This window comes from Diabrotica virgifera, chromosome 3 (assembly GCF_917563875.1).
Source record: "Diabrotica virgifera virgifera chromosome 3, PGI_DIABVI_V3a".
Lineage (NCBI taxonomy): Eukaryota > Metazoa > Arthropoda > Insecta > Coleoptera > Chrysomelidae > Diabrotica > Diabrotica virgifera.
In genome coordinates this window covers 135,873,541-135,945,629 of record NC_065445.1, presented here as the reverse complement: position 1 = coordinate 135,945,629, position 72,089 = coordinate 135,873,541, and the positions used below count along the sequence as shown (strand labels likewise).

The 72,089-nt window shown below is 34.1% G+C and overlaps 2 long non-coding RNA genes across 4 annotated transcripts; both read right to left on the bottom strand.

Moving 5' to 3' along the window:
• Nucleotides 1-54,043: 54,043 nt before the first annotated feature.
• LOC126882089 (uncharacterized) lies at nucleotides 54,044-56,711 on the bottom strand. Of its 3 annotated transcripts, XR_007697128.1 has the most exons (6): nucleotides 55,175-56,711; nucleotides 54,935-55,106; nucleotides 54,790-54,867; nucleotides 54,574-54,645; nucleotides 54,467-54,514; nucleotides 54,046-54,213 (listed from the first exon to the last, which is right to left on the bottom strand). It is a non-coding gene; the product is annotated as an uncharacterized LOC126882089 (long non-coding RNA). The 3 variants fall into 3 exon arrangements; XR_007697127.1 differs by having other exon boundaries at nucleotides 54,044-54,213; nucleotides 54,574-54,867; nucleotides 54,935-55,123; XR_007697126.1 differs by having other exon boundaries at nucleotides 54,045-54,213; nucleotides 54,574-54,867.
• A 2,813-nt stretch (nucleotides 56,712-59,524) lies between these two features.
• Nucleotides 59,525-60,739, bottom strand: LOC126882090 (uncharacterized). The gene is made up of 3 exons (XR_007697129.1): nucleotides 60,209-60,739; nucleotides 59,723-59,962; nucleotides 59,525-59,658 (listed from the first exon to the last, which is right to left on the bottom strand). It is a non-coding gene; the product is annotated as an uncharacterized LOC126882090 (long non-coding RNA).
• Between the last annotated feature and the right edge of the window lie 11,350 nt (nucleotides 60,740-72,089).

Sequence of the window (72,089 nt, the reverse complement as noted above, 5' to 3'; positions counted from 1 at the left end):
AAAAAATAGCCTTATTCTTTAACAATATCGCTGTAATAATATTGTTGCTAGACAGGTAAATTGTTATTGTATACCGGGTGTACCAATCAAACTGTTTTTTTTTTGTCTCAAAGTTCACCACACCTTGTGGAATATTCTAACATGTATAAAATACTGAAATTGAAACTATTACTGTTTTTTGTAATTCTGCATGAAAAAGAAATGATAGTATGCTTTATAAATGTATGTCTGCAAATGCATAATTTCCGATTTACGGGATGTTGGCATTTTTCTTACAAACTGACGCTTTATTTATTGCTCTAAAACCGGTTGAAATAAATATGTAAATAAAATTTGGTAGGTTTTAAGAGGTAGCTATTGCGCATTTTTTGACATAAAATGAAGAATTTTATATTCACCATTGGCATGCATACGGGTAATATGGCATATTATAAAAGATCCAAAGTAAACATAATTTGGTCACGATAGTAAATATGGTAGCTAACATAATATGATATCCAACGAACCATGACCTTCGTAGAAAAAGAAGAAGAAAAAACAAATTGGAAATTTTAAATTATTTATTAAATTAAATATTACCAAAAAAAAAGTAAAAATTATTATTTGAAATGAATAGCATTGACTGAAAACGTGGCCTTACGTTGTAGGCTTTATGCGAAAATGCTAATATTATTTATATCCAAGGGAAAACAATGTTTTGAATCATCAGTTAATATTAAAATATATTAGTTAAAAGCATATACATATAAAAAGCCACAAACGCATACATACATACCTACTTGTATAAAAAAAATTAATAAAAGACAGACCACATTATGTATGTAATGTGACTACATCATTTTTATGCGGGCAACTGAGTCACTTGTGTCAAGACATATCGTGAAATAGAATATAATATTAAGGAAGTCATTTGAAGATTCCATTAAATAGAGATCAACAACTACTAATGTTAAAATTGAATATACAATATGTGTGTAGGTAGACATGAACAACATAGATAGACTAAAAATCCGAGAAAATTGTAATTACTTAGCTGCACAAAAGCATTGCTGGAAGGATGATAGCAGCTAAACCAGGGCATTTAGAAAAAAATAAATCGATTTTTAAATATAGGATCTGCAACTTTTTGCAGTCAGGGTCACTGCTGAGGCATGTTATATTCTGGAGTTTTACAAGTCTTCGGCTTAAAATTTATGCAAACAGATTTTGGAGTTACTGAACACGAATCTGACATCAAAACCGATCCTCGGAGCACCTAGTGCTCCGGGTGACTGCTATGCACGCTATCTTCTGAAATTTCGAGGCTTTCTGACACTAAATTGATGCAAACAGAGTACTCGAGGGTAGAAAAAAAATAGCGAAAACCCTCCAATAATATGTTTTTTTACGAGCGTGCAAAAATGTCTACTTTCGCGCACGCATTTTAGTTTAGAAAGTTTCACTTTTCCGCACGCGTGTTACTTTTCCGCACGCGTGTTACTTTCTTGCACGCGGTATTTACTTTTCCGCACGCGTGTTAATTTAGATATGTTAATATTGCCTTCAAGTAATTATAATACATGCAATAAACTAATATTTAGATATTATTTACTAATTTATTTCAAATATATCTTATTGTGTTCCTGTTTTAATGAAATTAACGCGATTATTTCATTCATAGGAGATTCTGGCCAATAGAAAGCTACAGAAATCTGAATTAAATCGATAATTTTTAATAATTGCCCGTCGTTAAGTATATTACGTCAGATGACCTTCGTTGCTACGAAAAAATACATTCAGTGACATTAATGACAATTAATGTTTTAAAAATTATAAAAGTGATGACTTTCAATCGTCAAATATTTATAAAAACTTTGTGTTTAATTGTACTAATTTGTACTTACATAAATAAATTACAATAAAATTTTGGTTTTGAACAGTTTTATTCATGAAATAATCGCAACAAATTGCACTCGAACTCTAAAATTAATATAGAATTTTTGTCCTCGTGACACTTTCGACATAATTTCACTCGCCTTTGGCTCGTGAAATTAAAACTGTCAAAGTGTCACTCGGGAAAAATTTAATAATTTTAGAGCTCTTGTGCAATTACTACTGATTATTCATTCATAGGAGATTCTGACTAATAGAAAGCTACAGAAATCTGAATTAAATCGATAATTTTTGATAATCTCCCGTCGTTAAGTATATTGCTACGAAAAAATACATTCGGTGACATTAATGACAATTAATGTTTTAAAAATTATAAAAGTGATGACTTTCAATCGTCAAATGTTTATAAAAACTGTGTGTTTAATGGTACTTACATAAATAAATTACAATAAAATTTTGGTTTTGAACAGTTTTATTCATGAAATAATCGCAACAAATTGCACTCGAACTCTAAAATTAATATAGAATTTTTGTCCTCGTGACACTTTGACATAATTTCACTCGCCTTTGGCTCGTGAAATTAAAACTGTCAAAGTGTCACTCGGGAAAAATTCAATAATTTTAGAGCTCTTGTGCAATTACTACTGACAATTCGATGAAATAAAATTATTTTGACATAATATTCGAAAGTCAAATCGGCAGACAATAACAGTCGTTTTGAATCATCGTCATGGAAACCAAGATCGTCGTCATGCTAACTAATTATATTGAAAGTTTGGTTTTGACAACCTTGTCAAAGAATTAATTTGTGTATGTATTTTCATATTAATTAAATTAATTGATTAAAATTTGGTAATTTTTTAAAGACTCTTAGAAAAAATATTGTTCCTAACTCTTGCAGAAAGTCTCTTTTCCGCACTCGACTGCTTGAATGCTGGAAAAGAATGTCTTTCTGCACTTGTTAGGAAAATAACTATTACATCAATGTAGTGCCGAAAACCCTCGATACACCAGAAATTTGCGTGTCTTAGTAGTGACCCTGAGCACCAGGTACTCCGGGAGGTCCGTTCTGATAGCGTATTCATGTTCAGTGATCCCAAAAGCCCCGAGTAATCTGGTTGCATCAATTTAGTGCCGAAAACCCTCGAAGCTCCAAACGACGTGCCTTAGCAGTAACCCTGGATACCAGGTACTCCGGGGATGGATTCTTATGGCGCACTCATGTTCAGCGATCCCAAAAATTCCCATGTAACAAAATCTGGCCCTTAATTCTACTGATTTTGATATGTTTTATACAGTTTAAGATAAATTTTATGCTCTCCCTGGGACTGAAATTTCCTCCTCGACGCTGGTGAGAGGGCCTAATTGGTCTTGGTCCCTAAGTTTTGTGAGGGGAGCACGACCAGTGAAACCAAACACAGTCCCAGCGTCCAGCGTCCAGCGTCCAGCGTCCAGCGTCTGTGCACCGGGTGGGCGCCGGACACCGCCACTGGAAGCTAAAAGGCGCGGCAACTGAAGCGAACAGTTGCGGCGCCTTCGCCTTCAGCAATTTTGAGTCATACATTCCAACTTCCCGGAGGCTACTCTACCCCCAAATTCTAATCGCCACTTTTAACAAACGTTTTTGTCGGGGTCGGGGCTGGGGTCGCCGGGGTGTCTGCGTCGTGCATCTCGCCTTGCGCCGTTGCGGAGGCCCCATTTTCGACTTTCGACAAACACTTTTTTTCATTCTTAGAATGATCCCATCCCCTCTATAAAGAGTAGCCAAAATGTCTCACCCCACTTAAATACCCTTATCCCATATACACAAATCCCAACCCTTATCCCGCGTAACAGGGGAGGCAGCAGCAATACAGACTGCCACTGCGTCCGGAGGCAAACGTGATAAAAAGCCTAGAGGAGTAAACCTCAATAAAATAATCCCCATTATCACGGTGGAAGGCATCGTGCCCAAGATATGAGAGATGCGAGGGTTAGAGCATCGCAAACGATCCCTTCGGGATACCTTGCGACCTACCGAAATAACCCAGCCTTAATGCGGTAAGGGCGCACTGCAGCGTCTGACGTATAGTACGTCCCAACTCGTGGGATTTGTATGGAACGATTAAAAAAACCAAAGGAACGGGAAAAAAGAGGACGACTACAGGCAAAAGAAAAAGGACGAAGCGAAGACTAACAAAAACGAGAATGGGGAAGAACTGCCGCACCACGGCAAAATGGAAGAAATAGATGAGTAAAAGAGGTTTTAGGAAGAAATGAGTGGCATCAGAATCAGCCAAAAACAAACAGGTCGGGTCCCACAACACACTCGACATTATTGGGCAACATGCTAGAAGAAACTTATAGAGAAGATGAAGAGAAAGAAGGAGATGCAGAGGAGGGAGAACCCTCGGTGGAAATAATAGAAGTGGAAGGAGAGGAAAATAAAAGAGAAGAGCAAACGGAGACACATTGGCAAAAAATTGGAGATAGCATTCTTCAAGCCTTACTGTTTGACGACGAGAATTATGAAGCAATACAACAGTCCAAAATACTCCGAATACCTCGAGGAGACAGAAAATGAAAGGATCTTGAGAAAGCTAAAACAAGTATTGGAAATATTAAACAACAAAGGACTCATACAGGAGGAACACAAAATAAAAACTAGAAAGCTAATTGCGGAAATATACATATATTCAAAACAAAACTAGCCTGAACCAAAATCAAAAGACACAAGCGGAGGAGGAGGAGCATTAGATGCGAACAATGCAACATAAAAATAGAGCGAGAAAAGCAAAGAAAGGAGACTGAGAAGATAATTGAATCATTATACAAAGGGGGGGACGTAAATGACGTCAACCAAATATATTAAAAGAAGTGGGAGGAAACAGTCTATGAAAAAACAAAATGGAACAAGGAGGCTTGCAAGAAACAATGCCTAAGAAAGAATGCCTGATAGTAACAAAAAATGAAATAAAAGAGAGTGGAATAGAAAGCGTAATAAGCACTATCAGAGAAGAAGTGCATGAAATCATAGAGGGCTGTCAAGAGGGAAACGTGGGGTACATAGAAAATGGAAACCGAAGCTCCATGGAAACTTTAAGGAGAGAATGGTATACCTTTGTCGCAAAAATTAAGGATCAAGGTATATACGAAGTGGCTGAGAAGGGTCTAAAATAAATTAAAGAGAGGAAGGAGCCGCCCGAAATAATACGGGTACTAATAAATAACTAAATAAACAAAGAGAAGGTACGAAAAGCCCTGGAATTCGTGGGTAGGGGGGAACAATAACGTGGGAGATAACTATACGAGTCAAAGAAATGGATAAAGAAGGTAAAGACGAGCAGCAAGAGGAAGCCCTCTTAATTAAAATCGGAAGCGAGTCATATACAGACGTCTTAAAGGAGATGAACGCGAAAATAAATATATGAGGAAAATAGGAGTGAAGGTGGATAGACTTAAAAAAAACGTAGGGGAGGGGGACATTCTCGTGAGGCTTAAAGGAAGGGGAGCTGCAGAAAAGCTAAAAAGGATGGACACGAGGATGTCCGGTATTAGTATGGCAGTAAAATGCCTGCATGAAGCCATACAAGCATACACAGGAATACCACAGGACGAGGTAGAGATAAAAATGCTACGAACAAACCAACACGAAGAACAAGTAGCAACCATAGCCGTGCGCCCCACAAAAGCGGAAGAATTGAGACAATATATTACGATAGCGATAGGCTGGGTGTCCTGTCCCATTATGGAGAGGTACACCCCGATGAGCTGCTACAAATGTCTCCATTACGGGCATAGCACGTTTGAATGTAAAGGGGAGAGCAGGGTAGCATGTTGCTACAACTGCATGAAAACAGGGCATACGGCAGTGCAGTGTGGCAACACTGCATACTGTCTCACCTGTAATGAAGAAGGTCATCGCATGGACCGCATGCAATGCCCAGCCTATCGGGCGTGGGTGTACGGCATGGGAAGGGAAAGGGAACCCTAAAAGGGTGCGTAAGAAAAAAATTGAAAGTAAGAAGGTGAGAGATGAAGAAGTGAGAGAGAGCCCACCTGTAAAACAGGAGGCCACCTCTCACAGAGTTTCACGGAAAATACCTTATGCACACCATTATTTCAATTTAATAAATTTTAATGTTGTTCTGAAGCTATTTTCTTGTGGCATTTTTATAATAAATTACTTTTAATGGGAAATAAGCCACAATTTTACCAAAAAAATGATTTTATTAACTTATTTATTTTTTGTTTTTATTTAAAAATGATTTTTTATTTAATATTTTATTTAATAAAAAAATGATTTTATTAACTTATTTATTTTATTACCTTTTTTATATAATTAATGATTTTATTAACAAATTTTATTATTTTATTAAAGTATTTTGTATTTTGACAACGAAACCCGATTTGGGCTTCGAAACGTTAATAAAATCATTTTTTTTTGGTAAAATTGAGGCTTATTTCCCATTAAAAGTAATTTATTAATAAATTTTATTTATACACTCTATTATTTATTCAACTTAATTATTCAATTTTATTTATTTTATTTATTTATCTATATATACTATTTATTGAAAATTTCCATTTATATACATTTTATCTATATACATTTTATTTCTTGTATTTATTTACTGATTTTATCTATACCTATTTATTTATTCATCTTAGTTTTTACACATTTTAACCTAATAATGGGATGCGAATCCGCTGCAGAGGAGACCTCAGGGAACTGGACCTAAATGGACCTCAAGGATCAACCTGGTATAAGGATACTGCAGGTGAACGTGGGCATGTAACAAAAATAAGGAAACTTCTGTTGGAGTGAAAGTAAAAAGAAAGATATACTCCAACAGAAGTAAGGAAAAAAAAAGAAAAGACTAGGTAACTAAATAGTTGTGGCTGAAAAGAAGAGAATGTGGGGTGTGTAAAGAAAAGGGTGAAGTGACTTCTACGTTGAGAAGCCGCAATAGAAAAAATAAAAAAAAATACTACTAAAGTGCAGTTGTACTGAAGAAAGGGGAATTAGAAGGGATAGAAGTAGAAGTGGGAAGAGACAGAGGCAAACTGAATAGAGTTGGCTAGCAAGAGATGCAAGAAAACCACTTGACACTCAAGGATGGATACGGCTCGTTTGCATGCCTGTCGAAGAACAGTAGCTCTATATAGATAGTAATGATGACTAAAAGATGAAATAATAAAATAAGAATAATGTACTGAAACTGAATGAAGATGGATAATTGCTAAAGACGAACAAAATAAATAAAACTAACAAATCATGGGCGCCATGAAAATGATCTTCGATCATTTTCCCAGGTATCTTATACTGCTGTCAAATATTAAATATATCAAACCTGTAATAATGAACATAAAGGAGTAATAAAATAATTGATATACAAAATAAATAAATATTTATTAAAAATAACTGCTAGATCTTTGACAATCTCTGAGTTACATAAAGTGCATATCATGTGACTCTAAAATGACATAAGTTATACAAAAGTTATATCTAAGATAACAACAATAATGTTATCTGTTACAAAATTACAGGTATAAGTACCTCTCACTAACATATAGGGTACAAAATTACATAAGTCTTCTACCAAATGGTTATAGTACGCCCGCTACGTACAACTAAAGGAAACTGACAAAGATGAAAATACTACAAATAAATAGGCCCAAGCCTCACTAAGGGAAAATACAATAATGAATAAATAAAGTTAAATATACAATTGACTAAAGTAGAAATGAAGTTGAGATAAATACCGACGATGACCTAAATTAACCGAACAAACGGAATAAAGCGAATAACAGTAAAATATTTGGGAAACAAGCTAGTAATATTAAAAAATAAATTTACCCGAATTACATAAACCAATATCAAAGCAATAATAAAGTATTAAAAACCTAATTTTCTCTAGGCTTATTCCTGTGCACAAGAAGTTACCGTAGATACAAAGTTTGGGGAACCAAATAATCTAATATACAAATATGTCAAAAAAAAAACCAGAGGTAACCTAAATCTGGAAAAAAACATAGTGTATTTAACAGATAGTCTGAAATATAAAAAAAACCAATAGTTACTAAAACACCTCACTAAATGTTCCCAAACGAGGTTGCGGTTGCATCCTAGAAAATGATGCACCAGGATGGTGCGACCCCATGACTCCTGTAGGCCCAGGTGCCAAGACGAAAATTGAGCTGGAACGCTCCCATAGCTTGCTCCCAAATAGACATACTCCCAATGGTGACTTGGCCGTGGCTGCAGTGGTTTCCCTAGGTGGTCAAAGGGCTACGGTTTCATGTTAGGGTTTCTTCCAAATGGCTAAAAACATTCCCAGTTTTATTTCCCATTTTAAACATGAGCAAAAAGTAAAAGGAAGAAGAAATACTTTTTAGAAGCAATAGTATAGAAAAACCGGCCATTAAAAATGGAACAAAAAACCAATCTCAGGTAACCTTGAACTATTTTAAGTGTGAAGACATGAATAAATGACATTGAAATGATTTATTTGAGGAAATATCTGTAAAAATATATTGAATTTATAAAATATTGGATGTTCAATAAATTTAAAACCTACGGAGAAATGGTAATTATTTCCAATATTAATTTGAGGACTTCAAAAATGTTTGGTTATGTAAAACCAAAAACCCCATTAATATAAAGATCGATATAAAGATAATATAAAGATCGAAATCATCTACACCCTTCCCTTAATAGATTGACTAAGAAAGTTTAACAATGGGACTAATATTTTAAATATTCCACAACAAAAAACACATGACGATGGCTAATTAAAAAATTATTACAAAAAAAATAAATCTCACCGAATGATTCCTATTAGGCTCCAACAGGAGTTGTCACACACATGTCTCCCTAACTCCAGACAACCCTTGCTGGTAACTTTTTACTTTAAAAACTGGATCGATGTTATAAAATAGGGTGTATGGAACTTATCCGCCATTTCATGGTACCAGTACCAAGTACCAAACCAACCCACTTAGAAGCCACAAACCAAGTGACGAACGAGAGACGTTTCTCCGCCAAGGTGAACGTCAAATTCTCTCAGAACAGGAAATAATTCTCGATAGGTAGAGTACGTTCCATCACCGAGGTATGACGTCACCTCAGTAGTCCTATACGAGAAATTAGAGAATTTAAATGGAGACCGAGGGAAAATAATTATAAGAATAATTAAAGAGCCAATTTCGTAACGTGACCGTTACAGGCAGAGCGCGCAGAGAAACAACCAAAAAACCCCCTACTGGTGAACGGATGAGATTGAAGATCTACGGGAAAAATGCCTCTCACAGAATCTGACACACCTGGGACACCTTCCCAGACGGTCTTAAGAAGATTAAGAAGATTCCCACCTAACAAAAAAAAAAGATACATTTTATGCACTGTAAATGCAATTATGCATTGCCACCCATTTTTCTCTTGTAGACTCTTTTCCTGACGTGATCCTGAACACAACGCAAAAAGTTGCAAGTCGATAGGTCTGTATTTAAAAGTCGATTTATTCCGGTAATTTTTGTTTTAAATGACATGGTCTAAGTAATTTTCAAACCTTGCTTCCGATACGGAAGCGGGGTTGGAAAATTAAATTAAAAATATGCTGTTTATAACAAAAATTGACTTTCTTAGAAACAATTAATGTGTTACAAGCGTGTACACAGAATGGGTAAAGACCAAATACCAAATCGATTAATATATTGGAATAAATAGAAATAAAGAAAAAAACCCAAGAAAAATATGGCAACAAAAGTGATAATTCAGGCTATGAAGAAAAGATCTGAGAGAAGACGGGCTTAAAGAAAAATATCTGTCTGTCAGGGGCGGCCCGTCGGGGTAGGCAAGGTAGGCGCCGCCTACCCTCTTCAAATGTAGTACAATAATATAAATTATTAATATAAATTACTTATTTCAAAATTGTAATTTATAAATTTTGACACAATATCTACAATAAAATAGCAAAAATTATCCAAATTATTTTTAAAAATATCCAAAAAATTTTCTCCGTAGTTATAATTATTGTACGCTCCTTGCAGTATCAGTAGTACTGTATAGATTCTATATTCTCCTTGGTCAGGCACTCGGGAACGTAGCCTGAAATAGAACGACGCCAATACCGAATTGACGTGCGATCTGTCTCTGTTTACGCGAGCAGGCCTGCTGCAGGCCGGCGGATTTTGAACGGGCGGATAGGCACAGAGTCTTATAGCCGGACCTACAAAATTTTATCAGTTGCTTCTCTTGTGTCTTGTGAAACTGTTTTAAAATAATTGTTTTTTGATTTTGGCTGTTATTAGTAGGTTAAGTATTGAATAAAACTAGGTAGGACAATTTAAATTTGTTTATGAAAACTAAATAATGTGTTACTAGATTATATAGATAATTAAAAATTTAAAGCGAGGTTAATTGTTAACTTATCAATTTATTCGAATAGTAAATTATTATTTGATACATAAATAAAATAAGTAATATTTGACGTTGTTGAGACGTAGGTGTGTTAGTTTTATTGGTGGAAAAACTTTAGTCATCGAATATGAATATTTTAAACGATGTAATATGCAGTTTGATTGAGACACTTTTTTCAAGGCGCCAAAATCAAGAAAGATTAGTAATTATTTCAATGGGCCGGCCTTTACAAAATTTAACAATTTTATCCACAGATAAGACAAAAGACAATCAACCATTTTCGAGATCGCTTAAAACAATATGGTATGAAAATCATAAATGGCTAAGCGGAAGTTATTTTAAAAATTCACTTTTCTGTTGGCCTTGTCTGTTGCTCTCAAATTTGAAGCAAAATGTTTGGGTGAGTCAGGGATATTCAGATTTGAAAAATTTATCAGCTAGTGTAAAAAAACATGAATCTTCGAAAGAACATTTAAACAATTGCTTAGATTTAAAACGGTTAGAAAAAAATAAATAAACTACTGACAGTGCTTTCGCTGGACATATTTCTCTCTCTAATAAGATATATAATGAAGAAGTTGAAAAAGATTGAAGAAGTTGAAAAAATTAATGTTACAATTCTTTTAGCAAAACAAGAACTTACATTTCGCGGTCGTGATAAGAGCCATAATTCTTCAAACATGGGTAATTTTAAAGAAATTTTTAATTTAGTAGTTAAACGCGATCAGGAAATCCAGGATCATGGATCATCAGGGGTGTTCACGGGTTTGTCAAAAACAATACAAAATGATTTAATAGATTGTCTTGCCGATTACGTAAAAAATGAAATTTCAACAGAAAAAATGAAAGTCAATTTTTTTCTATACTAGCTGACGATACTACTGATATAACCGAAAAATCACAGTGTACTTTAACAATCCGTTTTGTTAACAAAGTTGGTCAGGTAACAAAGATTTTTAGGGTTTTTTGATGTTAGCGATAATAGATCTGCAGACGCTCTATATAGTTTAATTTTAAACGTGCTTGAGCCATATGATTACAAAAATAAATTAATTGCTCAATTTTACGATGGTGCAAGTGTAATGGCTGGCTCTTTAAACGGATTACAATCAAAAATTAAAGTAGATGCTCCAAAAGCAATTTTTACACATTGTTGCGCTCATAGATTACATTTAGTATTGCAAGACGGCGCAAAATGTATTACAAAATGTAGGATATTTTTTGTCGCCTACCCGAAGTATATGTGTAGCCTACCCGCATACTGAGGTCACGAGCCGCCACTGCTGTCTGTGCAGTTTGGTGTATCTATCTGTATCTGTAGGTTTAGTTTATCTGTATAACGTTTGATTCCCCTTTATTGCTGTATCACATTTAGGGGTCGACAAGACAAGAATGCTTGTCTTGATAACAACTTCTTGCCTTGTCTTGAGAAAAAATCAAGAAATTTCAAAAAATCTTGTCTTGACGTTTTCTTGACGTTTTCTTGTTATATCTTGTCTTGACTTAAGAAATTTCAAGATCTTGAAATTTCTTGATTACCTGGTCCGGTGATTCGCCGGCGACCTTTTTATTGCGATGCGTGCTGACACAACCTAATAAATCCCAGAATGACCTACAGAATCTAATACCAGAGTCAAAAAATACTTAAATGAGCCTAGGTCAGAAGATGCTGAGAATCTACTTGATTGGTAGTGAAGACACGGAAATGTCTACCCGTTATTATCGAAAATGGCCAAGGATTTTCTCAGAACGCCAGCAATAGCAGCTTTAACAATAACAAAGTCAAGAAATCGGCTAGACGTTGACTCCATAATACTGGGGCCACAGTAACGTCTAATGCCGTTACTGTGGCCGCAGCATAAGAAGTATTATCTGCCTTAATGCATGGCTTATCAATTCCGATTTAAAAATTTATGTTACATTTACATGATTTACATTTTGTAAATCGTTTTAGCAAAAAAAGTGTTCAATACATTAAAATACGTTATTTTATGTTAAAATATGTTATCTTTTTCACAAATTAATATCTAGTCAAGATATTTCAAGATTTCTTGAGTTCTTGACAAGAAATCGTGGTATTGACAAAAAATTTCTTGTCTTGTCTTGAAATATAAAATGACTTCTTCTCTTGATCTTGTCTTAAAATCAAGACAAGAACAAGACAATATCTTGAAATTTTCAAGAACTTGGAGACCCCTAATCCCATTAAGATTATGGGTTCTTTAATATGCTGCTTCCTTTCTTACATATCTTAAAGGAATAATAAGAAAATAGATTTTTTTTATTAATAATGGAGTCCAAACAATTATAAATAATTTTATATTCTTATTTATGTGCATTATTCTCATAAAAAATTAAGAACACTTAACTTAGCGTCTATGAAAGCACATCTGGAGTATTTATAACGCCCACTTAAAAATTTTTTAATACATTTTAATAGTATCCCCTGTCCAATTACAAATAAATTATCCAGTACATGTATGCATAATGCATGTAGGTAAGAAATTAAGAAATACCTAACTCGATAAGTCAACGAAGTAAAACAACTTAACAAACCCCATCATTATACAACGACTAATAATCAACCAGTTTATTTAAATTAAATAACAAACTTCCTAAATTATAAGGCACCGTTTTGATTACTCGTCCACTACTTATTAAAAGTTACGGGGACAGGTCTAGGAATTCTTAGTAAATAGGGAAATGCAGTTGTTATAGAAGCTACTTTTTGCTCTTAAATTTTTTTTGTAATAGACCCTATACCCTAACTGGAAGGCAAACAGACCATTCAGTCCCCAAATATAAAATGGAAATACCTTTCCAGGTGGAAATAAACTCCAGGAAGGTATGGAGAGATCTTGGCAGACACTCGAAGTATGAAGGCCACAACTGGTATACAGATGGGTCCAAGACAGAAGATGGGTCGAGATCAGGAGTACATAGTGAAGATAGGGACGATAACGGTTCCATCTCACTAGGAGAATAATACCTCTGTATTTCAGGCAGAGGTATATATGCAATCTTGCATTGTGCAAGAAAATCAATATCTGTTCAGTCAAGCGGACTGAGGGCTTTAAAGAACCAAAGGATAATCTCCAGGCTTGTATGAGAATGCCGCGAAGAACTTGACACCCTGGCGGAACATAACGAGGTAAAACTTATACGGGTGCCTGGACGTCAAGGGATCGCTGACAATGAGAAAGCTGACGAGCTTGCTAGACAAGGATCAGCCAAAAGATACTTCGGTCCAGAACACGCACTGGGCGTGCCCAAAAGCACAATCAGAGAAGAATTAAGAGGCTGCATAAGAAGACACGATATAGCGATCAATGAAGACACTATATAGCGATAAAGACAAGATAAACCAATTTGATAGTCAACGCTCGATAATCGAGCACGGCACATGAAAAATAAGATATGAAGACAACACAAAGAATACTGGGAAAAATTTCCTCACAAAGGGATGGGAATAGATTTATGTTTCAGACATGCGCCAAAAGAGCTGAATAACTGCCCAAAATGAATAGGAATCAGCTAAAAATCATTACAGACATATATGCGAGACACTGATTCATACACATATGGTGCGACTGCGAGACACTGGATCGCAAGAGACAAGCCTGGAGACTATAGACCAAGTCCGAAAGCATATAGCACTAACCCAATCGACCTTTACAGGCTAGTGAAAGCCACTACTATATTGGATTGCGTGTCATGAGAACAAGAGAAAAAAATGCATAAAAAGCCCAAAGGCTGATGTGCGACTGGGGTGCATGCATGGACGGCTTCCAGAAGAAAAAGAAACTGGAAGGCAAACCACATACACTCAATAGCATCTTGACTCCGACCAGCACAGCAGATGACATAAAAGTTGAGGAATTCTACAAAAAATTGGAAACAACAATCGCCAACATTCCAAATAAAGAGCTATTCTAAATAGATGGTGACTTGAACTCAAACTCGGCAACACTACACAGAATATCAACCTAAAGAATATACTGGGAAAGTTAAGCATAGGTCAGAGAAACAAAAGAGGAGACCGCTTAATCGAGTTTGCTGTCCATGAATACTATTCTATCATGGATACTGGATTTAAACACCATGTATGCCGACTTTATACTTGGAAAACTCCTGTAATTAGGTTTAGAAATCAAACTGATTACTCCTCACTAATATTCGCTGGAGATTATCCATCCGAACAGTCAGATCATATCCAGGGGCGGGTCAGATCATACTCTCGTCGTATGGCACATTGTTCTTCTCTGTGCCAGAAACGATTTTTGAAGACTAAGGCAGCAGATCTGCACAAACCTCTTTTTATCAATATCTTTTCAAGAACTGTATCTCTAGAAATATGTATAGTACATCGCTAATGTTAAGAAGTTTAAATATACTACCAAAATTAATTTACTACCAATTGACACTTCTTCCTCCTCAGCTATTCCCTTTTCAGGGGTCGATGTTGCTTACTTCTCTTCGCCACCTATCTCTGTCCATCGTGTCTTCTTTATCTAAACCTTTCTTCCTCAAATCGTCGGCCACACAGTCCTTCAATATTTTCCTCGGTTCTCCACTACCTCTCCTTCGATCAACTTATAACATTTCTCTCCTTACTCCTACATAGTTTTCATTTCTACATCTAACGTGACCAAACCATTACGGTCCTTGCTCTTGAATCTTTTTTGGGACTATAGTCACCTCGGCTCTTTCCCTAATCAAGTCGTTCCTGATCCTGTCCCTTTTAGCCTTACCCAGTATCCACCGTAACATTTTCATTTCAGGTACCTCCATCATCTTTTCCTGAGTCTTCTTTATAGGCCACACTTTACGATCGTACACCAATGCATGCTTCACCACACCCTTTTACCTCATTGATACCCAGCTTATTCGCTTCCAGTTAAACCAACCAGCCTGTATCCTGTAAAAAATTTCTCGATCTAGTGTCCCATTTTCCGTTATGTATGAGCCAAAGGTATTTAAATTCTCCTACTCGTTCTAGTTGTTCTCCAAGCAATTACAGTATGCGGCAAAATAAACAGTACTGAAATGAATATCGAAATGTTTATGATTATTATTTATATATCTATAATACATGATATAGCCTTGCAAACATCATTCACGACAACGCACGTTGTCCACCAATTTCCAACCTAGCAAGGTCCAAAATTAAAGAAAAAAAATTGTTCAAACATAAAAATATATTAGCTCACATAAAACCGAAAGCACAGAAAGACAAATTAAACCCAATAAACACGATAGGTGGGAAAATTAAGGGAACTTAATGCCTATAAGTTATTATTTATGTCTTTTATGTAATCTGAGTTTATCTTTTTTATGTCTTTTGGTCGGTTTTTCATTGGAAGTTCCCTCCTAAGGAAAATTGCCCCTCCCAAGGCAAATTTCTAGATCCGCCACCTCCTCTGACACGAAAAAATCTTTAATTCTAGTCCTCAATTCCGAAATGGCAGACGGTGACCCCTTCAGCATTCCCCATATGAACAGGCGACCATACCCATTGGCAGGGGGGCCTAGCTTTTAGGGTGCTTAAACTATATATTGTTATCCATAGTGTACAAAATCTTCACGACTCCCCCCCCCTGAAAATTTTTATATGGGCGCCCTTGCCTATATGTACGCATCTGGTGGCGTTAGTTTTGGTGAGTGGCAGTTCCAAAAATGATCGCACAGTATTCTAAGAGACTCCCTGGCAGTGTGACAGGTTATCCCGTCCTGCTGAAACCATTGTTGATTTTAAGCTTGGACCGTTTTCGTGACCTTTTCCGTATGGCCGGAAATAATACTCTACTATAAAAAATTTTTCTGTAAAACTGAGAACCATCCTGAAGTATCTAACATTAACATAATATTGACAAACGTTATAACAACGTTCAGAAACCACTCAATACGATTAGGCTAAGCACATGACACATACAAATTTGAGGCATACTAATTTCAGTAGGGGAGCAGGGGGCTAGTTGTAACAATTTTCATATAATCAAATATATCTTGACAGCGATTTTCCCAATTATCATTAATTAAACACTAAACGCTAGTTTAACTCTTTCTGAATAAAATTGAACTGAAGAAAAGTTAAAAAGACTGGTATTTTTTAATCAACTAGGATTTTACCAAAAAAAGTGCATTGTTACAACTTACCCCGCGCTTGGGGCTAGTTGTAACACCTAATGGGGCAAGTTGTAACAGTAGGAATATTCGAATTTTTTGGTATATTTCGAAGAAAATACCAACGTCGGTGCTGTTGAAAGATGTTGCTCGACTTAATAACGTGGCTTTCGGTGCTCTTAAATATAATTGTAGATTTCTACGCATAAAATTTTGGACCCAATCTAGACGAACTGTATAATTTTGATATCAAGAAGAAGGACATTGCTTAGCACTGAGTTTCACGGCACATTGGTAAGCCAGTTTTCGCATCTTCATTGGAATTAGTCCAAAATATATTTCGGCGCACTTCAGAAATTTAGTAAGATTCAGCGCAAGTTGTAACATGTTACAACAAGCCCCAACGTTTTGTTACAACAAACCCCGTAGCACACTTTTGTATATTTATTAAAATAACTGTAAAAATAACTTCCTAATCGTAAAATTATTAAGCAACATCAAAGTATAACTAAATTTAGAAAAGATATGAACAAGGAAAGTTTCATTTCCGTTAAAAACAACAGCGATAACCAAAATTTTATGAGTATCAAATTTTATATTACCTCATCCAAATGAAGCACATGCACAATACTACTATTTGCAACTACCGGAGGATTACTGGCTAGACGGTCTCATTTGCAGGGCGATAAGAGAATAAGATTGAGTCAGCTACATTAGTTAAAAACGTTCAAATAACCTATAAAAAAGCCGTGTTACTACTTACCCCTGTTACAACAAGCCCCTTGTTCCCCTACTGTTTATTTTGCCGCATACCGTATATGCCCCCAACCACTCCTGTTCCGCCCAACCACATATACTCCGTTTAAGACCTGCTAACCCTACTCTCTCCAATAGCCTTCTCCAAAACTCCAACATTTCTTTGCTCTCCTGTACCAAAACGATATCATCAGCAAAGAGCGTTGAGCAAGGAGACCTCTGACTTACCTTCTCTGTCAGTACATCCCTAAGAAGATTAAACAGGTAGAGACTCAGTGAAGAGCCTTGATACAAACTAGCCATCACTGGAAAACAATCTGACACAAGTCCTTACTTTGCTGTAAATTGCCTCATACATGTCCTTCACGAGCCTTACATACTTCCATAGACATAATAACCTGTGCATCGAGGTTTAACGCAAATATTAAGGACGTCATTGGTTAGTATTCTCTTTGAGTGGTCTAGCCATCTTTGTCTGTCACATTAGAGGGATCGCTTAGTAAAAAGAGATAGACCACCGCCTGACTACCCGTGCGTTACGCTATTTTGCTCAGTGCCTCGTCTATCCTTATTAAGTATGTCTATGCGTACTTCTCCTCAACCTTATATTTACCCTTACAGAGCTATTTTATACTCAATTAGTTTGTTTTCGAAAACAATTTCCAAAGTTGAAGTCGAAACGTTAAAAACGTGTAGTTGTTTGTCGGAACCAAAATATCGAACCCTTTGGTAATTAAAAATGAATAACCATTTTCAATTTCGTTGCAAAACGAAAATACAGCCGAACCATATTCTAGTCCAATCAGAGAGTGCAGCAAGCACCCCCACTGGTTTCGAAACTTATTAGTCTCTCATCAGGAGGCACATATGCTACTCTCCCCGATCCAACCAAAACAAACCCCAGCGTGCAGTCCCGGATTGCAACGAACAAAATGGCATAGATGCCCTAGCGGCAACTGCTACAACAAGACTAAGTTTTCACTCTAATGGCATATAAAACAACATAATGCTATTCTACACCCCACCAGAATGAAAACAATGGGAACCTTCTCTGGTTACACCTCCGAGGCTTCTACAATATGCAAGCCATACGGATGCTGAGACTAAGGAAGATGAGGGAAGATGATTGAAAATGGTTATTCATTTTTTATTTACATTTACTCTGATTGGAGTACGAAGGGAACCATTCTCGTTGGAACTTTACCGTGCTGAGCAGATGGGACGTGAATTGTAAATTGTAGAATTCCCTCATCTTCCTTAGTCTCAGCATCCGTATGGCTTGCATATGGTAGAAGCCTCGGAGGTGTAATCAGAGAAGGTTCCCATTGTTTTTATTCTGGTGGGGTGTAGAATAGTAGTATGTTGTTTTATATGCCATTATAGTGAAAACTTAGTCTTGTTGTAGCAGTTGCCGCTAGGGCATCTATGCCATTTCGTTCGTTGCAATCCGGGACTGCACGCTGGGGTTTGTTTTGGTTGGATCGGGGAGAGCAGCACATGTGCCTACTGATGAGAGACTAATAAGTTTCGAAACCGGTGGGGGTGCTTGCTGCACTCTCTGATTGGACTAGAATATGGTTCGGCTGTATTTTCGTTTTGCAACGAAATTAAAAATGGTTATTCATTTTTGATTTACATTTACTCTGATTGGAGTACGAAGGGAACCATTATTGTTGGAACTTTACCGCGTTGAGCAGATGGGACGTGAATTGTAAATTGTAGAATTCCCTCATCTTCCTTAGTCTCAGCATCAGTATGGCTTGCATATTGTAGAATCCTCGGAGGTGTAACCAGAGAAGGTTCCCATTGTTTTCATTCTGGTGGGGGTGTAGAATAGCATTATGTTGTTTTATATGCCATTAGAGTGAAAACTTAGTCTTCTTTCGTAATTGTGATTTTGTGAAAATGTGGTTTATTCCAAAAAAATATAAAATTTCCAGAAATAATAATAATTCCACGGTATTGACAATTTTATAGAGACACGCCTCAACTTAAAAACGTCAGATTGTTGGTCGTACAAACACTCTCACTGTTGAATATTTCAGTTGTCACCTAACGAAAACTATAGCTTTCTATTAAAAATCTTCTACAGCCCTCGTACGCAATGAACCAAGAGGAGAGTAAAACGAAACAAGGGGAAGCACTATTAGGCATAAAAACAGCACTTATTTATAAGAACTACATATTAATAAAATACAGTAAATCATCTGTTTCCTGATGATGGTATCCCATTGAGTGGGCATAGATAGCAGGTGGTTGGGGTCGTTAGTCACAACTTATTTGGTCAATACAGGCAACGGTCAGTCGACAAGATGACTTATATCTTCGGTAAGTAATAATTAATTAATAATTGGAGAAATAAATAAATATGGAATATTTTTATAGTATATATAGAATAGCTGATAGTATTTAATATATTATATGATCAAGTATTGCATTACAATTTAGCTTACTGATAAAATCTTAAAATTTTCCTACAAAAAACAGATAACCAACATTAATAATTAACAAAATGATAAAACACAATAAAATACCGGAAGAATGGAGAACGAGCGAACTAATTCTACTATTCAAAAAAGGAGATAAAAAACAGCCAGAAAACTACAGTGGTATCAACTTGTTAAATACTACCCTAAAACTTACAAATAAAATTTATTACAAGGCCTAATGAATCAGAAGATAAGTTTAGCAGATGAACACAGGGTTTTCGTACTGGAAAGTCGTGTACAGATGCAATATTCGTCATAAAGCAAATTACTGAGAAATCACTAGAGTATAGTAGACCAGCATTTCTATGTCTGATGGACTTGAAGAAAGCATTTGACAAAGTAAAACTCAAAGATGTAATCCATCTTCTGTATAATAGAGAAGTCCCGCTAGATATCATAAAAACTTTTGAAAACATCTACCAAAACAACAAAATGGAAGTCAGAATAGATGGACAACTTACGGAACCTATAGATATAGGCAACGGAATAACACATGGAGACTCATTGAGTCCTATGCTCTTCAATTTAATCATGGATGAAATCATCAAAAACGTCAAGAAAGGAAGAGGATATAGAATTGGAAACAAAAGAAGTAAAAATACTCTGCTACGTAGACGACGCTACGTATAAGAAAAGGAAGACTAAGATGGGCAGGACATCTAGCAAGATCACAGCAGAACAACCCTCCTAGAAGAATCTTTATGTCACACCCTGTGGGAAGTAGAAATAGGGGTAGGCCAAAACTCAGATGGAAGGATGGTGTGGATGAGGATGGGAGAAAAATAGGCGCAGCAAACTGGCAACGGTTGGCAATGGATAGGACTGACTGGCGTAAAAGACTTAAAAAGGTCGAGGCTATTTCATAGGGCTGTAGCACCATTAATGATGATGACGTAGACGACTCAATATTGGTAGCCCCAGATGAAGATAGTCTGCAAAGATTAGTCAACAAATTTAACATAACAGCAAAAGAATTCATTATGCCAATTTCATTTCAGAAAACTAAAACAATAGTAATCAGTAAAGAACCAATCAGATATAAAATAGAAATTGATGGTATTAGTATTGAACAAATCATGGAAGTAAAATACCTTGAAATTACATTGTCAAATTACGGAGATCTGGTGAGAAAGAAGTGATAAATTAAGTACAAAAAGCAAATAGACTGGTAGGATGCCTTAATAACACTATATGGCGAAACCGACATATTAACACTGAGATGAAGTCAAGAATTTATAAAGCCAGTGTAAGGCCAATAATGACATTCCAGACATGGTCCAATGACAGGTCCAGAAACAAGACCCGATACAGCCACAACACAAAGACTACTGGAAACGGCAGAGATGAGAGTACTGAGAATAATTACAGGAAATACACTGAGAGATCGAAAGAGGAGTGAAGACATTAGAAGAAAATGTAACGTACACTCGTACAGTGTATAAACCAATGAATACTAAATAGAAAAAAAGAATGGAATAACCACATAACCAGAATGGAGGAGCACGGGTGGTCAAAATATCAAGAGATAAATCACCAATCGGTAGAAAAAGTACCTATCGGCCGACCGCGCAAAAGATGGAGTGACAACCTTCCATCAGGTATCAATCCGCCAATGAACAAGCAGATTTGCTTATAAAGAGGAAGAAAAAGAAGAAAAAAAACAGATATAAATTCAGCTCTAAATAATTTCTTTTTAATAATGTATTCTAAGTGAGCTGACATAGGTATCCAATAACTAACTTAAAATTATTAAAAAAAAAACAAATATTACGTCAGTGAGTAAGTCTGACTAGTAAAACAACACTTTTTTGAAAAAAATCATTCTTTATTTACCAAAATAATCTGCTTTTGCGGTGATATATGTAATTATTCGAACGCTTTTCTAATTTTTCGATGCTGACCTTATAAACCGGTTTATCTATGCCTTGAAAATAGACTTCAGTCTCGGCTATTACTTCATCATCCGAGAGTTCTCTATTAACTCGATAACGCTTTTTTTTAAATTTTTCTAGATCAGAGCATTCCTTTTTAATTTGGAAAACGGGAGATAGTCACCGGGGGCTACATCTGGACTATACGGAAGGCGCGGGAATCAATTCATAGCCCAATTCATGCATTTTTGCCATCGACTTGTGACACGGTGCATTGTCTGTTAGTGTCTGTCGGTGAAACAATATTTTTTTTCTTCAATAAATGAAGCGTTTTCTTTGAAATTTCGATCTTTAAACACTCCAATATACCAATGTAGTAATCGATGATAATTGTTGTTCTAAAGCTACATATTTTCTTGTGGCATTTTTGCAATTAACTAGTTTTGATGAGAAATAAGTCACAATTTTACAAAAAAAATGATTGTATTAACGTTTCGACGCTCAAATCGGGTGTCGTTGTCTAAATACAAACAATATTAATGAATTAAACAAAAATGTTGTTGCTTAGTAAAAAAAATTCTTCTAATAATTTATTTAATCTGACTCATTTATATCGGAAATTCAGACATATATTATACATTTTAAAGTAGAAGACTTTAAAATGATATTGCCAATATTTATTTTATGAGTTGCGTTCCTGGGACGACTTTACTGAAAGATAGTTCATTCGATTACATGAAATCAACCCCAACTCAAGAATATCCGTCACAAAAAAATCATAACATGTCATCTGTCTTTAAAAATACAACCACATGCAGTGGTGACAGTAAATTTCTCGCGCTAGAGATTCCATAGTAAATCACGAGGGAAAACCAGGAAGAAACCTCGTGATACTATCCCAACATCGTAAGTATTAAGTCTCACTTTAGTTTACTCTCAAAACTAATACCAAATTCTGTGATCTTAATATGTACAATATGTTATTTTAAATTATAAATAATATTAATAATACAAAGATATATAAACAATACTAAAATATAAAATATGGATTAACTCGATATGTTATTGACTTACTAATCCTGGTATTTTCTTTCTATTGACTTCCTCTTTTAGTATGGGTAACCATATTCTAAAGGATGAGATCTATTCTATCTAAAACTAAACCTAACAGTGAACAAGAAAGAACAAAGAATTGTATTTATAAAATACCTTGTGAATGCGAACAATTTTATTTAGGTGAAACATCAAGATCATTAAACATTAGAATAAGTGAACATCAGTCTTATATTAAAAATAGAGAATTTTATAGGTCTCAAATATGTCAACACGCATAGGATAATGAACATAGAGTTCAGTAGAGAGATTCAAGTATAGTCCTGAAAGAAACAGATAGTAAAAAGAGAATAATCAAAGAAGCGGCTTTAATTATGCTAAATGAAACCAATTGTGTCGCAAATTCTTCGGTAGAATGCAGTATAATGTGGTTACCCATACTAAAAGAGGAATTCAATAGAAAGAAAATACCAGGATGAGTAAGTCAATAACATATCGAGTTAATACATATTTTATATTTTAGTATTGTTTATAAATATATCTATAATCTATGTATCATTAATATTATTTATAATTTAAAATAACATATTGTACATATTAAAGTCAGAATTTGGTATTAGTTTTGAGAGTAAACTAAAGTGAGACTTAATACTTACGATGTCGGGATAATATCACGAGGTTTTTTCCTGGCTTTCCCTCGTGATTTACTATGGAATCTCTAGCGCGAGAATTTTACTGTCACCATTGCATGTGGTTGTCTTTTTGAAGACAGATCAATGTTATGATCTTTTTGTGACGGATATTCTTGAGTTGGGGTTAATTTCATGTAATCGAATGAACTATCTTTCAGTAAAGTCGTCCCATGAACGCAACTCATAAATATTGGCAATATCATTTTAAAATCTTCTACTTTAAAATGTATAATATATGTCTGAATTGCCGATATAAATGTGTCAGATTAACTAAATTATAAAAAGAATTTTGTACTAAGCAATAACATTTTTGTTTAATTCATTAATATTTTTTATATTTTGACAACTACACCCGATTTGGGCGTCGAAACGTTAATAAAATCAATTTTTTTAGTAAAATTGTGGCTTATTTCTCGTCAAAACTAGTTAATGATAATAATTGTTCCTCCATCTTTCAAATAGTCAATCGAAATAATTCCTTGCTACTTCCAAAATAAGGCCATCACTTTTCGGGAAGTTTGTTACGTCTTTGGTCGTCTAGGACCTCTTTTTCTTTGAGCTATTCACTCAGATGATGGCCGATTTGATTCCGGAGTAAAGTAATGGATCCGCGTTTTATTTATTATGACATACCTATACAAAAACACTGACTTATTTCGATTAAACATGTTCAAAGAGAGCCGAAACTCATCACTTCGTTTTTGGTTTTGTTCTGGTGTTATACAACGGTACCCATTACGAAAACAATTTTCTTACACCCAAATATTTTTGTATAGTAATGAAAGTGCTACCCATTGATAACTTTAGACTGTCAGTTATCTCTTGCAATTTCCCTTCACAATTTTCAATAATAATTTTCAACATTTTTTTGTTTTCGTAAATACCTGTTTTCGAATTATAAACAATCCAAACCTCCGACGCTCCTGAGGGGCATAAGGTATTTCGAGAAAGAAGAAACAATGTAAACAAGAAATATATATATACAGGGTGAGTCATGAGGAACTGTACATACTCCTACCTCGTGTAGAGGCTCCTATGGGGAAAAACAAATGACCATTAAAAAGTGTCTGCTCCCATTGTTTAATAATATACAGGGCGAGTTTCGCATTTTGACAGAAATTTGTATTTGTCATAATTTTTGAACGGTCAGATCGATGTGTCTCTTATTTTGGTCAATTGTTACACTATTACCACCTAATCAACTGTTTTATTCAAACTAGAAAAAAATCAGGTCCGCCTTCAAAAAAATTAGTTCGGTTTGGTCTTAGAAAAAATTTCACCCTGTATAAGCTTTTTGAAAACTATAATATGAATTTTACAAATTAGACAAATAGGCAATTAAAGTGACATATTTATTTTTTCCCCACACGATTACTTAATTTTTTATAAAAAAATCAAATTTGACACTGAATAATTAAAAGTTTGGTAAAGTAAACCATAGATTTTAAAAAATTAACTTTTATTACAAAAATTAATTTTTTTTGAACAAATATTTAACTTATGTTACCACCCAATCAACTGATTTATACAAACTAGAAAAAAATCAGGCCCGGATTTAAAAAATTAGTTCGTTTGGTCTTAGAAAAAATTTCACCCTGTATACTCTTTCTAAAAACTCTAATTTGAATTTTACAAATTAGACAAATAGGCAATTAAAATGGCATATTTATTTTTTTCTCCACACGATTACTTAATTTTGTATTAAAAAATCAAATTTGTCAAAATCGGAATTTTAACCTAAAACTGAAAAAAAAAATGAAATCACGGTTTAACTCGCTACAACTCTGTTCCATTTTAATATTTTTTTGATCACGTCTATGTTAAACTATAGAGTCCAAAGAGAAGTGTTATGGGTTTTAGATCTAGACGTGGTATAGAAAAAAAAATGGTGAAGCTTTTAATTTTGAGAAAAACGTTGTTTAATTTTTTTTATTTTTATGGCAAAATTCCGATTTTGACAAAATTGATTTTTTAATAAAAAAATAAGTAATCGTGTGGGGAAAAAATAAGTATGCCATTTTAATTGGCTATTTGTCTAATTTGTAAAATTCATACTAGAGTTTTCAAAAAGCGTATACAGGGTGAAATTTTTTCTAAGACCAAAACGAACTAATTTTTTAAATCCGGGCCTGATTTTTTTCTAGTTTGAATAAATCAGTTGATTGGGTGGTAACATAAATTAAATATTTGTTCAAAAAAATATTAATTTTTGTAATAAAAGTTAATTTTTTTAAATCTGGTTTCTTTCACTTTACCAAACTTTTAATTATTCATAGTCAAATTTGATTTTTTTATAAAAAAATTAAGTAATCGTGTGGGGAAAAAAATAAATATGTCATTTTAATTGCCTATTTGTCTAATTTGTAAAATTCATATTATAGTTTTCAAAAAGCGTATACAGGGTGAAATTTTTTCTAAGACCCAAACGAACTAATTTTTTTGAAGCCGGACCTGATTTTTTTCTAGTTTGAATAAATCAGTTGATTAGGTGGTAATAGTGTAACAATTGACCAAAATAAGAGACACATCGATCTGACCGTTCAAAAATGATGACGAATACAAATTTCTGTCAAAATGCGAAACTCGCCCTGTATATTATTAAACAATGGGAGCAGACACTTTTTAATGGTCATTTGTTATTCCCCATAGGAGCCTCTATACGAGGTAGGAATATGAGGTAGGAGTATGTACAGTTCCTCATGACTGCGGTTTCCCAACTTCATTGCACAATTATACCTGTTCGTCCCAAGAAAATAGCCGCAACTATTTTCATCACTTGAACGCTCACTGTCCACGCTGCGCTCAAAAGCCATCTCCTGACCGCCGACGAGGGACGCAGGTTCGCCTGTCGTTGTACAAGGGTTTCTAGGGAGACGGGTCGAGAGCAAAGCACGGATAGTACACGTAAATGTCTATGGAACCAACAACTCCATCAAACTTTCTTCTCTGTTGTCTTTTTAGCCTTCTGGACACCACCGTCCGGCAAAACCCAGGAACACCAGAAACACCAGGACACGACACATGCCCCAGAGTGTTTTTCAGACTGTTTGCTTTTGCGGCCAATTTTTACATTCACTACAAACCCTGAAGAGGACAAAATCCTAAACGGGGACACTCATTGATAGCATTTCTACATAGCAATTTATTCTATACACGCAAATCAAACAATGAGAAGAAAAAGTTCCTCATGACTCACCCTGTATATAAATAATAAAACTGAAAAAAGGACGAAAAATTACTATTTTCAGTGCTCGAAAACATAAGTAAGAAATATTATTTTTGTAATCATCAAGTAGGTACCTAGATTCAAGTTCAAACCTTCTTTTCATAGGTTCCGATAAAAATGTTTGCCATGTTTTATTCTAAAATACATTTTTTAAGTATTTTTAATGAGGAAGGTTTGTTATATAGGAAAAAGGGCGATCAAGCTGCATTGACAAGTATTAAAATGAAATAAGCACAAAATACATATCAAGAACTGATAGAAGAAGATTTGAGCTTGAATTTAGATACTTCGTAATTATTTCAAAAATAATACTTTTACTTATGTTTTTGAGCTATAAATATCGTCATTTTTCGTCCTTTTTTCAGTTTTAAAGTGACTATAACCGTTTATTTCAATCAACGCTATAACTCAAAATGATCAACTTATCAAAGACCTTTGTTGTTTCGAATGATTCAAGAAATCTAAAATAATATCTTTCCGTACCGTAAAATTTTTAGTAGAATTTATATAGTTATTTTCCTAACTAGTGCGGAAAGTGATAGTTTCACGCACAAGACTGCCGCTGACCCGAACGACGCGATAGCGGAGTTCGGCAAGCAGTCGAGTGCGGGGAAGACACTTTCCGCATGAGTTAGAAACAATATTTTTTCTAGGGCCGTACGTTTGGAAAAAAGCCACAGAAAATATAGTTATATCAATTTTTATTAAAACGTGAAAATACACAAATTAATTCTTTGACAAGGTTGTCAAAACCAAACTTTCAATATAATGGGTTACCACGACGACGATTTTGCTTTCCATGACGACGATTCAAAACCATTGTAATTGTCTACTGATCTGACTTTTAAATATTATGTCAAAATAATTTTATTTTATCGAATTATCAGTAGTAATTGCACAAGAGTTTTAAAATTATTGAATTTTTCTCGAGTGACACTTTGACAGTTTTGAGCGAGTGAAATTATGTCAAAGTATCACGAGGGCAAACATTCTATATTAATTTTAGAGATCGAGTGCAATTTGTTGCGATTATTTCATGAATAAAACTGTTCAAAACCAAAATTTTATTGTAATTTATTTATGTAAGTACAAATTAGTACAATTAAACACACAGTTGTTATAAATATTTGACGGTTGAAAGTCATCACTTTTATAATTTTTAAAACATTAATTGTCATTAATGTCACTGAATGTATTTTTTCATAGCAACGAAGGGCATCTGACGTAATATACTGGACGACGGACGACGGGAAATTATCAAAAATTATCGGGTATAATATCACAAGAGAGTGAGAATAGATTGACAATAAATTTGAGTAAAAATAAAGCATTATTTTCTTATTTATTCCTACTGTCGTGTGATATTCGTAAGATTATTTTTTAATACGTATATTATTCTCAGTAGATAATTCTCAGTATAATTTTAATCTGATTGGACAGAATTAAACACGTGATCAAATATCTTACTATACGATTGGAATTGGAAGTTAAAATCAATAAAAAATAATCAGTTTAATTTTTATTTCTGTAACTTTCTATTGGTCAGAATCTCCTATGAATGAAATAATCGCGCTAATTTCATTAAAACATGAACACAATAAGATAAATTTGAAATAAATTAGTAAATAATATTTAAATATTAGTTTATTGCATGTATTTTAATATATTAATGCCATATTACAAGGTGTTTTACTTTCCCGCGCGCCGTGCGGGAAAATTTACTTTTTCTACAACCACTATTCAAAGTGCACTTTTCTGCACGGTTTTATGTTAGCAAACTTGATATTTTCTCACAGTATAAGATATTTGACATTAGTGTGCAGAAAAGTGACGTTTCTGTGCCGCAAAGTGACGTTTCTGTGCCGCAAAGTTCTTTTCTGCACAGTTGACTACCTCATTCTGAGTAACGTTATATTCTGTTTACATCCGTGGACTACCGCATTCTGAGTAACGTTATATTCTGTTTACATCCGTGGTTAAACTTTAGACAAATATATAACCTATAAGACAATTATTATATTTAACTATAGCATAGAAACTAAATTATGGATGTTACAACTGTTTTATTTTACAATTTTATTCTTATTAAACATTTTATAATTATCAAATAACCAATAAGGATTTAGCAACCTGTGCAAGAGACGTCGAATGAAGTAGGTTTTGTGTAAATCCGTGACTGCATAAATATAATGTCAAAAATGTGTAATAATTGTTTAAATTTAAACAAATTAAGGCAGTGCATTAATTTTTTAACTGATTTCTGTGCAATTTATTTAGGTATAAGGAATTTAAATTGATTAGTAGGTATTAATTAAATACAGTTTAAAATTTATCACATAGGTACCTATTATAATTAATCGTCGTTTGGAAATTGTGATTTTTATTTTTAGGAAAAACTGTGCTTGTAGAAAAAGTATAGTGTGAAACACGTGCAGAAAGGTAATTTCTCACTCGTTTGAATTGCGGCACTCGCTTGCGCTCGTACCGCAACTTTTCAAACTCGTGAGAAATTAGTACCTTTCTGCACTTGTTGCACAATATACTATTTTCGCACGCCGTGCGGGAAAGTGCCACTTTCGGAAACGAAATGCGTGCGTGAAAATGGTTTTTTAGCACGGCCTTAGAAAATAGTTATTTATGAAACAGTTCGTGAAGTATGCTTTTTGCGAACGCACGCGATCTTTAGAGCACGAGCGACAACGGAGCGAGTGCTATAAATCGCGTAAGTAGAAGTACTTCGCGCACAGTTTCAAACAATATTTTATCTACGATAAACAAATAAAAAAAGCTGTAACTTTTCATCACTGGAATTCATTTCTATTCTACAATTTTTAGAACTTTGACATTTAAAAATTCTAACTACTTTCAAACCACAAAACTGTCAAAACTTTTGTTGTAATTCATTGATATAATTGTAATTCATATTGTCATCACCATGACACGAAAGTTAAGGATTGTCACCATGACAACGCGAAAGTTAAAAACAGTGCGAAAAAGTAAGTTCCATTTAAAATACATTGTTACTGCACGCACACTTTAAATCCTTCACGCACTGCTATCTATAATGACAGTTTTCACAAACTAAAAACTTATACATAATATGACATAGAGTAGATAAAAGTCATTTTTTTAGTTATTAATTAATTATAGTCTGCATAAAATTATATCGGCACCCCTTGTTTTTTATAATTTTTAACATATTAAATTACATATCAAATAATTTTTATCCATTAAACAGATAGGTGGAGATCGTTCTTATATCGGACCATAGACTAATATAATCATTTTGAAGTTATACGCGATTGTACATAGGTCCGAATTAACGTAAAAAGTGCTTTTTCTCGGTGCATTAAACTTCGATGCTCAAAAGCAGTAGTAAAAACTTATTTTTGATGTTGCCAAAGCTTTAAAACATTACTTTGAACATTTCTCTCCAAATCTATGAAGAGTTTGATTTATTTTGCTTGTGAAATTGTTAATTTCACGCGTAAATAGCCGTCCATCAATAAATCTTTGAGCACTGCATAGAGGTAATCGGAGAAAATCGCAAAATATGTTGAGTTGAGCGAATAAGTTGATATTTTATGTATCGCTTGGTATAACGTATGCAGCGCCAATACCTCTGTTATACTTTAATGCACCTGTAAAGACTTCGTGACAATGCTCGTAATACTGACAGAATTAAATCCAGATTATATTTTATCGCTGCAGGACTATTAATATGTTTGTCAAATTGGGTTAGGTAGTATATATTTATATTTCGAGTATAAAGTATCCAAAGCGAGGGTGTTTTAATATTGATACGAAATGTATCTGACAATGTTTATGTTTAATACCCACTATTGATAAAGATATTTATATATTAATTTATTAGTGAATGTGTTATTCAATATAGGATTGTTTATGTTTGAAGCTACTGACGTTCTGTTTCATAGGTTTCATAGAGTTTCATTAGTAAATTCGGGGATGATTTAATGACGGCTCTTCACTTTCACTATGTAAACTTTCTATAGATCATGTTCAAAATGCGCCAACAGATAGTTGAAATTCTATATTTTCGATCGCCCTATCAGTTTGCTATCACACGTATATAAACTTTTCACAAAAATTATCAAAAACAGACTGGTGGCCAGTTATTATACACCAGTATCAGCGCAGGGAACAAGCTGGATTTAGATCGGGACACAGCACTACTAACCACTTACTAGTGACGAGGAAAAGGATAAAAAAGTTCGAAGAATACTATAAACCATTGGCACTGATATTCGTGGACTAAGAAAAAGCATTCAAAACATAAGCCAGCAGAAAATGTTAAAAGCATTGACAGAATTAGAGATGCATTAAGTCAAACTAGTTTGATTTTATTCAGCAAACTCGACTTGACTTGCAAACCAAACTATTTTTGTAAAAAAGTTTGACTTGACTTGATTTCGATATCTTTAGGTTTGACTTGAAATCAAACTTCTTCAAACAGTTTTAAGTTTGAATATCATATTGGGCAACGTGTTTATTTCCAATTGTCTCTGCTACTCCGCCAGTGGCGGATCTAGACATTTACCTTTGCAGGGTGGGAGTGGGAGTGGGAGGGTAAAAATAAGACATTGATGGTCGAACCGTTTTCTTCTTCTTCTTTTTTTCTCAAACTATCATTTTAAGCGATGTTTCAGTGATTTGGTGTTTATTTAAAAAAATTTGCATTTTTTTATCGCAACATATCAATGGAAAAAACAATGTTTTAATAGAAGGGACTCAAAAATGTAAATATTAGGCATTATAACAAGTTTTTTTATTTAAAACAAGTTTTTGATCAAATTTTAGTTCTAACGTTAAAATACTGTTTTTTACATGTTCCTCCTTTCCCAAAATATAAGTTCTTCGATTTGGCTGAAAATTTGCCTACACATAGTCAAAACATAGGACTTTAAGTGCTTCGAAGAATTTATATAGTTTTAGAATACAAGAAAAGTTACATGCAATAATATAAGAGTCAAAATTATATATTATATATAGTCCAGTCAGGTTAGCATTTGATCTTGCATGCCAAGCAAGATTCTATTTTTCTAATCTCTAGGGCAGAGGTCGGCAACGCGGCGCACGCGGGCGCCACTGCGCCCTTCATTAAATTTCAGTGCGCCCTTAAAGTATTGTTAATTTAGACAAGAAATTCAAAGGTATATTTTTTTATACGTTTATATTTATATATTTGTTGGGTAAAAAAATAGTTGGCGCCCGCCATGAATTTTTAATTTATTATTTCGCTCTTTACATTAAAAACGTTACCGACCTCTGCTCTAGGGTATCAGTAGTAGTATAGTATATGGCTTAACACCCCATGTGGGGTTTCGCCGCTTTCGCTTTCTTGATCCATTTTACGGGGTGGATCAGTCCCCATGATCATTGTATTTGTTCACTAATATGTCTCCATTTCTTCCGGTCTATTGCCCGCTCTTTCCATTTTGTAATTCCTGCTCCTCTTAGGTCCTCCTCTACTTCAGTTAACCATTTCGATCTGGGTCGACCACGTCTCCTTTTTCCTCCTGGTTGCCACAATATCATAGCTTTTGATACTGATTCTGGTCCTTGTCTCCATATGTGACCTAGCCATTTGGTTCTTTGTACTTTTATTTTCTTTACTATATCTTCACCATTTAATTCTTCTAAAATTTCTTTATTCGTTCTCCTTCTATAGTCTTGTTCTTCGATTCTCACTGGACCCAGTATTGTCCTTATTATCTTTCGTTCATTTATCCTTAATTTCTCTTCTTCTTTTTTTGTCATAGTCATGGTTTCTGCTGCATACATCGTTATTGGTCTTATTATTGTTTTATAAATATTTATTTTTGTTTGTTTGGTCAATATTTTACTCTTTAGTAGTTTTCTATTTGCTTGGAATACCCGGTTTGTCGCAGTTATTCTTTCTTCGATCTCCGTTTTTCTTTCCCCTTTGTTATTTATCATAACGCCCAGGTATTTAAATTTCTGTACTTCCTCGAATTTTTTATTTCCTATCCTTATCTCTCTGTTTTGTTCTGCTTTTCCGAGTCTCATTAATTTTGTTTTCTTTTCATTAATTCTTAGTCCCATCTTCTTTCCCTCTTCTTCTATCTCCATTAATAATTTTTTCATTATTTTTCGTGTTTTTGTTACTATCGCTATATCATCTGCATAGGCGATTAGTTGGTAACCTGATGCTCTTAGGTTTCCCTTATGGATCTTTCTTAACACAAAATCTACTGTCAGGTTAAATAGTGTTGCTGACAGTGAGTCACCTTGTCTCACTCCTTTATTTATTTCGAATTCTTCTGTTTCCCCTTTTTGTGTTAGGATACTTATTTTTGATTTATTCATAGACATTTTTATTAGGTTTCTTAGTTTTTTACTTACTCCTTGATATTTTAGGGCTTTCATTATTTCCTTTCTCTTTATTGAGTCAAAGGCTTGTTCAAAGTCTATAAATAATATTTCTATTTCATGTTGATGTTCGTGTGCTTTTTCCATGATTTGTTTAATGGTATGTATTGCATCTGTTGTTGATCTGCCTTTTACGAAACCGCATTGGTATTGTCCTATGATATTTTTTGTTTCATCTGTTAACCTTTTTTGTATTATTGACGATAATATGTTATAGGCAACGTTTAATAGTGTAATACCTCTGTAGTTCTTACACTCATGCTGGTCGCCTTTTTTATGGATCGTTATAATCTGTCCAATTTCCCACTCGTTCGGCATTGTCTCCTCTTTCCATATTTTCCTAATCAATTCATGTATTTTTTCATGCAATATGTCTCCTCCGTATTTTATTAGTTCTAGATTTATTCCGTCCTTCCCACGTGCCTTTCCATTATTCCCTTTCGTTATAATGTTTTTTACTTCTTCTAATGTTGGTTCCTGTGTGTTCGTTTCTTCTTCGTCCACGTCTTCTATTTCATCATTTGTAACTGGTTCAATTAGTAATTCTTTAAAGTGACTTGTCCATATTTCTTTATACTCTTTCTCTTCCTCGACAATTTTACCTTGTTTGTTTTTTATTCCTTTTAATTTACCTTTGAATGTTCTATTGTTTTCTTTTATTTTATTATAGATTTTTTTTGAATTTCTGTTGTATTTTTCGTTCTCTATTTCCTGAATCTTTAGATCTATCCATTGTCGTTTTTGTTTTCTGTTAATTTTTTGCCCTCATTTCTCAGTAATTCGTAGTTTTCTCTGTCTTCTGCCGTGTTCGTTCTTATCCATTTTAATCTCGCTTCCACTTTTTTTTTCATAATTTTTTGACATTCGATGTTGTACCATTCTTTTTTCTTCTCCTTCCTCTTTTTGCCAATTGTTTTTTCTGCTGCTTCCTGTATGGCGTATTTTATGCAGCTCCACTCCCGTTTCACGTCGACACATTCTTGATTGTCATCCATTCTTAGATATTTTTCCAGTTCTTCCTGATATCTCCTTCTTACTTGCTCCTCTTTTAGTTCTTCAATGTCCCATTTCGTTTGTTTGCTTTTATTTTTACTCCTGCATGTTTTTTGTTTTATTTTTGCTGTTACCATGAAATGATCGGAGTCAGCACAGGCTCCTCTGTAGGATCTTACGTCCTTAATTGAAGATTGTCTCCGCCTGTTTATCAAAATATGGTCTATCTGAGATTTAGTTTGCAGATTTGGTGATATCCATGTTATTTTATGTTTGTTAGGATGCGGGAACTTTGTACTGCTTATGACCATGCCTGTTCTTGTTGCTAGGTTGCATAATCGTTGTCCATTGTCATTTGTCCTTTCATGTATTGTGTATCTTCCTGTTACAATTTCTGTGTATTGTTCTTTTCCTATTTGGGCATTGAAGTCTCCCAGTACCATGATCGTGTCTTCTTTGGGTATCTTTTCTATTTCTTCCTCTATATCATCGTACCGTTTTTCTTTTTCTTCTCTGTTCGCATTTTCTGTAGGCGCATATAGGTTTAGTAGTGACAAATTGCTTGGCATTGCTTCTATGCGCAAGTATGCAAGTCTGTTACTTATCGGTCTAAATTGTAGTATTTTTTGCCTTACATCTCCGAGTATCATAAATGCTACTCCGTATTGCCCTTGTCTTTCGCTCCCTGAGTATTTGAGGCTGAGGTTTTTGTTTTCTAATTCGCCGCTTCCTTTCCATCTGGTCTCTTGTATGGCAGCTACGTTTATACCGTATCTTTTCAGTTCTCGTGCTATCTCTTCCATTTTTCCTGCAGTTAACATTGTTCTTACGTTCCAGGTGCATATTTTCATTATTTTATGTTTTCTTTTTTGTTTCTTTTTGTTTTGATTTTTAATACTATTCCTAAAATTATTATTCCCACCACCAATCATATTACTATTATAATATTTAATATTTATTTTCCTATTTCTAAACTTATCACTACTTAATTCTATACATTTTTTGTTAGTGTCCTGTTCACTTGCAATATCTTCTCTCCCTGTTCCTCGGATGGTCCCTACGTCGTTTCTTCCGTGTAACTGTGTTAGTTTTTTGGAGTCGCTATTTCCATTACCTTTTCGTAAGGTACCTGAATACAATATGCCCATGTTGGTAATATGCCCATTTCCATTTTTTGCTTTAATATTTGATATTCGGGGAAGGAGGCGCTGGACACACTGAACGCCTAATATAACTAAGCCCGTGACCGACCGCAAGGTTAGTTGTGAGCTTGCCGTGGTGCAGTCAAGTTGTACGTGGTTTTTAAGAGCGTGTTTATAAAAATTGACGTCAGTTTTTACCTCTGTTTTGCACTTAAACGTTTTAATTTGTCTACGACATTAAGTGATTTTAGTCTGCCATAGAGTACTTAAAATATAAGTAAAAATCAAATATAATATTATTCAAAATGTTTTTATAATTTATGAAAATGTATTAATCATCATGTGCTAACAATATGCCCATAGTGTATGCTGACAATTTGCTCAAGTGGGCATATTGCCAGCTTATTGTAACAGTTAATTTATTGATTTTTTTTGTTTTAGATAACATGCCTCGTGTCAGAAATAAGGGGATACGGTCGCAATGGAGCAATCAACAGCTAGAATCCGCAATTGCAGCAGTAATGAATGGAATGTCATACAATGCGGCAAGTCAAAGGTATAATATTTCTAGACGCACTTTGAAACGCTATGTAGAAAAAAATAGCACCAAAAAGGCAAAAATGGGGAGAAAGACTATTTTGAATATAGATCAAGAAAATGAATTGTCTCGACGAATTGTTAGATTGGCAGAAGTTGGGTATCCCCTTAGCAATAAAACTTTGAAAAAATGTGTGTTTACTTATTGCGAACAAAACAATTTGCCACATTTTTTTTCACAAGGAACCAAAATGGCTGGACGTTATTGGTTAAAAGGATTTTGGCAAAGACACCCTGAAATATCGATAAGGAAAGCACAAAAGATGAATCCTGCTCGGGCGCAAAAATTGAACAAGTTCATAGTAAAAGACTATTTTGACAAATTAAGGGGTGTACTTCAAGAATTAGATTTAATCGACAAACCTGAAAGAATTTACAATGTGGACGAGAAAGGCTGCAGACTCAGTCTGCATCATCAACAGACCGTTCTAGCAAAGAAAGGCGCGAAACGCGTACATTTGGTTGCTCCGGAACATGGGGAAAATATAACTGTTGTTAGCTGTGCTAACGCCAATGGCACCACCATTCCTCCTGCCGTTTTGTTTAAAGGACGGCGCATGAAGCCCGAATGGAAAGATAATTTGCCTCATGGCACGTTGGCGTTGATGACCCCTAAAGGCAGTATGAATGTGGAAACCTTCATTATTTGGTTGGAGCATTTGGCAAAATATAAATTGGAGGGAAAGTGTCTTTTAATATTTGATGGAGCCTCATGTCACTTAGACATTTCAATTGTCGAAGCTGCCGAGAAATATCAAATAACCCTTCTGTGTTTGCCTAGCAACACAACTCATGAGCTCCAGTCGATGGACAAAGCTGTGTTTCGTTCCTTTGAACACCACTGGGACGAACAAGTGTTGTTGTATTGGACCAAATACAAAGAACGTACTTTAACAAAGCAGCGATTTGGGGAAATATTTTTGATAGTGTGGGACAAGGCATTGACACCTTCTAACATTAAATCTGGCTTCTCTGCAACAGGAATATTTCCTTATAACCCCGATGCTATACCTGAAGTTGCTTTTGCCCCAAGTATTTTATCAGAAATTGAGAACATTGATCCCACTCCCATTAATGTACGCCAGAAAACACCATCTCCTACTCCAGGCTGTTCATATAACTCCTCTCAACAAAAAAGTGTACCAAAATATCAAAAGACCCAAGATTACAAAAAAAAGAAACCTAGAACTGAAACATCATCAAGCGATAGTGATAGCGAACCCATTAATGTAAGCCAGAAAACACCTTCTCCTACTCCAGGCTGTTCATATAACTCCTCTCAACAAAAAAGTGTACCAAAATATCAAAAGACCCAAGATTACAAAAAAAAGAAACCTAGAACTGAAACATCATCAAGTGATAGTGATAGCGGACCCATTAATCTGCGCCAGAAAACTCCACCACCTACTGCAAGCTATTCAAAAAGCTCTTCCCAACAAAACTGTTTGCCACAATACCAAAAGACGCAAATTTACATGAAAAAGAAGTCTAAAACACAAACTTCATCAAGTGAGAGTTCTGGCAATTATACTTCGGAATCAGAAGACAGCGGCGAAGAAGTTGAACTGGCAATAAATCCGTTTCATAAAAAAAAGGAAACTTTCCTTATGAATTCTGAAAAAAATTATTTGGTGGTTCATAACAAAGAGAATAACAATCTTCGTAAAGAAAAAAGTAATATTGAAGAAATAAAAACTTGCCAGGGCAAAACTTTGGACACATCGTTTACGGATATGCTTGAGACTCCGGCAAAAATTGAGAAAAAAAATACACAAAATAGAAAGAAGGCAATAAATAGCAGAGCTATAGTGGTAAAGAAAAATGTATTTTCTACCACTAGCACAGGTCCACGAACAGATATAAATAAAGGCACGAAACAAACTCTACCGGGTTCTTTGGTAAAGAAAAACAAAAAATCAGAAGACGTAGCGAAATGGTTTTGCAAAATTTGCGACAAAGCTGAAATAATAGACATGCGACTATGCTTTATATGTGTACAGTACGTTCATGAAGAATGTGTAGGGCTGACAAAATTCGATAAAGAATCCTTTACCTGTCCTGATTGTACTGGACCCCACAATAATGTTCCTTAATTTTAAGTTATTTTAGTTAAAAATTGTTTACTTTGACATTTTAGTTTTTACAAAAAGGGTTGTTCAATATCTTTGTTTGGTTACATGTTTTTTATAGTGTCAATAAATATAAGATTTTGTAAGTATATGATTTAATTTAATATTTATTTCCATATCTTTTAGTGTTTTAGGTACGCGCATATTACCTTCACTCGACTGGGCATATTACCTTCAAGGGTTGGCAATATGCCCAGATTGAGGGGTTTTTTAAAAAAAAATAAAAAAAAATAATTGCAAAACAATACAAGAACTAGCGATGTTAAAACACCTAAACATTGGTATAGTGTTAAAAAATATATGAAACATATATTTTTGTAGCAATAAATCCAAAAATTCCCTTAACGTGGGCATATTGTATTCAGTTACCTTATACCAGGTTTTGAAACCAATATCAACTTTTCCTTATCTTTAACCTAATTAGCAGAAATTTACTGATAATGATATGGCAATGTAATTTTTATTTATTTGCAGATTTTAAATTTTGAAAAAGCATGCAACGACTTACGTTTAGCTCTGCCTTTACTCCCACTGCTCTAAAGCACTTTAACTTTACTATTATGATAATCTACTTCTAAAATTATTTTTGTTAACACTACTAAAATTGAATTTTGCTAGGAGCTAGTGTCACTGCGTGTTTACTCTTTCCTTATCAGGACCGGACCCTTGCATGCCAAGCAAGATTTTATTTTTCTAATCTCTAGGGCAGAGGTCGGCAACACGGCGCACGCGGGCGCCACTGCGCCCTTCATTAAATTTCAGTGCTCCCTTAAAGTATTGTTAATTTAGACAAGAAATTCAAAGGTATATTTTTTTATACGTTTATATTTATATATTTGTTAGGTAAAAAAATAGTTGGCGCCCGCCATGAATTTTTAATTTATTATTTCGCTCTTTACATTAAAAACGTTACCGACCTCTGCTCTAGGGTATCAGTAGTAGTGTAAATTTAAAATCGCGAATGAACTTTGCCGTTACGTTAACCGCCATCTTGATTTTAAAGGGGAACCGTTTTTGCTCAATATCTCCGCCATTTTTAAATTTCGGCAAAAAGAGTAAGGACTGAAATTGTTGAAAATATGATTTCCTATAATTTCTTTTATTATAATTTTTTGTGCCGTCAAAAATTGGATCAAGAACTTGTTTGTAATTAAAATAACTTGTTATAGTGCGTTATAATGAATTTATGACTCCCTACTATTAAAACATTATTTTTCTGTTGATATTTTACGATAAAAAATTCAAATTTGTTTAAATAAATACCAAATCACCGTAAAATCACTTAAAATGGTATTTTGAGAGAGAAAAAAGAAGAATTAAGCACAAGCTATACACTAAGTTTCAGACAAATCTGAGATCTAAAAGTTTTTGTTTGAGTAATTGACCTGGAATGTACCAGGTTTATAATGTAATAATATATTATATTTAATAAAAAGTTTCACTTAAAAAAACTAACCAGTAACCAGATTAGTACATTCAAGATATAAAGAACTTAAAAATTACAATTAGAATTATAACTTGTAATATGAATAAATGAATCTACACGGATAGTTTGACTTTCGAACAGGAATAAAGCACTGTGTTACTCCGAGTTCTCGTTAAGGGGAAAGGTGCAAAATGTCGCCTGTCAAAATTTTCAATGTGTTTTAAATGTAGATATTCATTTTTTTCGAATCCTGTATAATTTAAACGCAGAATGAAAGATTACGTTATTACCGAGGGCCGAAAGTTCCTTAGATTAAATAATATCTAAGTTTCCTTTGACTAAATTTTCCCTTTTATTTTTACTCTGTAACTTATTAAAATAAACATTATAAAAGTTTTCAGGGATTTTCGGCCCTCAGAAATAATGTAATCTTTCATGCTGCGTTTAAATTTTTCAAAAATATTTATTAGTTTTCTCAGGATTCGAAAAAAATAAATACATTTAAAACACATTGAATATTTTGACAGGGGACATGTTACGCCTATGCCCTTAATGGTTGCAAAAAAATACAATTTGGTTTATCAATGGACAATTCAAAATAATCATTTGGAGTTTTTATGACTTTCTTTTATTAACAGAGACATTTATCTCATCGAAAACAACATCTGGTACCAACCTGCAGTTCTCTGGAAAACACGACAATACAAAAGTATTTCTAAAATTCAAAACTGACCATAGGGTTATTGGTTTTATATTTTTCCCGGATACAGTCTACAAATAATGTTATGTTTGGGTTTAAATTTTAAATAAATTAATGTAGATGCATTAAGTTTTCTTAATTATTATCCTAAATAGCGGGTTTATTGGGTTTTATTTGTCTGTCTGTGGTTTATATATCATATCAGCTAATACATTTCTATGTTTATTGAAATTGGACAAAAAAAATTTGGACCTTCTTGGGGGAGGGGGGAATTTCCCTATCCCCCGTAGATATCCGCCTACTCCGCAAATTAGTTTGTAGTTCATATTTAGACGTCTATGTTTGGCTTGTTTACTATTCGTTTAAGTGTGTGCTTTGCCTGCCCCGGTTGCCCCAATGGTAGTTACGGCCCTGTAGACCTACTCTATTAAAAATATTATATTTTGTTGTTCCTTAATAAATTTTTGTTAAAGTAGACTAAATTACACTTGTTATGATAAAAGACCATTCAACGAATGATAAAAGAGCGATATCGATAAATCGAAACTTGCAAGCAATTCTAAGCATACCTACAGCAATCAGTTTTAAGAAATTTATTACCCTGTTTTGACTATAATCGCTTCCTATATCAAGTTACATTTATATGGAACTTATTGTATTATTAAATTTCTTATCTTAATTGGCAATTAACATGTCTATCTCAACAAAAAAGTATATCTCTACGAAATAAATTATTTTTCAAACTTTTTCAAAGTAATAAATGATGGTTTTGCTTGTTATGTTTGGAGGAGTTCACGCTAACGAACGCTGCTGAGGACGCCTGAAATGGTAGAAACAGTCTGTCCAGCGGGTGTGCAACCCTCTGGATCGAAAACAAGCAAAAACATCATTTATTATTTTTCTGTCTTTACTCGGATTTGAGTACTGAAAGTTCCTCTTCTGTCCTTTTTTCTTAGACGAATGAAAGCAGAATGTGATGGTTTCCTTTTCGTTTTCTGTATTCGTCGTCTGCGGTCTTATTAATTGAAACAGTCGCAGATTAAGGATGTACCAGAAAGAACTTTCAACACGAAAAGTCTCAGTTTTAAATTACTATTTACCATTTTAATTTTTATTAAATTGGTGGATTCTGCATCTGAAAATCTTCAATTTGTTTTTCGAAGTAGTTTGACAAACTGTTTGAATTTTCAAACCTGTACGATGGACCAGTTTGACTTGACTTGAATTATTTGTCGGAAGGATTGACTTCAGTTTGACTTGAAATTAAGTCAAACTCAATTCAAGTTCAAACATTCAAGTCAAACTTGTGCAACTCTATACAGAATGTAAAATACACCTTCGCTACACAGCTAGCCTAAGACTATCTGAACAAGAAACAAATAATATCTGTATGACAAGGAAACACCTTCCCTAGTCACGACTAGGGAAAAAGCTAGTCACGACTTTTTTAGAACATACATCTACAGTCAGATCTGAACGAGTATGCTATCAATATAAAGGGAGAGATAAGTCATTTGAGATTCGCAGATGGCATCGTCGTTATAGCCAATCGTATGGAAGATGCAATAATAATGGAAAAAGTGAATAAACCGGGTTGCGTAGTATTGGTTGCTGCAAACCTAAAATTTACCCCTATATTCTCAAACTTCAAGCTTTCAATAGTTAGGTCAGTTGAGGTGGGCACTATAAGAAAATGAATTAAAAATAAGATTTTCTAATAGGCATACTTAGTAGTTAACGGTTATATTTTGCCTTTTTATAGCATTTTTAAACATTCTTAGGCGTGTTCTGCAAAGGTGTACAGCTTAACTATTCTGTAGACCCTGCAGATAATTAAAAGTAACTCCATAGGAGTAGCCGTATATAAATCAATGCAATATCCGTTTCGTTGCGTTTACAGCGGACGTTTCGAGATTATATTTCGTCTTATCATCATCATCTGTGACCACTGACAGCCCATGGAGGGCCATGGTCGCTCGGTGGGGATTCTAGCCTATTGGTTTACATGAGGTGGGGGCCGGCCACACGCATAACTCCTCAAAAGTTTCCTCTACTCCTCGTTATATCTAAAATAGTTACTTCCTAGTTTGTATTTTTTGAGATCATTTCAGAGTCATGTATGTTTTGCTTTCTTGACTATAGTTGAGCATGTTTTTCTTTCCTCTGTTCGTTTTTCCATTCTCGCATTAATAGCTCTTTTAAATCCTGGTTAATACCACCAATTCATGTCTTTCTGGGTCTACCTCCTGGTCTCTTCCTTCCATCCTTTCTACGTGTCCCAACCAATTCAGTCATTTCCTTTCTATTTCTTTTATGATAGTCGGTCTATTAAATATTTTATTTTTTATTGCGTGGTTCATTCTTCTACTCCATTCCCCATTCTCCTGTATAGGTCTCTATAATATTTTCCTTAAAATTTTTCTTTCCCATCTAAGAAGTTGTTCCTCTTGTTCACTAGTCAAAGTCACTGGCAAAGTAAAATTCTCGCTGTTACCTCATCACTGTTTTCATTTCCTTCTGTGACTATTGATCCTAAATATTTGAAATGGTCTACTCATTCAAATTTTTGCTCGCTCAAAGTTATATGACTGCCTTTAATTTGTAGAATATCGTTCGTACAATTTTTTCAGCGTTGACTTACCTTTTATGAATCCTCCTTGATAAGCCCCTGGTGTGTGTTCCCTTCTACTGTTTAGCCTTCCTTCGAATATTTTACTGATTTTTCTATTTTTAAATAGATTTTACTGCAAATCTGATAGATTTGCCGCTGTATTCTCACGCTTTAAATAGTTAGGTCTATTGAGGAGGTATTGTAAGAAAAATATTGTTAACAGATTTTTTTAATAGCCATACGTAGTAGTTAACCTTTATACTCTGCCTTTATAGTATTTTTAAATATTCTTAGGAGTGTTCTACAAAGATGTATAACTTAACTATTCTGTAGACCTTGCAGATCATTAAAAGTAACTCCCTAGCAGTAGTCGTACATAAATCAATGCCAACACCCGTTTCGTTTCGTTTACAGCGGACGTTTCGAGATTATATTTTTTTCGTCTTATCATCATCATCTGTGACCACTGACAGCCCATGGAGGGTCATGGTCGTCCGTTGGGGTTTCTAGGCTCTACAGTTTTACTTGAGGTGGAGGCTAGCCACACACATAACTCCTCAAACGTTTCGTCATATCTAAAATAGTTACTTCATAGTTTGTCTTTTTTGAGTAGATCATTTCAGCGTCATGTATGTTCTACACTTCCTCGACTATAGATGACCATGTTTTTTCCTTTGCTTGTTTTTCCCATTCTCGCATTCCTAGGTCTTTTTAATCCTGGTTAAAACCATCAATCCATGTCTTTCTGGGCCTACCTCTTGGTCTCTTCCTTCCATCTTTTCTATGAGTTAGAACCAACTTAGTCGTGTACTTTGTATTTCTGTTATGATAGTCGGTCTACTAAATATTCTATTTATTTCGTGATTCATTCTTATACTCCATTTCCCATTCTCCTGTATAGGTTCATATAATATCTTCCTTAAAAATTTTTCTTTCCCATCTAAGAAGTTATTCCTCTTGTTCACTAGTCAAAGTCACTAAGGCAAAGTGAAATTCTCGCTAGCAAGCAAGCAATTTGATTCAACCCGACCTGTGGGAATGTCCACCCTCTCGAAAGAGTACATTCGGGTGTAACAATTCATTGGGGCGAGGTGTTTTGACCCGAGTGTAAACAGGGATCACCCCACCTCGCTCCAATGCCCCAGGCCATCCCTTTCCCCCCATAGCACGCTGATGTGCGATGAGGGCACAACTATCGTAGCCAAATACTCTTCACAATGGAATCCTGGGTAACAAGATTCCATGTGGTACCCTAATCGAATGCAAAAATCTTAGGCTCAGCGTGATGCGCTCTATGCCTTTATCGTCTTACTTACTTAACCGCGGTACTAAAAATTGCTTGCTTGGGCCCCAAGTCATTGTGCTGAGCCCTATTGGGCTCTGCCCAATGACTTGTTGCTCGAGTTTTTATGTGTTTTTTTTTATTATATATTTTTGGGGGCTTACGCCACTTTATTTCTTATATATATTTTTTTGGGGGCCTGCGCCCCTCTATAATTTTCTATAATTGTCTTACCTTGAAGGTGATCGTGGTGTTGGATCTTCGTGTGTAACGCTATCTTCGGCACTTGTTTTCGAGCTACGAACTGACTACTATCACTTTTCACTTTTGTTCACTTTATTCCACTATTTGCTGTTTCGGTCTTTTGTGCTTCCATCGGTGGAACTCATCATACCTTAGCATCTCTCGCAGTATGTGACTTGGGTGGTGCTCCAGTTCCGCGAATTTGACCCTTGCCTTGTCTGTCATGATTTCGGTGACTCTCACCTGTTGGAGTTCTCTGAACAGGAATCTTTCTGCTACGTATCTTGGGACTCTGGCGGCTTCTCTCAAGCTGCTGTTGTGGACCGCTTGAATCTTCTTTTTGTGGGTGTTACATACTTGTCCCCATGCGAGAGATGCGTATGTTAATACCGGTAGTATTATGCTGTTTATCAATCTTAACCTTGTTTTTAGTCTTAATTTACTTTTTCTGCCTGTAAGTCCTCTTAGTGTTGCTTTCGCTATGTTGGCCTTCTGGACTGTGGCTTCTACGTGTTTTTGGAAGGTTAGTCCTTTGTCCATGATGACTCCTAGGTATTTAGCTTCGTTTTTCCACTCGATGGGGCTGTTCTGTACCGTCAGCTGTTCCTCTGGCTGTTGTCTTCCTTTCTTGTATAGAACCGCTTGTATCTTTTCCGAGTTGATGGCTATCTTCCATTTTATACTCCATTCCTCTACTTCTTGTAGCGCTGTTTGCAGGTTGGTCACTGCTATATCTACGTTTCTATGTTTGGCCGCTATTGCTGTGTCGTCGGCGTAGAGGCTCATAAGGGTACCCGGTGTTCTAGGTACATCAGCGGTGTATATCGTGTACAGCAGAGGTGACAGGACCGCTCCCTGGGGTACTCCAGCCTCCGGGTTCCCGAGCTCGGACAGGACTTGTCCTATCCGAACCCTGAAACTCCGGCCGCCCAAGTACGATCAGATTAGCCTCGTCATCGCTCCGCTGTACCCGTAACCCCGCATTTTGTATAAAAGCCCCTTGTGCCATACTCTGTCGAACGCTTTGCTTACGTCCAGGAACGCTACTCCAGTGTACTGCTTGTCGTTGAATCCAGCTGCTATGTACCCGGTTAGTGCGAGTACTTGTAGCTCGCTGGAGTGCTCTGCTCTGAATCCGAATTGAGCTTCTGGGATAATGTTTAATCTATTTGTTTCCGCTGGCAGTCTGCTAAGAATGATTCTTTCCACTATCTTGCTGATCGCTGGAAGTAAGCTGATTGGCCTGTAGTTCTGCGGGAATGTGTGGTTCTTGCCAGGTTTTGGGATCATGTGAAATTCTCGCTGTTACCTCTCCACTATTTTTATTTACTTCTGTGACTATTGATACTACATAAACTGCTCGTCAAAAGTATGGGACCGTGCAAGTTCGGCAAAGTGACACCTATTTCTACGCTCTGCAACTTTATTCGCACTTTTAATTATATTGGCCAATTATATTAGTCCTGGTTACTGGATAATTGTCAAGGCCATAGTCCAAAAAAATAATAAGAAGGAAAAATAAGATTCAGGTTACGTTATTAAAACGTAAACAATTGTATGTAGTAAATAAAATTAGTTATTAAAATGCAGTACTGCAAGCAAAATACAATTAATTAAATTTACGTTTATATAATAATTGCATATCACATCAATATTGTGGAGCAACATATAATTTTTCTTCTTCAATGACAGTAGATATGTAATGTACGTCAATTTGACAATTTCAATTGACAATATGAATTATTTAAGAAAGTTGCAATATTTCTCCGCTATTCGCGCACGATCGTTTCTCAATTCCCTTCCAAGTACTTGCACACCGCGAGCAAATTAATATATATGCTAAAATTATCAGCTCATTTTCATAGTTGATTTTTTCGTGAACGGATTAACGAATTCCGCTGATTTTTCATTTATTATTTTGGATTTTCCTTTAGTACTTACACAGTTGTGCAAAGGTTTACTTAAACTTCTTTTTTGTACTAATACCGGATGGAACAAAAGAAATGTTTTTCTTATGTTAAGTTTGAGACCCCCTGTAGGGAGGACGAGGTACAAATGTAAGTAGACATCAGAATTGTATTGTAGCCTTATGTTTTCTGAACATTTTGTTTTTTGAATGTCCCTGATATCTTTATAAACAAAGAAAATAGAGGGTTTTGTAGTTTAACATAATGTGTTTTAGCCGAAACAAAAGTTTGAGACATCTTGTAGGGAGGAAATAGCACAAAGGTACTGAGTATCCATCGACATTATGTTGTAATCTCATATCTTATGAATATTTCATTTTTTTGAATTTCTCTGATATATTTAATAACCAAGAAACTCGACGGTTTTACTTTGTAATATATGTTTTAACTGACGACATGCGAAACGTGAGGAGACCAAGTCTTATCATACCACCAAGATTAAATTATTTCCTACATATAGTGCAAAAGGAACAGTGTGGAGTGTGGAATAAGGAGTGTTTAAAGAAAAATATCTGTGTAATGTACCCCTCGCCATTTAAAGAGGCTCCACGTAGACAACCAATCTCGTCTCTCTTATGTTGCGCTGTGCGTGCATACCGCTTACCTGGTCGACAAATAACTCTTAGAGGTTTCGATAAAAACTGTTTACCTTATGTGCCTTTCTGTTTTTAAAGTTTTGTTAACTGTTATTTATTTATTATTGTTAGTTTTTAGTTTAGTTTAAAATAATAAAAAAATTAGCGGAATCCGTCAATCTGTTCACAAAAAATCAACTATAAAAATGAGCATAATTTTCTATGCCTAAGTTATGACTATCAGTTTTAGTTTAAATGGTCTATTCTTTCAAATTTTTGCCCGCTCAAAGTTATATCGAGTCAATGAGTGCCTTCCATTTGTAGAATTTTTCCAAATACACTGGGGTGCAAAATTAACCGGACACCTTAAAAAGGGTCATTTTTGATGTCTCTAATTTTTTGAACCTGTTGTCCGCTTTAAGTGATTTGTTTAATATATTATAGCCTTATTCTTTAACAACATCGCTGTAAAAGTATTGTTGCTAAACAGTTAAATTTTCATTGTATATCGGGTGTACCAATCAAACGGTGTTTTTTTCTCAAAGTTCGCATCACCCTGTAGTATATTCTAGCATTTGTAAAATACTGAAATTAAAATCCAACTATAGCCTCATGTTTTCTCAACATTTTGTTTTTTGATTCATTCGCTTACATTAGACCACAAAAATGTTAGGTACTTTAACAACTAGCCGTGTTTTTCATCAATACAGGGTGTTTTTTAAATAAGTATGGTAAACTTTAAGGGGTAATTCTACATGAAAAAATACTGACAGTTTGCTTTATAAACGGTATGTCAGCAAATCCTTCGTTTCTGAGATAGAGGGTGTTAAAATTTTTCTTACAAACTGAAGATTTTTTCTTTATTGCGTTAAAACGGGTTGAGATATGCAAATGAAATCTGGTGGGTTTTAAGATTTTTTTTATTGTACATTTGCGCCCCTACGGGTAATATGAGCCGTCATATTACCCGTATGCGCTCCAATGGTGAATATTAAATTCCTGCTTGTATGTCAAAAAATGTACAATAAAAATATCTTAAAACCCACAAAATTTCATTTGCATATCTCAACCGGTTTTAAAGCAATAAATAAATCTTCACTTTGTAAGAGACATTTCAACACCCTCTGTCTCAGAAACGAAGCATTTGCGGACATAGGTTTATAAAGCAAACTGTCATTATTTTTCATGTAGAATTACCCCTTTAAGTTTGATATACTTATTGAAAAACACCCTGTATTGATGAAAAACATGGCTAATTGTTAAAGTACCTTTTTTTTTAGGGTCCAACATAAGCGAATGAATCAAAAACAGAATGTTGAGAAAACATGACGCTATAGTTGGGTTTTAATTTGAGTATTTTATAAATGCTAGAATATTTCACAGGGTGATGCGAAGTTTGAGAAAAAAACACAGTTTCATTGGTACACCCGGTATACAATGAAAATGTACCTGTTTAGCATCAATACTATTACAACGATATTGTTAAAAACTAAGGCTATAACATAATAAAAAATCACTTAAATCGGACAACCGGTTTAGAAAATTTGAGACATCAAAAATGACCGATTTTTAAGGTATCCGGTTAATTTTGCACCCCAGTGTATATTTTACTGCAAATCTGATAGATTTTCCGCTGTATTCTCACTCTAGTTACGATAGTTAGGTCTATTGAGGAAGCAATGTAAGCAAGATTTGTTTAAGATTTTTTTAATAGCCATACGTAGTAGTTAACCGTTATACTCTGCCTTTTTATAGCATTTTTAAATATTCTAGGCGTGTTCTACAAAGATGTATAACTTAACTATTCTGTAGACCCTGCAGATAATTAAAAGTAACTCCCTAGGAGTAGCTGTACATAAATCAATGCCAATACCCGTTTCGTTTCGTTTACAGCGGACGTTTCGAGATTATATTATTTCGTCTTACCTGGTCTTTTTAATGCAAATTACCAAAGGATTAATCACTATACTAATTGGTTTGCTACCGGTGATTCATTAGAATGATTTATCAAATGGGTACTGACAAAATCATAGTATTCCAGTTGATGAGTTTGATTGATCAGACATCAATTTGGTGACTAGTAATCTATAAAGATGATATAAGTGAATATAAAGATCAAATTAGAGTTTCACATAATCTTTCCTACTTTTTTTTAATTCGAAGTTTATGCCTCGAAAATGTTGTGAAGTTATAAACTATTGTGATATTTTTTTAGTTTTCAATTGTGTCAATGAATATTTTTCTCGCTTTGCTTTCTTTTTCGCTAATTTTTATTATTACATTATTTTTGCTTTAAACCCTTCAATAGTTTTTAATAATTTTAATAATTTAAAATTCTCCTAATTAACTGCATTAATAAACCTTGATCCCGCGTACCAAAAAAAAGTTGATTAATAGCAAGCTGAAAATTTGTTAATAGCTTAACGGTGTCTAGTCGAACAAACTTTGATGAACGAGAACACTGAAACAGGGGAAGTTTTAATTGTGGAACAGTTTAAAAATTTTGAACGTCAGATTACGAAAACGTCACATGTATTTTGTCGGACAGAACATCCAATTAATTTGTTACCCTTTCATTAACCTCCCATGCAACAATCAGACTGCTATTATTAACCAGCATGATTCCTGTCATTTGACATGTTCTTCGTGTTCCACTCATTAAAATGCCCAGTTGGTGATAAAGACCAGTCTGATTTTTGCATGAGAGTTTAATGAAATGGTAGCAAATCAATTGGAAGTTGTGTCCAACAAAATACATGGAACGTTTTCGTAGTCTGACGTTCCAAATTTTTAACCTGTTCCACAGTTAAAACTTCCCCTGTTCCAGTGGTTCCATACATCAAAGTTTGTCCGACTAGACACCGTTAAGCTATTAACAAATTTTCAGCTTGCTAATAATGAACTTTTTTTTCCAGGTCTATAAGTAAGAACGGTTTAAGCGCCAAAAATTAAAATTGGTGTTCATAATGCCATATTATCCCAGAGAACGGTAGTTCTAGCTTGTGGCGCATACCCCCTACATGCGACACTATATACGCGATGTTTTAGATTCTGGCAACCTGACCGAATTGAAAAATGAGCCCAACCACATCTTAAAATTTAGGAAAAGACCCGTCAATCCATATGTCAACCATCCATTTTAGTCCAAGGGTGTGGGTTTTACGGCCCTTCGCATTTGGGGTCTGTTTTTCGTTCTCGTCCCCAAAAATTTTTGAAAATTCAAGACCGATCTTTGTAGTCTAGGCGCCAAATAGAGGTCACCGTGCCATTTTCAATTCTGATGGACAAACTCAACGGTTTCTTATGGATTTTGGGCTGCTGATTACGAATTTCGAGGGGGGATTTCGATCCGAGTGGTCAAAAAATTGTTATAAACAATTTAATTGTTTATAAATTGTTTATAAGGCTCTGGCTCATAAACTAAAAGAGATAAAAAAAATGTTTCAAATAAAATTTGTTCCCTAATAAAAAACGAGGAAACAACCGTTTACTAAACTTAAATCCGACAAATAAAACTCAAGATATTGTAAAATTAGTGCACAATGCAAATTGCAAATTGAAAAATAAGTATTTTTCGAAGCTTTACCGATCGTAACTCGGCTTTTGCGCATGCAAATGAGCCTTGTAAGGTGTCCTTTTAAAGCTTAATTAAGAGGCTTCCAAACAAAGTTTGTTAAATTATTTGATCTTCATTTGTTTTAAAGTTATACCCGTTTGAAGTAATAATTTTCTTAAAAAAATTGTACATTAATTTGTTTATAAAGGTTTCAAGCAAACTTGAGCTATAAACATTTATACTTTAATTAACAATAATGATAAAACAACTCAAAAGGAACAATTTGAGCTTACGAAAATGTTCGTAAGTTTATTTTTGGCTAAGATGTCGATATTTTAATGGCGCGCTATGAGGCGCAAGATTGGCTCACAGTCAAGTAAGTATATATTCTTCGACGCTTTATCGATCGTAACTCGGTTTCTACGCATGAAAATGAGCCAATATGTGATATCCATATAAAAATGGATCGAGTTCTTTTGCAGCATCATCATTGCATATAAAACGAGCATTTGTGATGTGGCGGCATACACACAATTGACGGGCCTTGATGATGCTGCAAAAGAACTAGATCCACTTTATATGGATATCATATTAGATAATTAGACTCTGAAGTCTCAAAAAGTTTTAGTTTTTCTGCCTACAAGAACAGACTTGTACCACCATGTAACTGTTAAAATTTTGCTAAGAACTTATGCAGATGTAAAAAAGCTGATATTCCCTGTATATCTCTATGCAGATTTGCAGATGCATGAAAAAAAAGTTTGTAAAAATAGTATTAATAAATAATATCAACTTACTTTTTAGTTATACTTCTGAAATATTAGTTTTTAATGTTTTTTCTCATTTAGTGCAAAAAATAGAAGACAATGTAAATAGAATGAAAGGCGATACGAGGTACAGTATTATGATTTAATTATAAGAATTATATGATAAAATTTTATTAGGATCTTCAAAAATGAAAAATGAAGATAACGTATGTATACATAGAAATTATAATTTGCATCGAGAAGTTAGCGCGTGAACCTTTACGCGGTGAGCCGATCTTGCGCCTCATAGCGCGCGCCATTAAAATATCGACATCTTGGCCAAAAATAAACTTATGAACATTTTCATAACCTCAAATTGTTCCTTTTGAGTTTTTCTATCATTATTGTTCATTAAAGTATAAATGTTTATAGCTCAAATTTGCTTGAAACCCTTATAAACAAATGAATGTACAATATTTTTAAGATAATTGTAACTTCAAACGGGTATAACTTTAAAACAAATGAAGATCAAGAAATTTAACAAATTTGTTTGGAAGCCTGTTAACTAAGTTTTAAAACTACACCTTCTAAGACTTATTTGCATGCGTAGAAGCCGAGTTACGATCGATAAAGCTTCGAAAAATACTTATTTTGCAATTTGCAATTTGCATTGTGCACTAATTTTACAATATCTTGAGTTCTAATTGATAGATTTAAGTTTAGTAAACGGTTTTTTCTTAGTTTTTTATTAAGGAACAAATTTTATTTGAAACATTTTTTTTATCTCTTTTAGTTTATGAGCCAGAGCCTTATAAACAATTTATAAACAATTAAATTGTTTATAACAATTCTTTGACCACTCGGATCGAAATCCACCCTCGAAATTCGTAATCAGCAGCCAAAAATCCATAAGAAACCGGAGTTTGTCCATCAGAATTGAATATGACACGGTGACCCCTCTGGCGCCTAGACTATTGCGGCTTCTGATAGTATTGATCATTACCTTCCCAACGAATGTATAATTTTGGAAATCGGTTATACCGTTCAAAAATTACCGATCTCAGAAATTTACTCAATTTCTATTTAAAAATGTGAAAATGTTTGTGATTATGTATGTATGTGTGTGGAAAAGTTACACCGATCTGAATTTTTTTCTATGTGCCAAGGGGGGTGGGATGGTGGGGTCAGGGCCGATTCAGAACCGTTGCAGTTTGTGACTTTACTTTTGACCACACATAAGACAGCTATAGCACTGGGCATATTTTTGGGTGAATGTGTCTCAGGTTCAACGAGAGACAGGTAAAATGGTAGCGCTTGAGTTCAGCTTTCACATGGTGTCTAAGTAATCAAGATCGGACATATACACACATATACACGGCTCAGTATAGTTAAAAAACTGAAAAATAGAACATTAAAAATTTTTGTTTTTAGACAATTACACAAAATTTCCAGCTACAAATTGCGCCAATATAGCGTTTATAGGAGGACTCCAGACACGTCTAATGATGTATACCTAATATCTAAAAAATTCTAATTTTTAAGTTATTGGCCTCATAAGTTGATCAAATCCATTTCCGATGGGAAATAGTTATTTTTAGTGCGGAAAGTGACACTTTCCCGCACGAGACTGCCGTTGACCCGAACGACGCGATAGCGGAATTCGGGCAAGCAGTCGAGTGCGGGGAAGACACTTTCCGCATGAGTTAGGAACAATATTTTTTCTAGGACTGTACGTTTGGAAAAAAGCCACAAAAAATAGAGACAATTCAATTTTTATTTAGGACTGAAAATACACAAATTAATGTTTTGAAAAAGTTGTTAAAACCAAATTTTCAATATAATGGATTACCACGACGACGATATTGGATTCCATGGCGACAATTCAAAACCATTGTAATTGTCTACCGATTTGACTTTTAAATATTATGTCAAAATAATTTTATTTCATCAAATTATTGCGTTAATTTCATTAAAACATGATAAGAATGTGCTTTGTTGACTACTCCAAGGCCTTCGATAACGTAAAATTGGATAAAATGTGGCATATACTTAGAGAAATGGGTACGCCAGAACATCTAATCTATCTATTACAAGCACTTTATGTAAATAACACCGCTACTGTAAGAGTTAATAATGTGGTTTCGAAAAACTTCAAATTAAAATCTGGAGTGTAGCAGGGATGTATAACATTCCCCATTCTATTCAATATATATATATATATATATATATATATATATATATATATATATATATATATATATAGACGTACACACCGGCCATGTGAGTCCCATTTTGCCATATGCTGCGCACCGTCTGAGACCCGTTTTGACCATGCGAGACCCTTCAGCGGGACTCGCATGGTTTTATCGTGTATATCGGTTGCAGAAGGTCCAACTTATCAAAAAAAACTGATCAACAAAAATTTTTTTTTGGACTCGGAAGTCTGTTTGCTATCGCAAAATATATGAAATTTAGTTCATAGAAACGCACCACAGGCGGCGCACAGGTAGACTGTATGTAAGCTGTATGTCCATCCGAGACCCAGATTGATCAAACATTATATGCGAGACCCAAAACCCGGCAACATTGCTTTGTTATAATTTACGAAAGAAATTTCATTTGAACGTTATTTTAGCCAGGGACGCGATTCCAAAAGAACGACTGTCCTCCGCCATATTTAAAGACGGCGTAAATCGTGTAGCCGAGAAACAGAATCGCGGGACTGATTATATTTTGTCAGCAGGCTACTTTTCACCAGATTATTGATTAAGTATTGGTTGTATTCGGTGGGATTTTGTATTTACCGCTAAGTTGGAAAAATAACGTTTGTGCGATGAAAAAATTTAAAGTTGTATGTATTTTTTAATCCACATTATAAAAAGATAATAAAATACAAGACCAAAAAAATGTTTTAGGGGTGGACAACCCTTATCATCTAGGGGGATAAAAATCGGTCGAACCGTTTCAGAGGAGTTTGGGAACGTACTTTATGACACAAGAATTTTATATAATATAAGATACTATTTTATTAATCATAGCTTTGTTAAAAATCTGATTTGCTAGATTAAATGAATTTTTACCGAAAAATATATATCAAACGAAATCGAATTAAAACACAAATGTTTAGAAACACGTTATTTAATAAAAACTTCACAAAAACTACATTCTGTAAGAATTGTAAACAAACGTTTTAATTTTTACCCCATCAATTGATTTAAAGTTTTCTCCAGCTTTATTTTTTTTTAAATTCCTGTACGTCTGCTTTTTTCGGAACTCTTTTTCTTTTATGAATCTTGTAAAGTATTTAAGCATCGTTTGTTTGTCCTTTTCGGTCCATCGGTGCCTGCAATCGCTAAAAAGAGTTAATACATAAAAAAATAATACATAAAAATTAATACAAAAAATGTGCCCTTAATTAGTTATATAATTTGGAAAGCATTTTTAATTTTAACAAAAGCAGGTAATTGTCCTTTTACGAATAAAATTATTATATTAGAGTTTTTTACGAATAAATATTTTTTAAATCGTATTAGGTAACAAATATATTATTAAATTAAAACAATTGTATTACGAGTAGCAGAGTAATAGTTATCTAAAGAAATTACCATTTGAACTGCTTTCGGTTTTTTCAGTAGTTGGCTTTCTTTTTGTAACTAAAAAAATAAAATCTTTCATGCATTTTTTCGATATACTCTTATTAAAACTTCTTTACCTTTATTATTTTGCATTGGATGCGTCATTTCATCGGTAGATAACTTTCTTTTACCCTTCGACGAAACTTTTTCTGCAGATTAATAATAATTATTTATTTGTTACTTTTAAGTAGAAAACTGCTTTAAGAGTTAGGAGCTACTCATCTTTTTTTTTCATTTATAATATTTATTGTAATGATTTTTTAAGACTTCGTTTATAATAATCTTTTACCTACCATTTTTATTAGCTTGTTCAATTTTTTCGTCAGTTACATCGCTACAATTACTTTTAGGACTCCAAGAATGAGTAGGCTCTGTTAATTTTAAAAAATGGATTATTAAACTTTTAGGCAATTACCAATGCGAGTACACTAATCCTACCTTTTCATTTATTTCATTTACTTCTGTTTCTATGTTTTCAATTTCCAAGTAGTCATTTTCTTCTATATTGATATCGTCTAAGCTCTTTCCTTTGTAAATATTAACATCACCTTTATTTAAAGCGATCATTGGTTTGGCTATTTTTGCAGTCTGGTATAGATCTTGAGGAAGTCTAAAAAAATATTACAACTATTAATTATGCTAATATAATAATAAACCGTTTTAACAAGATTGGCTTACCTATACCATTCTTCATGGTTTTTTTTGTATGACCCATAAAAGTGGCTAATTGTTCCATGTCAGTATTATGAATATCCATAATCTGTAAAATTGTTGCAGTCTGTTTTCGAAATTCGGTAGAAGTTAGAGAGTTGGGATCCTTTGCCCCACAGCTTTTTGCAAATTGTTTAATTACACTTGTTCCATGAAACCAACCTTTCGACGAATTGGGATTTGCAAAAATGTATTTATTATCTTTTGGAATTAATTTTATTTTTTCTCTTATTTTAATCATCAGCTCAATTTTCTCGTTTAAAAAAGGAGAAATTAAAATAAAATAATTCTTCTAAAAGTTTCTACACAATAGTTTTTCTGAAACAGTTAAACTTTCAGCAATTTCTTGTTGAACACTGGGGTCCGCAAATGATCTTTTGTAAGTAGAAATTTCAAGGTATTGAATCTCACCGATGCGTTTTCTATTTAGTATTAAAAGAAGGGCCATTACTCCTTTTGCTAAGGTTTTATATAAAGGAAGTAAATTATTTTTGTCATTTTGTTTCCCCTTCTTTTCTAAAAGTTTGTTTAATTTTTTGGCACTGTCTTCAACCTGATTTTTGACAAAACTATTAAACTTAATTACTTCACTTGTCACCGGCAGTATTTGGGGTTTTCCCATTGCCGTTCTTTTATTGTTTTAAGGCCTAATGAAGAAATTTCATTGGCCCAACTGATCTCTAATGTTTTAAAATCTGGAATGCTTTTTTTCCTCATTAGGGTTTTTAAAGGTAAAGAATGGAAATTTTTTTAAAATCATTCGATTAGTTATATCGCATACTTGTTTTAAAGTGGTACCCATATGAAGTGCTAATGAAGAAGATTTAAAGCTTTTATCGGCATTGCTAAATCCCGAAATTACTTTTGTGGCCGTAACTAAATCGTCAAATAATTCTGGTTTCATAGCATCAATTAGGTTCTGAACAGGTGTGAACTCTCTAAGAGCAATCAAAAGTCTTGCTAATTCTCTCATTTTGTTGCTACTGTTACAATTTGCTTTCTTTTATGTTTTTTGAGATGGGTTTCCCCGAATAAACATATTAAAAATATCATTTTTTGAGGTGGCGCTTATTTTATCTGCTTTCATAATGCAAAATACCTCTTTCTTTAATCTTGACTGTGATAAAAAACTGTTTTGGCAGCGAGAATCCGCTGAAAATGTTTGGGATTGAGTTAAGGCATTTAGTCGCCCACACTTTGTACCAGTGTTTTTCTTGGCATTTTTAGCATGCTTATAGAAAAAAATTTTTTGTACACCCCAGAACAGTTTTCGCAAACAACAAAATCGTCAAAGTCTAATGCTTGGGCTTCCGTGGGCCTTCGAACAGCCACCACTTTTTTTTCTTCTCTAAACAAATGAAAATTTCCTTCCTTGCGTAAATAATCCCATAAGGTTTTCCTTTCATTAGATCCTTTTGGAAAAGATAAAATATTTTTTACTCGACTTTCGTCATCATGTTTTCTTTCCAAATGTCTTGCAAAATGACTCACTTCTACGAAACAAATTGGACAGAAATTCTTTTTATCCCAAACTCTTTTTTCTATGTGAAAGGGCAACAATGGAATTATTAGTTTCGATCTAAAAAATTAAAAGTAAGACTGTAAAAAAGTACATTTTAAAACTAAATTTAAACAATTTAAATTAATTAAAAGATTACAAAAGGGATTCCCAATGACTGCTAATTATTAACCTAATAATTCTTTAACTTACGTTAGAAATATGGGGCTTTTCCGAGGGTTCGTCCTTTGTTAAAGTTGATTCAGGGCAAGTTACGTTTATGGTCTAAAATTAATAACAAAAAATCAGTAATAGTCGAGGAAATGAAGCATTTTGGCTCGCAATTTTTTCGTCCAGCATGGATTTACTTGAAATTTTTAAAGAAGGTAAAGAATAGTCCAAGGATCATTTTCTATACCATGCCGCTGTACGCTAAAACCTTGGGGGTGGTTGCCACCCCATCTCGGGGGCGGGAATTTTTTATTACATTTTAACCATGCAAACCGATGTAAAAAGTAATTCTAAGAAAAACATGTTTTTTACATTTTTTTTATAAAACTAATATTTTTCGAGTTATTCGCGCTTGAAGGTAACAGTTTTTCGATGAAAAAATCGACTTTTTTAGAGGGTTTTTGAGAATACCTCGAAAAATACGCATTTAATCAAAAAAAATGTAGATATCAAAATTGTATCTTTTAGTAACACAAACCAAATTCTTTTTCTGTAAAATCTTTAAGACCAATACAAACCGAGATACGGCATGTTGAAAGTTAGCTTTTTTCATCAAATGCATAAGTTGAAATATTCAAATTAAAATAACGGAAAAATTTTGCATTTTTCGAGGAAAACTTAAATAATATTTTTTCAAGCATACAGTTAGGCCTTTCAAAAAAAAACAATAAAAAGTTTCTAACCTAAAAATTAAGCGACTTATGATCAAAAAAAGGTCGGTACCTGCTTTTCTCTATGAAAAAAATCAGTGAAAACAAGCCTCTACCTACCCTCCTAATTAAAAACTGGTCTTCATCTTTCCGTAATTCCTTTTATATTTGGATTATCAATAGACCCAAGAAGTTTGACCTATTTAAAACGCCTAATTTTAGAAAAATTGGAGTTTAAAGAAAAATTAATTTTTTGGAATTTCCCATTTTTTACCTTTTACTTTAAAATATCTCCGAAAATACTGGAGATACGAAAAAAATGATAAACTACTAAATTGTAGCTTTTTTAATAACTAAAATTACCTTGTGCACAGATTTTCATTACAGTACAGTTAGCGAGATATAGCTGTTTAAAACCTCTATTTACGAGCAAGCACCCCCTTATTCGAGCCCTTTAAAGCCACCCTAATTAAAAGCTAAGGGATCTTATGGAATTTAGTTTACACAGTCTCATAACCCTTCAAAAATTCTACAAAGTCGTTTTTGAAAAAACTTTTTATCGCCAAAACTGGAGGAGCTGTGTTTATAAAACGAATTTATTTTTCGAAAAATTCGGATAGTCCGCTTATGGATAATTTTCAATGTATGTATAATACCACACAATCGGTTCGTATACTGGAAGATAACTAAAAAACTATTTGTATTTGTATTTGTACATATTTTTAAATTCGTATTTTTGTGTATTAAATAAATGTTGTTGTAATTCTTTAATTCTACTTTTTTTTGTATAGATCTATTAAAATATATACTTATAAAAACTGTAATGTTATTAAGGGTGGTTTTTAAGGGTTGAAATATTATGATATTATATCCTGAAGTATAAAACAATCATTATTTAACCAATCAAAACCACATTTTACCCATATTAAAGTTTACAATGTTTTTATATAATTTTTGACAATAAGGGGTAGTTTACACCCCTAAAAATAATCAACGCCCTTAAGCATGATATAGAAAATTAACTACAGGTTGAAATGATCCTAATCGCAAATTTTTATGTAAATCGATGCAAGCCGAAATTATTCTTTTAGGATAAGTAAATTTTTTATATGTAGCTCCAACAAGGGTGGTTTTAAGGGTTGAAATATTATATTATATCTTAAAGCATAAAACAATCATTATGTAAGTAATAAGAACCAAATGTTGACAATATAAAGTTTAATATGTTATTTTATTTTTTTTACAATTAGGGGTAGTTTTCACCCTTAAAAAACCAAATGCGTACAACGGCTCAATATAGAAAATGAACTAGAGGGTGTAATGAGCCTAATCCCAAATTTTTGTACAAATCGATGCTGGACGAAAAAATTGCGAGGTTTTGCCATTTTTTGAGCAGCCAAGAATTACATTGAGCATTATCTTTTAAAATAAGTATCTACTTGTCATTTTGTATTTTACTTAAAATAAGGATTTATCCAATACTTTTTTGAAGTGATAAAATATGTCGTATTAAAAAATTACCTTAAAAATTGGGTAAATAGTTTCCTCTTCCCCTCCCTCAGACTCTATTTCCGTTTCGGGTACATATGAGGATGTGTCACGTGACTCGCTAAAGTATTCATTGTCTTCATAGTCTCTATGGTTAGTATTTGGATTCGTGTCAATTTTGGTCAAAATTGGATAGCAATCAAAATTTACAGCTTTTAATGGAATGTAAGTTTTTTCTTCCAGCTAAAGCAATATTTAAATAATAGATAAATAATTAACACCAAAATAAGACTTTTTTAAGATATTATGTTTTATAAAATAGAGCAAATAAGTAGTATGAAAATAAACAAGTTTTTGTTAAATATTTTGTTTAAAACAATTTTTACCTTATCGTATTCAGGCGATTTTGATGCTTTTTCCTCTAAATCATTTTCTTGAAATTTATATAAATCCAAGGTTTTGTTTAAAGGTTGTGAGTCGTTATCAATATTATCATTAAGTTTAACATCTGGTTCCAGTAAAATATTTGCTTTGGGATTTAAATGGTCCTGTTTTTTTTCTTTATCATATTTATTAAATGGAGTCTAAAAATTAAAATAATTTTCTTGGTGTATACTTTAATTTACACTAAATGAGATCAAGACTTACCTCTACGTTATTTTTACTTTCAGATAATGTTGATTCATCTATTTTATTTTCTTGACATTAAAAAAAAAGTGAGTTGTTATAGTTTGCAAGTAGTTACCAATTTTTTCTTTAAGGTTAACGTTCGATAAGATCTTTACATTAAGCTCTAAAAGCTCAGTTTTTTTTTCGCATTGTGTTTCGTTTTGCTAGGCGGCCCAAAATAAGATTTCCCCATCTTATTTGCATTTGAATAATCTTCTTCTAAAAATTTAAGAAATAAATAAGAATAGAACAAAAAATAATTTATTCCACCAACGATTGCCAATAAAAAACATAATTTATAAAAGCGCTCCGAAGTTTATAATAAAATGGCATTTTTAATTTATTAATTCATTTATAATAAATATTTTGTAAAAATTTTAAATAATTAGACGTGTGTAAGTAATATTAACTACTTTGCCACATAACTGATTTTTGCATAAATTAAAAAACACTTGAGGTACTTACTTTTATTATTTTCGTCCAACGCGTTTCAAAAATTTTTTCGATCTATTTTCCATAGGTACCTAATATTTATCCTTGCGCCTAAAATCACTATTTTACGTCCGCCCTTACTATTCACAAGAATTAAAATAGCAACCGCTGAAACAAAACTGTTAAATTCGAGGTGAAATATAAAAACCGGGGAGTACCTAAAAGATTCGGCAAACAATACGAGACCCAGCGTTGTGGCAACATCGCTGGGTCTCATATTGTTTGCTGAGTGTGCCATGTATAACTGGCGGGACTCGCATGTCCTCTTGACTTGTAAGTGGGACTCGCACGGTATGCTCCGTATAGATTTATTAAACTAAAAGATTTTTCTTACCCCTCTCTGGGGCCCATAAAAGTTCATATTATATTGTTTATTTTTCTATAATAAAAATCTAATTATACACTTTGGTTATGGTGGGTCTCGGGTGGTCTGCTGGATATATCGGGACTCGCATGGTGCGTTGCTCGCGTATATATATATATATATATATATATACATATATATATATTTGTACAAATATTTTCGACCGTACTGTGTTAAATAGTGATTTTTTGAATAACGGCAATTCGGTCAGATGAAATGAGTTTTATTTCATCTGACCGAATTGCCGTTATTCAAAAAATCACTATATATATATATATATATATATATATATATATATATATATATATATATATATATATATATATATAGTGAACACATTATGCGTCAAGTTTTTGAGGAATGGCAAGGTGGAGCAACGATAGGAGGAAGAAAAATAAAAAACCTACATTATGCTGATGACACTGTTATATTGGCGTCTTCACCAGAAGAACTGGAAGAAATTATGAATAGGCTAGGAACGGTGAGTACAGAATATGGTTTGAAAATAAATATACAGAAAACCAAAGTAGTGATCATCGATAGAATCAGAAAGAACCAACCGGAGATAAGAGACTTGGCAGGTTACGAAGTGGTCAGACAATTTAATTACTTAGGCTCCGTTATTGTTATTACTAATAGTAGAGGATGCGAAGACGAGATCCGTAGGCGCATCATAATGGCCAGATCGGCAACAGCCAAACTCACAAAAATATGGAAGAATACTGACATTACAAAAAACACAAAATTACGCCTTGTTCGAGCGTTAATATTTCCTATCGCCACCTACGCTTCAGAGACTTGGACCATCAAAAAAGCAGATTCAAAACGTATAATGGAATCTGAAATGTGGGTCTACCGAAGAATGTTGCGCATACCATGGACCGTACATCGCACAAATAATTCAATATTAGCTGAACTTAACATAAAAACTAGACTCAACAGAACTATCAACCAAAATATACTGAGATAATTTGGACATATAACTAGAAGAAGGGAAGGCATGGAACGAATGATAGTTGAAGACAACGTACAGGGTAGAAGATCCAGAGGAAGATCTCCATTACGATGGTCGGACCAAATAAGGGACATTACTGGTTACTCGTTCTCCGAAGCAAAACAACACGCACAGGAGAGAGAAAGAGGATTGGATCGAAATAGTCAAACGACTTACATGACGCCACTACATCCTTACGAAGGAGAACAGATAGAGGAGATGAAAAGAATATATATCATATATATATTTGTCTATCTCGGGTCTAGTATAACTAACGATGGTAATTGTGAAGCAAAAGTTCGGAGACGTATTGGTATGGCAAAAAATGCGATGAGTCGCCTAACTAAAGTTTGGAAAGACATATCTATCTCTCAAAATATCAAGATGAGACTGGTGAATGCCCTTGTATTCTCAATATTTCTGTACGGAGCAGAGACTTAGACTCTTCGCGCATGCGAGCGCCAAAAAATAGATGCCTTTGAGATGTGGTGCTGGAGAAGAATGCTGCGCATACCTTGGACAGCTCATAGGACAAACGTTTCCATTCTAAACCAACTCAATATTAAAAAAAGGCTGTCAACAATATGTCTGCAACGAATTATGCAATTCTTTGGTCACGTGGTTCGCAGAGGTGACGACAGTTTGGAGAGATTAATTGTTTCTGGAAATGTTCCGGGGAGAAGATCAAGAGGACGATCACCAACTAGATGGTCTGACCAAATAAAGCATTCAGCTGGAAACTCATTCTGCGAAGCTCTTAGAGCAGCTGAAGATAGAGACCAATGGAGAAACATTGTTAGGAATATTGGAAGAAATCACGATCCTCAGTAATGGGGAAACGACAGGAGAGAGATATATATATTGTTAAGATATGTAAAATTTGAATTAATATGGTTTCGATCTTAATATTTTAGAAAAGTTAAAACATATAATAAAAATATACCAAAATTCATTTCGAAGAAATGAAAGTCAATTATCTTTGGATGGCCGTAGGTAAACAAAATTTAAATAGGGATTAAGTATTTTCTTTGTACAGTTAGTATGATAAGGAAGTGGTTATGTGTTTGGACAATGAGACCGGGTTAGGGAACAATTGTATTTAGAAATTTAAATGAATGTAACCTCCTTAAAAACCGATTGGCATGTAATTAGTTTTAGGAAATTTAGAATGGTAGGAAAAGTTGGTTTTGAATCTGACATTGACAATTTGGAATTTAATTCTGGGGAATCGTTGTCAGTGGACTTTAATAATTTTTTACATAATTTAATTTTACGGTAGAATAAATTTTTCAACGTTACTGTTTAGTGCTGGCCTTTAAACGAATGGGATTCTAGATGATAGTTGTTAAATGATCGTCAAGTCGAATAGTGGTGATCTCTGAGAGTCTCCTGAAGTAGTAAGGCAGATAAATGAATAGCTGTGAGTTTGTTGAAATAAGTGTCCTGACGGAGGCTCATCACGTAAAGCATTGTAAGTTATATTGTTCTACTTATATTCCAAGAGTCACCGTTGCATGCCGGAACGAGAAATAGATTCAGTTTATTGAGAGGAGAAAAGGCTAGCATTGTTTTTTGAAAGATACGTGCATCTGAAGGGGGTCATTGATGACAATAGGCTTGCAATAGTTTGTTGCGAGATTGCTGACTACATAGGGGGCTGCTAAGAATAAATTGTAGGCGACCAGAGACAAGAATTTGGACAACTCATCATCCGAGAGACAGTTTTATTTTTTTTTGTAGAATTATTCATAACGCAAATTTCAATAAGTACTTTAGATAGTGGTAGGAGTATTTCAATAATCAGAATAGGAGATATTATTTTTAGAGGATATTTTGAGGGTGAATTTATTTCAATAGATGTTTTTGTACCATATATGTGTTTTATTCCGTTAGTCTTTGACCTTATTTATCATATGTAAAGCAAAGGAGATATTGAAGCACGAGAATATAAAACCCTGAGATTAGAGCATTAAATAGTGTGATTAAATCATAAGTGCATCATTAAAATTAAATTTAATTAATTAATTAATTATCTAATCAATTGCTTTGAGCACACCGATCTTTGAATATCACATTAACTGGAGCCCAGAACGTGGTGGCTTAAAAAATATCGCAGCTTTGCATTTGATGGTAGGGAAAGAGATAAGGAATAACTACAGGTGATCCAGAGATAATTTGACAATTTTTCCAGGTGTAAAAATATTTTTGATTTATGGATTGATCGTAGGTAGTTGATATTTACTGCTATTGAATTATTTAATATTTTACCAATCGTACATTTGATATTTATTTTGAAATTTACTGATTGCATATTTGATATTTGTGGCGAAAATTTATTAAATTTGGGGAGAAATATTTGTCATGTTCTGCAACTTATAGAGTGTTGTAAAATTTCACATTTTGGCGGGGACAAAGAAAACAGTAACAAAAAGAAACAACATGTCGACCACAAGGAGGCAAAGCAAAATGCAAGAAAGCAGAGAGAATAACAGAGAAGAGGAAAAAATTGTTGAAGAAGGATTGGGTAATGAAGGAGATACAACGATTATGGAGAGAAAAGAACAGGAATTAACAGGAATAGAGAAACTATTGCAACTGATGCAACTCCAATCACAACAAATGGATAGAAATCAACAGGAAACAAAAAGGACAATGCAAGAAAATCAACAGGAATCAAAACGAGCCATGGAAGAAACACAACAAAAAATAGAGAAAAATCAACAGGAAGCAAAACGAGCCATGGAAATAACACAACAAAAAATGGAAGAAACACAAAGAGAAATATCACAGAGAATAGAACAGAAATTGGAAGAGAATGATGGCAAATTGGAAAAGCGTTTGGAAAAATATGAAAATGAAGTGAAAGCCTGTTTAGAAAAAGTTAGAGAAGAAACAGAAAGGAAACTGAAGATGCAACGAGAAGAAATAGAAACTAAAATGAAGGATATTAAGACTGTGCAGAAGATGGAATTAGAACAGTTAGAAAGCAAATTTGAAAATGCAATACAAGAAGACAGGCGAGAAATAGAAGAAAAATTTAAGCAAAACGAAAAACAAATTGCGGAACTCAAGAATCAACAGAATTGTGGAGAAAGAAGGGAAATGATTATCCTTGGTACAAGCGATGCGAAAATACAATTTGGAGGGGATATTAGAAAAACACACCCAGTACCATTTGTTAAAAATTTGAAAACCAAATTGCAACATATTAGATATTTTGACGACTGCAAAGAAACAATTAGAAACCATCTGAAAGAAGGAGCAGCGTTATGGTATGAAAGTAAAGAAGATGAGTTTGAAAATTGGACAGATTTCGAAAATAAATTTCTCAACTATTTCTGGGGGAAAGTTAAACAGAGGGAAATCAACCAAGAGCTACAGAATGGAAGATATCACGAGAAAATGGGAATATCGGAAGAAAGATATGCTTTGCAGATATATAACAATTCCAAATATCTAGACTACAAATACTCTACCGAACAACTGGTAGAAATGATAAGCAGACATTTCGAAGAAACGCTGGAGGACCACGTGATTTTGAGAAACTATCAAGATATTGATAGTTTGTGCCAATTCCTTCAAGTAAGGGAAGCAAAAAGAAGAGAAATGCGAAACAGAAGACAACATGAACAATATAATGGACCGGCAAGAAGGTATCAATCAAATTATGACCAGAGAAACTGACATGCCCAATCAACAAACGAAGATAGGCCGAGAGAATACCAAAATTACAATAGACAACAAAATTATGATAACAGGAATCACGCAAAAAATAGAACATATGAAAATCACAACAGAAACAGAGATGCACAAAATCCTCCGACTAGGAATACGAACGAACAAAGGGACGGTAGAAACAATCAGAATTTCCAACGACAAAATAGAAGGGAGATGAATCATGTAACAATAGAAAACGAGGAAGAAGACGTATGCAATGAATCCAGACAGGATTTTCAATAAAGCATCCACTGAACAAACATAAACAACTCTCCGGTATATTTTGTCATCCGAGAGAGTTTATACAGTTGGCGGGAAATGAAAGACAAAGTTCTAATTCAAATTTAATATTCTTAGATGCATTTATAAAACATAAAGCGATTAAAATTTTGATTGATTCTGGATCGGAGATATCGTTAATCAATAAGAAACTAGTAAAAGAATTAAATTTGGACAGATTTGTGTATAAAATTCCTAGGGTTGCTTTAGTGGGTGCAAACAACAAAAAATTGACGACAGTAAATGAAGGTTTGGGAGTGCGGATCAGAGTGGGAGACAAATACTATATTATGCAATGTGTGGTGATCGAAGATTTAAACCATGATATGATAGCGGGAATTGATGAATTGAGTGAAAAACATATCACCATAAATTTTTCGGAGAATAAACTGGAAATCAGAGCAGAACCAGACAACATAGAAGAAGAAATGGAAATAGATAGGAAAATAATTGTTGAAAAGATAAATGAACAGGAAAAACATAAAGAAATCAATATGACTGTAGAGGAAAAACAGAAAGTACAAGAAAAAAATCAACCAGAAAAAAAAAGAAGGAAGAAAAAGAAGAAGAGTTCAAAAAGAAAGAAGGAAAACAAGGTGGATACAAGAGAAAGACAGGAAATCGAAGGTACGGAAGAATTGTCGGCAATAGACGATAAAACAGAAAGGAAGCAGGAAGAAAAGGAAGTTCTCATAAGAGAAATGAAAGCAGTAGAAACATGGTGCTCGGGATACCAAATGGAAATTGAAGATAAAAAAAAAACAGAAGAAGAAATAAAGGATGAGGAAAGAGAAGAAATGGCAATAATGGACGAGAATCCAGAATTTTATGAAGAAATATTATGGACAGTGAATACATGCGAACAAAATGAGGATGAAAGAAAATTAAAATGTGGAGAAAACATGGAAAAGGAAGTAGAGAAGATTCTAGAAAATTATGGAGATTTGATTAATGAAGAAAGCCGAGTGGCTAAAAATTATGAACATTCTTTTAAAGTTAAAAACTTAGAAAATTTTAAATCCAAGACATATCCAATCCCGTATAAATACAGGCAAAGCGTAGGACAGGAAATTGAAAAAATGATCGAAGACAAGGTGATAGAAAGATGTGACTCTCCATATATCAACCCGATAGTATGCGTTAAAAAATCGAGTGGTGATTTGCGATTATGTTTAGATGCAAGAAACATTAATTCACACACAATCGCGCAATACGAAGCGCCTTTGAACATCGAAGCCATATTTGGACGAATCACAGGGTCACACATTTTTTCCAAAATCGATTTGAAACATAGTTTTTGGTTAATACCTTTGGCAGAGAAATGTCGAAATTATACCGCTTTTTCGATCGACGGAGTGGTATACCGATTTAGGGTGGTACCATTTGGCCTACAGAGTGCATGCGCTGCTTTGGTTCGCGCATTGAACACAATCTTAAATAGGCATGGAGAATTTGTTGTACATTACATAGATGATTTATTAATTTTTTTACCAGATATAACAAGCCATCTACGACATATTCACACTGTGCTAGAAGAACTGGATCAAGCGGGATTGAAATTAAATATTAAAAAGTGTCAGTTTTTCCAAAAGGAAATACTGCATTTAGGATTCAAATTAGACACAAAAGGGATTAGTCTTGCAGAAGATAGAATCGAAATTATAAATAACTACGCTAGGCCAACCAATTTAAAAACATTGCGGGGATTTTTGGGAATGGTAAACTATTTCAAAAAACTAATACCAGACATCAGCACAAAAGAAATACCGTTGATAGCATTACTTAAGAAAAATGTTAGGTGGAAATGGGGAACGGAACAAGAAATGGCTTTCAAAAATTTAAAAGGAGCTTTCTCCACAGCTGTAAGAGTACACCACCCAAGATATGATCAACCTTTCATTCTCCGGACCGATGCTTCCATAACAAAATTCGCAGGGGTGTTATCACAGATCCAAGACGATGTAGAGGTGCCAATCTGTTTTGTCTCCAGTGTAACCAAAACATATGAGAGAAAGTACAGCGTTACTGAACTAGAGTTCGCCAGTGTGTTATTTTGTGTAAATAAATTACGGTTTTACCTACTAGGGGCAAAATTCACCATTGAAACAGACCATGCAGCTTTGATACATATAATGAAAAATAGGCTGGTAAATAATAGAATTCATAGGGGCATTCTTTTACTTCAAGAGTATGATTTTGAATTTAAATATATCAAAGGAACTGACAATATCTTGGCTGATGCGTTGACGAGAGATGAACAATTCCGCAAATAGGACCACAAAACTCTCCACGTTGGCATGAACATAATGAGAGAAGAAGCAGGCTTATTTTCTTTGGCTCAGATCAGGGAAAATCAGGAACAACTGGATGAAAGAGAAAAGCAAAGGGTCGAACAAGAGGATAACTTATATTTTAAGAGGGTCGATGGTAGAGAACTATATGTAATCAAGGAACAGATGGCAAAAGAAGTTTTAGCAAAATTACATTGTGACAACGGACACATTGGAAGCAGGAAGGTGTGGCTTATGTTCAGAGAGAACTACATTTGTCGAAAGGACTATACAATAGCCAAAGAGATGACTCGAAATTGCGAGACATGCCAAAAGTGTAAAAGTAAGAATTTCAAAAACGAAAACATCACAAAAAACGTCATAGCTCGGAAGAAACTGGATATTGTCGCCATTGATATGCTGAGCGATTTAATAACAACAACACAGAGGAATAAACACATATTAGTTATGGTGGATGTTTTTTCAAAGTATTTAAAACTGTACCCATGTAGAACCACGAAAGGAGCTGAAATACTTCGGAAGATAGACGATTTTATCGAAACAGTGGGAAGACCAGACAATATTTTGTTGGACAATGCAACATACTTTAGGAACGACCGTTTTAAAGGGGAATTAAGAGAGAGAGGCATAAATACAAAATTTGTAAGCATCCGACATCCACAGAGCAACCCATCAGAGCGTTTTATACAAGAAGTCACAAAATTTCTAAGAATTGCTGCGGAAGAACATCATCGACATTGGGACAGAAAAGTGTTTGAAATAGAGACGTATTTGAACTGTGCACCAAATACGGTTACCAAGGAGACGCCTTTATATGTAATGAAAGGAACAATGCCTACGAGACCGTGGGAAGACACCGCCCCCAGACAATACGAAGAAGTGATCGAGGTGGTTCAACGAAGATTGAGACGAAGTGGAGAGAAATATCTCCAAAGGCAAGAGAGGACCCGAAGAAGAAGGCCGGTTACATTCCAGAAAGGGGATAAAGTTTTAGTGAGGGCACTAAGGGTGTCCAATTTACAAAATGGTATTTGTGCTAAATTGATGCCGGTATTTGAAGGTCCATATAGGGTCAATATGGAAAATGGGGTAAATAGTTATGAATTAGCGCATATAGAGACAGGCAAGATACGGGGTATTTTTAACATTCACGACATTTATAAGTATCATGAGTAGAGTTTGGTAACATAATGGAATAATTTGATCCTAAAAAAAACTTGTGTCATTTAAATAAATAACAGAGTTTTTCGGCAAATCAAATGGCGGGGAGTTGTTAAGATATGTAAAATTTGAATTAATATGGTTTCGATCTTAATATTTTAGAAAAGTTAAAACATATAATAAAAATATACCAAAATTCATTTCGAAGAAATGAAAGTCAATTATCTTTGGATGGCCGTAGGTAAACAAAATTTAAATAGGGATTAAGTATTTTCTTTGTACAGTTAGTATGATAAGGAAGTGGTTATGTGTTTGGACAATGAGACCGGGTTAGGGAACAATTGTATTTAGAAATTTAAATGAATGTAACCTCCTTAAAAACCGATTGGCATGTAATTAGTTTTAGGAAATTTAGAATGGTAGGAAAAGTTGGTTTTGAATCTGATATTGACAATTTGGAATTTAATTCTGGGGAATCGTTGTCAGTGGACTTTAATAATTTTTTACATAATTTAATTTTACGGTAGAATAAATTTTTCAACGTTACTGTTTAGTGCTGGCCTTTAAACGAATGGGATTCTAGATGATAGTTGTTAAATGATCGTCAAGTCGAATAGTGGTGATCTCTGAGAGTCTCCTGAAGTAGTAAGGCAGATAAATGAATAGCTGTGAGTTTGTTGAAATAAGTGTCCTGACGGAGGCTCATCACGTAAAGCATTGTAAGTTATATTGTTCTACTTATATTCCAAGAGTCACCGTTGCATGCCGGAACGAGAAATAGATTCAGTTTATTGAGAGGAGAAAAGGCTAGCATTGTTTTTTGAAAGATACGTGCATCTGAAGGGGGTCATTGATGACAATAGGCTTGCAATAGTTTGTTGCGAGATTGCTGACTACATAGGGGGCTGCTAAGAATAAATTGTAGGCGACCAGAGACAAGAATTTGGACAACTCATCATCCGAGAGACAGTTTTATTTTTTTTTGTAGAATTATTCATAACGCAAATTTCAATAAGTACTTTAGATAGTGGTAGGAGTATTTCAATAATCAGAATAGGAGATATTATTTTTAGAGGATATTTTGAGGGTGAATTTATTTCAATAGATGTTTTTGTACCATATATGTGTTTTATTCCGTTAGTCTTTGACCTTATTTATCATATGTAAAGCAAAGGAGATATTGAAGCACGAGAATATAAAACCCTGAGATTAGAGCATTAAATAGTGTGATTAAATCATAAGTGCATCATTAAAATTAAATTTAATTAATTAATTAATTATCTAATCAATTGCTTTGAGCACACCGATCTTTGAATATCACATTAATATATATATATATATATATATGAAAAGAATAAGATACATTTGAAATAAATTAGTAAATAATGTGTAAATATTAGTTTATTGCATTATTATAGTATATTATAATGACATATTAAAACGTATTCTAATTTCCCGCACGCCGTGCGGGAAAGTGCAACTTTCGGAAACGAAATGCTTCGCGAAAGTGGTTGTTTTAGCACGGCCGTAGAAAAAGTACCTTTGATAAAATTTGCAGTTTTAGGCTCGATAGACGCGTTTTACTTCAAATTTAGCAAATACTATAGAAAAATATTTCAAAATAAAACTATAACTTTATTTTTCATCAAAATGAAGATACCTACAATTTTTGCGCCACGTAATATTCATATTAGCTATTTTTTGCCACTCATTAGTGTTCGCCACTCGTTTTTACAGCGTTTAGAGGTTTTTTTTATTCTTGTTTAATAAAATATACTCTAGGTTCAACAGATCGAATTAATCGAGATCGTTTGTCGGGTAATTCGTTATTTAAAGCTTCCAATAGCAGGGGAAGGGGGCGAATTTTTGCCCCAGCTTGCCTATTTACGTTAATATTTTCTATAGTGTACTTACGATGTTGTCCTCACAGCACATTGTTTTTTATAAGCTTAAAAAACTAATGGTAGGGGAGCCCAAGCGAGGATTTTTTGCAGTTACTCGAGCGCGTCAGATTATTATATGGGGAGAAACCTTGTACCCTGAAAATGTACCTCTACCATATATTGGCTCTTAATGCAGGGGAGTTCGTTAAGGGGGGGCCGAAAAAGAAATCTATCCTTAGAAAAACTCGAAATCGTCAGATTAAGATAAGGTAAGTTAAGTACATGCAAAAAAGTGTATATTTCAAAAATTTGACGATTTGAGCGGGGCGTAAGGAAATGGGCGAGTCCTAAATTTTCACAAGAAAAAAGCGAATATTTCGCGAAATGAATGAGAGATCAAAAAACTAATAAATACGTGCTCAATATTTTTCAAAAATCTATCGAATGATACCAAACACGACTTCACACGGAGAGGGGTGGGGGGTAAATTTAAAATTTTAAATACGAATCCCGCGATATGTTGCGAAATGAACATCAGATCGAAAAACTGAAAAATACACTTACTCAATATTTTTGAAAAATCTATGGAATGGCACCAAGCACGACCCCCCACGTTGGTGGAAGGAGGGTTATTTTAAAATCTTAAATGGGAGCCCCATTTTTTATTGCAGATTTGGATTCCTTACGTAAAAATAAGTAACTTTTATTCAAGACATTTTTTCGAATTATGAATAGATGGCGCTATAATCTAAAATAACGATTGTTGGAAATGGAAAAATTAAATTAAAAATGGAAACTTCCCACTGAAATGAAAAACTTTACTTAACTTTTTTTGGTTTTAGGACGTACTCTTCACAACCCAATAGATCCCCATAACGCTCGAGTGACTGCACATTTTGCATACTTTGCTCCCCTAACATAAAAAGCAACAGCCCCATATCTGTTTATTATTTCTAAAAATTAAGAGATGACTGTAAAACAAGGTAATAATTGCATGTGGGGCGAAAAATCGCTTCACTTGGTATCTGCCGTCAGCGGTTTGTAGAATAGAATAGAATAGAAATCGAAATATGCTTTATTGTCACTGAAAATTTTTACAATTTTATGGACAAAGCTTACTTACAGACAAAAGAAAAATAATATCAATAACAAATACAATTTACTA